The 72,089-nt window shown below is 40.6% G+C and overlaps 1 protein-coding gene across 1 annotated transcript; it reads right to left on the minus strand.

Annotated features, from left to right (window-relative positions):
* Positions 1 to 25,888: 25,888 nt before the first annotated feature.
* Positions 25,889 to 51,713, minus strand: tmem74.L (transmembrane protein 74 L homeolog). The gene is made up of 3 exons (XM_018268210.2): positions 51,635 to 51,713; positions 50,914 to 51,251; positions 25,889 to 27,071 (listed from the first exon to the last, which is right to left on the minus strand). Exon 3 carries the CDS (start codon positions 27,021 to 27,023, stop codon positions 26,181 to 26,183), a length of 843 nt encoding a protein of 280 aa, XP_018123699.1. The 5' UTR covers positions 27,024 to 27,071; positions 50,914 to 51,251; positions 51,635 to 51,713; the 3' UTR covers positions 25,889 to 26,180.
* Positions 51,714 to 72,089: the final 20,376 nt, after the last annotated feature.

The raw sequence follows: 72,089 nt of genomic DNA on the forward strand, positions 1-72,089 counted from the left end.
TGGTCAGATACATGTTATCATGAAGGCAGAAGCAGAGAGTTCCACTACTTTTACCAAAGAGATTGGCCTTGGTGGGGCTGGTAAGACTCTCAATGTTAGGAATGTAGTATAGTCATTTATGCAGAAACAAAATGTCCCAAGAAAAGTCTTGTTGGCTTGGGCTAGCTAATCATTGTAGACATTTATGGTGACACATTTTCTCAATCGTTTATAGAAATTGTCAGTACATATGGCTACAGAATGCTAATAAAATAGACATGTATACACTGAGGTGAAGAAATTAGATAAGCTATGAGCTCAGTTTTATCCCAGCCATTTTATCATGAATAGGATACCCTGCATATCTGGGCCATCTGATCTGGGACTCATACAGGTTGCCATCTTACAGCACATTACCTATACCGCAGATATGTGATCTGAAAGATATGATTTCACTTTGACTTTGCTGTTGACATTGGACAATTATAAATAAACAACTTGCCTTTGAACGTGTTTTCTAAACAATCCCAGCAACTGGATAATTGGAGAGAAAGTAGAAAGTACAAATACAAACAAAATTAACATTTTGTTCCTAGAAATGATTTGGCTATGTATCAGCTTCCTGCAAATTTTAACTCTTGCCACATAATAATTGAAGATAGAATCAATAATCGATGAAACAAATAGTGCTGGGTCTATTGACGTCATGTTTTATAGCAAAACTTTCCATTGGTCCAGGGAGATATCAGAATATCAGAATGTGTGAAGTCATTCCCTCCGGTCCTGGATTTAAAAATAAGCACCTGCTTTGAGGCCACTAGGAGCAACAGCCAAAGACTTGGTGAATGACCAACTGGTTGGGGATTCCTGGTCTAGAGCTACCTACTGATACTTCCAACATTGTCAGAGAGGCTTCTGAGGATGGCAAAAGTAGATTGAGATTCAACCGTGGATTGGTTAACAAATCACAACATCAAAAGTAGAATATGGTCAAATGATAAATCCGGTAGAAAGGGAAATGCAACTTGATGGTCTAACAAGAATGACTTTTAACAGACCTGTAAACTCCATGTAAAATGGCACTGAACACTCAATGCTTTGTTCAGAACTGTTTCCAGAAGCAATGTGAGCACAATAACTCATTGTAGGAAGTGTGGGGGTTTAATGGGTGATCAGAGACAAACAAACCTAACAGCACCATGTACAATGCAAGTGTTGGCTGGAATACTCTGAAGGCCACTACCGTTGGACTGTGGAGCCGTGGAAATGTGTCCTCTGAAGTGATCAATGGTATTTCACCATCGGCAGTCGGACAAAGTTTGGATTTTAAAAATGGCAGTGGAACACTACTTACCTGAATGTATAATGCAGATGGTGAAGATTGGTGGAGGAGGCATAATGGTCTGGGGATGTTGTCCATGGTTTAGGCTAGGTGCCTGTGGTTTCATTCACAGCAAAGTGTACAGTTTTGGTAGAGGTCCTTTCATCTAACCACACAATAATGTCTTCACAAAAATTGTAAGGTCCATGAAGAATAAGTTTGCAAGAACTTGACCGGCCTACCCAGAGACCTAACCTCGACCCAACCAAAAAACTGTGGGATGAATTGTAATGGCAACTGGTAAACAGGTCTGACTCAAAATACACGAGGCACGATTCCAAATATATTTGGCCATTTATGAACAGCTATGGGAAACCATGTTACATCAGAGTATCATACAACAGAATAAATGAGCAGAACAAATGAGCCAGGAACATTCAGCTAACCTCCCTAGAGCAGATTTAAGGGATGGGATTGGTAAACATCAGATCCTAGACTTGGAATTACCCCAGTCTATTGTAGCTAATTTTGGTTGAGAACAGTCTTTCAAGTTCAACTCCTCCTCATACTGGAATGATTTAGTTAGACCAAGGAAACCAAGAGACACATGCTCCTCAACCTTACCTGATACAACTAACTGCTCCTGCTAACAGTCTACAGCTCTCAGCATGAGTGAGGTGTCTACAGCAGGAAGAACATGTTAGATTGAGGAATATATTATTTAACATCTGACATTGTATTGTTAAAAGTGTCCTTTTAATCTTAAAAAATCTCTAAGTCATCAAAGCAGGATCTTTGCCCTAAAATGTGGAAGCTTGTGTTGGGGACTGATACTTGAGCTATCAGCAATTAACAGAACACAATCTGTATTTTGGAGGTTCATAATAGGTTTAAAATACTATGATAATTTACTGCAGGGCCAGTAAGAAACAGGCGTGCTTAGAAACAAAGCGGACTCAACATTGATTCCAATTGAAATAACAACAATAATTGAACATGACATTCCTTAGAAGCTCTAAAAAAATAAGTTAATCTGACCTCAGCAGGTGATATCAGGCATCCCTGACTAATCCTCCATCTGGGAAAGACTTGTGCATGTCACTCATACAAATGGACATTGATTTTACAATAAATTGGAATCTAAAGAGAAGATTGATCCGGCCAAAGCTTTTCTCTTGAGGAACAGTTTCTCGGTTATCCTTGGCATTGTACCTCCTGATCGGAAAGGTGAGTAGAGATGTCGCGAACTGTTCGCCGGCGAACTTGTTCGCGCGAACATCGGGTGTTCGCGCTCGCCGGAAGTTCGCGAACGTCGCGCGACGTTCGCCATTTTGGGTTCGCCATTGTTGGCGCTTTTTTTTGCCCTCTCACCCCAGACCAGCAGGTACATGGCAGCCAATCAGGAAGCTCTCCCCTGGACCACTCCCCTTCCCTATAAAAACCGAAGCCCTGCAGCGTTTTTTCACTCTGCCTGTGTGTGCTGAAGAGATAGTGTAGGGAGAGAGCTGCTGCCTGTTAGTGATTTCAGGGACAGTTGAAAGTTTGCTGGCTAGTAGTCGTTTTGATACTGCTCTGTTATTGGAGGGACAGAAGTCTGCAGGGGTTTGAGGGACATTTAAGCTTAGGTAGCTTTGCTGGCTAGTAATCTACCTTCTACTGCAGTGCTCTGTATGTAGCTGCAGTGGGCAGCTGTCCTGCTTCTGATCTCATCTGCTGACTGCTGCAATAACAGTAGTCCTTGTAAGGACTGCTTTTATTTATTTTTTTGTTGTTTTACTACTACTACTACTACTACTACTATAAGAGCCCAGTGCTATTAGTCTAGCAGTGTTGGGGAGTGGGACTGGTGTGCTAATCTGCTGCTCCTAGTAGTTCAGCAGCACCAACTTTAATTTTTTTTTTTAATATTCATTTTTTTTTATTTTACTTTTTTTTATTTTACTACCGCTGTAGTAGTGTATAAGTTGACCTTTTAGGCATTATTTGCCCTGTAGGCATTATTTGCACACTGTTTTCTTCAACCCGCCATCGAGCTGTGTGACCTTGTTCCCATTCTATCTAAATATCCATAATATTACCGTCTCCAGAAAAAACACCGGAGTCACTTTTTTCAAGCAGCATTCATATATTTTACGTAATCCGTATCCACCGCTGTAGTAGTGTATACGTTGGCCTTGTAGGCATTATTTGCACACTGTTTTCTTCAACCCGCCATCGAGCTGTGTGACCTTGTTCACATTCTGTCTAAATATCCATAATATTACCGTCTCCAGAAAAAACACCGGAGTCACTTTTTTCAAGCAGCCATAATATATTTTACGTAATCCGTATCCACCGCTGTAGTAGTGTATACGTTGGCCTTGTAGGCATTATTTGCACACTGTTTTCTTCAACCCGCCATCGAGCTGTGTGACCTTGTTCCCATTCTGTCTAAATATCCATAATATTACCGTCTCCAGAAAAAACACCGGAGTCACTTTTTTCAAGCAGCATTCATATATTTTACGTAATCCGTATCCACCGCTGTAGTAGTGTATACGTTGGCCTTGTAGGCATTATTTGCACACTGTTTTCTTCAACCCGCCATCGAGCTGTGTGACCTTGTTCACATTCTGTCTAAATATCCATAATATTACCGTCTCCAGAAAAAACACCGGAGTCACTTTTTTCAAGCAGCCATAATATATTTTACGTAATCCGTATCCACCGCTGTAGTAGTGTATACGTTGGCCTTGTAGGCATTATTTGCACACTGTTTTCTTCAACCCGCCATCGAGCTGTGTGACCTTGTTCACATTCTGTCTAAATATCCATAATACTACCGTCTCCAGAAAAAACACCGGAGTCACTTTTTTCAAGCAGCATTCATATATTTTACGTAATCCGTATCCACCGCTGTAGTAGTGTATACGTTGGCCTTGTAGGCATTATTTGCACACTGTTTTCTTCAACCCGCCATCGAGCTGTGTGACCTTGTTCACATTCTGTCTAAATATCCATAATATTACCGTCTCCAGAAAAAACACCGGAGTCACTTTTTTCAAGCAGCATTCATATATTTTACGTAATCCGTATCCACCGCTGTAGTAGTGTATACGTTGGCCTTGTAGGCATTATTTGCACACTGTTTTCTTCAACCCGCCATCGAGCTGTGTGACCTTGTTCACATTCTGTCTAAATATCCATAATATTACCGTCTCCAGAAAAAACACCGGAGTCACTTTTTTCAAGCAGCATTCATATATTTTACGTAATCCGTATCCACCGCTGTAGTAGTGTATACGTTGGCCTTGTAGGCATTATTTGCACACTGTTTTCTTCAACCCGCCATCGAGCTGTGTGACCTTGTTCACATTCTGTCTAAATATCCATAATATTACCGTCTCCAGAAAAAACACCGGAGTCACTTTTTTCAAGCAGCCATAATATATTTTACGTAATCCGTATCCACCGCTGTAGTAGTGTATACGTTGACCTTGTAGGCATTATTTGCACACTGTTTTCTTCAACCCGCCATCGAGCTGTGTGACCTTGTTCACATTTTGTCTAAATATTGATAATATTATCGTCTCTAGAAAAACCACTTGAGTTACTTTTTTTCAAGCAGCATTCATATATTTTACGTAATCCGTATCCACCGCTGTAGTAGTGTATACGTTGACCTTGTAGGCATTATTTGCACAGTGTTTTCTTCAACCCGCCATCGAGCTGTGTGAGCTTGTTCACATTTTGTCTAAATATTGATAATATTATCGTCTCTAGAAAAACCACTTTAGTTACTTTTTTTCAAGCAGCATTCATATATTTTACGTAATCCGTATCCACCGCTGTAGTAGTGTATACGTTGACCTTGTAGGCATTATTTGCACAGTGTTTTCTTCAACCCGCCATCGAGCTGTGTGAGCTTGTTCACATTTTGTCTAAATATTGATAATATTATCGTCTCTAGAAAAACCACTTGAGTTACTTTTTTTCAAGCAGCATTCATATATTTTACGTAATCCGTATCCACCGCTGTAGTAGTGTATACGTTGACCTTGTAGGCATTATTTGCACACTGTTTTCTTCAACCCGCCATCGAGCTGTGTGAGCTTGTTCACATTTTGTCTAAATATTGATAATATTATCGTCTCTAGAAAAACCACTTGAGTTACTTTTTTTCAAGCAGCATTCATATATTTTACGTAATCCGTATCCACCGCTGTAGTAGTGTATACGTTGACCTTGTAGGCATTATTTGCACACTGTTTTCTTCAACCCGCCATCGAGCTGTGTGAGCTTGTTCACATTTTGTCTAAATATTGATAATATTATCGTCTCTAGAAAAACCACTTGAGTTACTTTTTTTCAAGCAGCATTCATATATTTTACGTAATCCGTATCCACCGCTGTAGTAGTGTATACGTTGACCTTGTAGGCATTATTTGCACAGTGTTTTCTTCAACCCGCCATCGAGCTGTGTGAGCTTGTTCACATTTTGTCTAAATATTGATAATATTATCGTCTCTAGAAAAACCACTTGAGTTACTTTTTTTCAAGCAGCATTCATATATTTTACGTAATCCGTATCCACCGCTGTAGTAGTGTATACGTTGACCTTGTAGGCATTATTTGCACACTGTTTTCTTCAACCCGCCATCGAGCTGTGTGACCTTGTTCACATTTTGTCTAAATATTGATAATATTATCGTCTCTAGAAAAACAACTTGAGTTACTTTTTTTCAAGCAGCATTCATATATTTTACGTAATCCGTATCCACCGCTGTAGTAGTGTATACGTTGACTTTGTAGGCATTATTTGCACAGTGTTTTCTTCAACCCGCCATCTAGCTGTGTGTATTATCGTTTTCCAGAAAAACCAACTGAGTTTTTGTTGTTGTTGTTGTTTTTTTAAAAATAATGCCAGGCAAAGGCAGGCCGCCACGCAGAGGCCGTGCTAGGGGCCGTGCTGCTATGCAATCCTGTGGCCCTAGCAAATTGCCCAGTTTTAAAAAGCCAATGACCCTGAACTCCCAAAATGCTGAAGAGGTAGTTGACTGGCTTACACAGCACACCCCATCCTCTACCGTTTCTAACTTTACCACAACATCCTCCTCATCCTCCACTGCTATGGCCACCCCACGTAACACTTCCTCCACCACCGGTGCCCCTTCTTCACTGGGGTCAGAGGAGTTATTTTCCCATGAGTTTCTTGAACTGAGTAATGCGCAACCATTATTGCCAGAAGAAGATGAAGGAGATGAGGACCTTACACCAGATTTAATTCTGGCAGAGAACACGATAGAGATGGACATAATGAGTGATGAGGAGGAGGTCCCCGCTGCTGCTTCCTTCTGTGATGTGTCAGAAGAAATTGATGCATCTGAGGAGAATGATGATGAGGAGATTGATGTTTTGTGGGTGCCTAGTAGAAGAGAGCAAGAGGAGGGTAGTTCAGATGGAGAGACGGAGAGTCAGAGAGGCAGTAGGAGAATAAGACTTAGAAGAAGCAGGGAGGACAGCCCGCAGGGATCAGTAAAGCAACAACATGTATCGGCACCTGTGTTCAGCCGGCCAACGCACCCGCCATTGCCGCCAATGCCAACTTCTACTGTTACCGCCAGATCGCACACTTCCAAAAAGTCAGCAGTGTGGGATTTTTTTAATGTGTGTGCCTCTGACAAAAGCATTGTAATTTGCAATGAGTGCAGTCAGAAACTGAGCCTTGGTAAGCCCAACAGCCACATAGGTACAACTTCTATGCGAAGGCACATGAGCGGCAAGCACAAAGCACTTTGGGAGCAACACCTCAAAGGCAACAGGCAAACTAAAAGCCACACTCCTTCTGGTCCAGCATCTTACTGCTCTACCTCTGCTCTCCTTGACCCGTCTGAACCACCCTCCACTCCGCCTTCCACCTTGACCACCTGTTCCCATTCCCAGTCATCTGCCACCAGCCAAGTTTCTGTGAAGGCCATGTTTGAGCGTAAGAAGCCAATGTCTGACTGTCACCCCCTTGCCCGGCGTCTGACAGCTGGCTTGTCTGCACTCTTAGCCCGCCAGCTTTTACCATACCAGCTGGTGGACTCTGAGGCCTTCCGCAAATTTGTAGCAATTGGGACACCGCAGTGGAAGGTACCCAGCCGCAATTTTTTTTCTAAAAAGGGAATACCACACCTGTACCAACATGTGCAGAGCCAAGTTACCGCATCTCTGTCACTTAGTGTTGGGCCAAAGGTCCATATGACTACTGACGCATGGTCCTCCAAGCATGGTCAGGGCAGGTATGTCACCTACACTGCCCACTGGGTGAACTTGGTAATGGCTGGGAAGCAGGGAATGGGTAGCTCAACAACAACAGTGGAGTTGGTGTCACCGCCACGGATTGCACGCGGTTCTGCCACCACCTCTACTCCTCCATCGCTCTCTACCTCGTCTTCTTCTTCTTCTTACTCTGCTGCTGGGTCCTCCTTCTCCTCCTCCACACCTGTGCACCCCCAGCTCCCCCTAGGCTATTCGACGTGCCAGGTACGCCGTTGTCACGCTGTCTTGGGGATGACGTGCCTGGAAAGCAAAAACCATACCGGATCTGTACTCCTGTCATCTCTGCAGTCACAGGCCGATCGGTGGCTGACCCCACACCAACTGCAGATCGGAAAAGTGGTGTGTGACAATGGAAGCAATCTGTTGGCAGCGTTGAGACTAGGCAATTTAACACATGTGCCCTGCATGGCACATGTGTTAAATTTAATAGTCCAACGTTTTGTCTCCAAGTACCCAGGATTCCAGGACGTTCTCACCCAGTCCAGAAAGGTGTCGGCCCATTTCAGACGTTCCTACACAGCCATGGCACGCCTTGCTGACATTCAGCAGCGCTACAACATGCCAGTCAGGCGTTTGATTTCTGACAGCCAGACTCGCTGGAATTCAACGCTCCTTATGTTGGAACGTCTGCTGCAACAACAAAGGGCCGTCAACGAGTACCTTTTTGAACTGGGTGGTAGGACTGGATCTGCACAGCTGGGGATTTTTTTCCCCCGTTACTGGGTGCTTATGCGCGATGCCTGCAGGCTCATGCGACCTTTTGAAGAGGTGACAAATATGGTCAGTCGCACCGAAGGCACCATCAGCGACCTAATACCCTTCGCTTTATTCCTGGAGCGTGCCGTGCGACGAGTGACAGATGAGGCTGTAGACCAGCGTGACGAGGAGCTGGAAGCGCACGATTTCTGGTCGGAATCACCAGAACGAACCCAGGCACATGCTGCAACGCAGGGAGAGGTGCCAGAAGTGGAGTCAGAGGAGGAAGGTGGCTTTGTGGAGGAGGAGGAGGAGGACCAACAGGAGCAGGCTTCCCAGGGGGCTAGTGGTGACCTTTTGGGGACCCCTGGTCTTGTACGTGGCTGGGGGGAGGAGACCGTGGATGATGCAGTCCTTGATAATGAGGAAGCGGAGATGGATAGCTCTGCATCCAACCTTGTGAGAATGGGGTCTTTCATGCTGTCATGCCTGTTGAAGGACCCCCGTATCAAGAGGCTTAAGGAGAAGGACCTGTACTGGGTCGCAACGCTACTAGACCCTCGGTACAAGCATAAAGTGTCAGAAATGTTACCAACATACCACAAGTCCGAAAAGATGCGGCATTTACAAACCAGCCTGCAAAACATGTTGTACAATGCTTTTAAGGGTGATGTCACTTCAGGAACTCATCAACATTCCAGGGGCAGAGGTGCCAGTAATCCTGCCACGAGCACACCTGCAAGGACAAAGCCCTTTGGCCAGTCTGTAACGTCAGACATGCAAATGTTTTTCTGTCCAAGGCAGCGCCACAACCCTTCTGGATCCACCCTCAAAGAACGCCTCGACCGGCAGGTAGCGGACTACCTGGCATTAACTGCAGATATCGACACTCTGAGGAGCGATGAACCCCTGGACTACTGGGTGCGCAGGCTTGATCTGTGGCCAGAGCTGTCACAATTTGCCATGAACCTCTTGTCTTGCCCAGCCTCAAGTGTGCTCTCAGAAAGGACCTTCAGTGCAGCAGGAGGGATTGTAACTGAGAAGAGAACTCGCCTAGGTCACAAAAGTGTCGATTACCTGACCTTTATTAAAATGAATGAGGGGTGGATCTCGGAGGGTTACTGCACGCCGGAAGACTTGTTCTGACTTCTATGCAGCTGTCCTTCTCTTCAAGCCTCATGACTCCACACACAGCTGTCCTTTAGCGTCCTCCTCCTCCCTCCGCCACCGTTACAAACTAGGGTGCAAACCCTACTGGTTTAATTTTTTCTGGCCTCTGTGCTTCAGTGGCTGCGACCAAAAAAATGCCTATTTTCTGCATTTATATGACATAATTTTTCTGGCCTCTGTGCTTCAGTGGCTGCAACCAAAAAAATTTATATTTTCAGCATTTATATGGCATAATTTTTCTGTCAACTGTGCTTCAGTGGCTGCGACCAAAAAAATGCATATTTTCTGCATTTATATGGCATAATTTTTCTGGCCTCTGTGCTTCAGTGGCTGCAACCAAAAAAATTACTATTTTCAGCATTTATATGGCATAATTTTTCTGGCAACTGTGCTTCAGTGGCTGCGACCAAAAAAATGCATATTTTCTGCATTTATATGGCATAATTTTTCTGGCCTCTGTGCTTCAGTGGCTGCAACCAAAAAAATTTATATTTTCAGCATTTATATGGCATAATTTTTCTGTCAACTGTGCTTCAGTGGCTGCGACCAAAAAAATGCATATTTTCTGCATTTATATGGCATAATTTTTCTGGCCTCTGTGCTTCAGTGGCTGCAACCAAAAAAATTTATATTTTCAGCATTTATATGGCATAATTTTTCTGGCAACTGTGCTTCAGTGGCTGCGACCAAAAAAATGACTATTTTCAGCATTTATATGGCATATTTTTTCTGGCCTCTGTGCTTCAGTGGCTGTGGCCAAAAAAACTGGGCAAACAATGCCTACAAGGTCAACGACGTTGACCTTGTAGGCATTGTTTGCCCAGTTTTTTTGGCCACAGCCACTGAAGCACAGAGGCCAGAAAAAATATGCCATATAAATGCTGAAAATAGTCATTTTTTGCCATACGTTGACTCAACGTATATGGCAAAAAATGACTATTTTCAGCATTTATGTGGCATATTTTTTCTGGCAACTGTGCTTCAGTGGCTGCAACCAAAAAAACTGGGCAAACAATGTCTACAAGGTCAACGTATGGCGAAAAATTACTATTTTCAGCATTTATATGGCATATTTTTTCTGGCAACTGTGCTTCAGTGGCTGCGTCCAAAAAAACTGGGCAAACAATGTCTACAAGGTCAACGTATGGCGAAAAATGACTATTTTCAGCATTTATATGGCATATTTTTTCTGGCAACTGTGCTTCAGTGGCTGCGTCCAAAAAAACTGGGCAAACAATGCCTACAAGGTCAACGTATGGCAGTTGTTTAAAGAGAACAGTAGATTACTAGCCAGCAAAGCTACCTAAGCTAAAATGTCCCTCAAATCCCTGCAGACTTCTGTCCCTCCAATACAGAGCAGTATCAAGCAGATTACTAGCCAGCAAACTTACTATCATCTGTCCCTGAAATCACTAACAGCTCTCCCCCTACACTATCTCTTCCAAGCACACACAGGCAGATTTTTCAGATACATTTTTGCCCTTGATCCCCCTCTGGCATGCCACTGTCCAGGTCGTTGCACCCTTTAAACAACTTTAAAATCATTTTTCTGGCCAGAAATGTCTTTTCTAGATGTTAAAGTTCGCCTTCCCATTGAAGTCTATGGGGTTCGCGAACCGTTCGCGAACCGCTCGCATTTTTGCGCAAGTTCGCGAATATGTTCGCGAACTTTTTTTCCGACGTTCGCTACATCCCTAAAGGTGAGCTGAAACAATGGGACAATAAAAATGAATAGGTTCTCACAAATGATCATCACTCCTGTATATTGCTTACCTCTGTTTTCAGCAGTGATTTAAGATTTTTAGATGCAACATCTGACCCTCTAGATCAGGGGTCCCAAACCCTTTTACATGTGAGCCACATTCAACTGTAAAAAGAGTTGGGGACCATGAAAAAAGACCTGTGGGTGCCAAATAAGGGCTATGAGTGTTTTTTTGGTTGCCTCTGTGTGGATATTCAGACTTTAAGAGACTCTGTTTAGCAGTACATCTGGTTTTATGCAACCAAAACTTGCCTTCAAACCAGGAATTCAAAAATAAGCACCTGCTTTGAGGCCACTTGGAGCAACATCCAAGGGTTTGGTGAGCAACGTGTTACTCATTCGTCACTGATTGGGTATCCCTGGTCTAGATGATACTGGACTACAGCTTCCAGCCCCCTGACAATCAAGTTCGCTTTACTGGAGTGACAACATTCCAGTAGGGTAGCTACATTGATTCCCAAGTGACTGCTACAAATGCAGCCTTTAAAAGAACCCATATCCTATTGCCCTTGAGTAAAATCCTCTAATTATGTATTTCTTTAAAAATTGTATTGCCCTAAAAAATATTATTCATCATTCATCATTCTATACATCATTTCTTGAACCTAATCTACAAACCTAATTGCCATGTTCCTGCTCTCCGACCCTCAGCAGAGGATTCCTGGACAATTCTTGTCTTTTGGTTCTGGAAACCCAGTTAAAAGATTGAAATCCTGAAAAGCATGGCACTCTGGGACTTAAGATCATATTTGAACTGCTATTTAATGATGAAACTTGTTTTTTACATATACTGTAGAACTAAGTTGTGTGAGGGGGTCCACCTCTGCTGAAAAGTACTGTGAGGACTGTATGCTAGACCACAAGGGTCTGTAACTGATCTATTGCAGTTTTTAACACTGGATCTTTGACTCCTGATCATCTTTGTCTCTACTTCTGCCTACTATTGTTTGTCTGCACCAACCTCCAGGTTTTTCCTGACCCAGGCTATGTCTGACCAAGTTCAAGTCTACACACACATATTCCTTATTAACCATCATTATTACAACTACGTTATAACAATATGGACAGTCTGCTGTTAGGAGGTCCCTAGCCCTTTTGGGTCATCCCCATTTTAACTAGAACATTCTGGACAGAAAAGATCTCCTTAATGCAGTGGTCTTCAGAGTTCTTTGGTTTGATGTTTCCCATATATATGAAAACAAGGTTGTCACACTCCTATATTTTCAGTAAACTGTAAAAAAAAGCAGCCACCCTCAAATTCCACCATAAATGACCTTCATGCTGTCCTGCTTTTCCCCATTTGACTTCTTTGAACCAGCCTAGAGAAGTCAGCCTCATAGTTTGAAAACTACTGCTATAGTGGAGAAACTTGTTTCCCCAAACCTTCACACTAACATCTATGCACATCTTGAAAAGTTTTGAAATCAGTTGAATCTGAAATACGGTTCATTTTGCTTTACAACAGGATGTTTCTCTTGTCTTCTCTACAGAAATATGGCAGCTAATTTCTTCACTGGTGCACAGATAGCTGTACATATGTATTATCAAATGTGCATTTATATACAAACATTAGAATCCAAGTTATACTGTAAAATAATATAATCCGTTTATCGCCTTCAAAATCTTCTCAACTGCTTGTGTTTTCATTTATTTTTAGCAGTAAGAAAAGTAGCAATAGTAGCACCATCTGGTTTCTTTTGAATGTTTTTAATATATATTGTGATTCATTGGCACGGTTGTTAATAAACATTGCCTTTTTACTGTATGTTGATAGTAATAACTGAATAGTATTCAGCTGGTAGAAAGAGTATAAATCCCACTTTGCAAATAATTTTTGATTTGGAAAACATAAGAAAAGTCAATGATGTTTGATCAATTCATCTCTCAGACATGGGATTCTTTTATTCGTGGTCCGTTATAACTTTGTACCAAAATTGTTCGATCTCCACTTTCATGCATCTGACTCTCTTCTAGAGTCCTGCATCTGGTTGAATGCCCGTGGAATATTTGCAAAGTGGTCGGGTTTTGGGGATAAAGTTCTGACTCCCTCATCATGCCACTAGTCTGCGGTTAACCAGCCTGGGTACTGGGGGAATCAGCATGAGTGGTTTGGCTTTACTTTGTCACATGTGTACTTTTTTGACGGTGGTAGTGAGCTATTTGATTACTAATTAGTTGCTACAGTTGAGACTGCTACTCCTCCACACTACACACAAGCCTGCTACAAGCCTTCATGCACCTCTTGGCTGATGGTATGGCTCCTCTTGTATGGCTTGTGGCCCATGCATTTTTGCAATTAACCATGCAAGCCTCAATAAAACACACAATCATTAATGCTCTAAATGAGCTTTGTAGAGCTGGTAGACAAGCTTACTGGTCAATCAACAGTTTATTTAGGAGAGCAAAGTGGAACAGTAGTGATAATTTGGGATGAGGTCAGTTGCTGAGATACTTTGAGCTTCGCAGTTGCTACTTCTCCTGGAATATCTGGGGATAGATACCCAACCCTGAATAGGTCCCTTAAATATGCTTACCCCTAAGCCCTAAACGGTTTGGAGGTCTCTAGATAACACATACCTGTATACGTATATGCATATTTACTCCCAGCCTCAAACTAAACTCAAACTTTACTAAAATCTAAAACTAACTTTTTATTAAAAAAAATCACAACCAAACTCCCATGCTCAACTTATTTATTAATAAAATAACCCAAATTAATTAGATTGCGGTAAAAAAAGTCGTGTGAAAACCCGAATCGATCCAATTTTTCGGGCTTTTCACCCTAAACCCCCGAAAAAGTTGGATTTTCAGGCTAAACCCAGCAAAGACCACGAAAACTTCAAATTGAGATAGGTGCCTCTTCCATTGACTTATACGGGACTTCGACAGGTCTGAGATGGCAGCCGAATTTTGGCTTTATGCAGCATCGGGGTATAATAAATCTTTTTTTTTTTTCACAAAAAATTTGAGTATTTGCCCCAGAAAGCCCGATCAGATACATTTGAGGTTTAGTAAATAACTTCCTGAATGGTTTGTAGAAGAGGAAATGATTTTACCCTTACAAAGGGTGTCTATCCTTGGCGTCTTCCCAGCAAGCACTTAGTTCCAGCTAGCCATTGTAAATTGGAAAGACATGGCTGCCATTGTGCTAGGGGCTCATATTCAAAATAACTGGCGGTCTGGAATCAAGGGGCAGAAAAAATATAGCTTTTAGCACTTTCCTCAACCCTTCAGCAAGAGGGTGGTGGAAAAGTGAAGGCTTCAGTATGAACATGTAAGGGGAGGACGCCCATGTAGAATTAAGTCCCATCAACACTGATAAGATGTAAAATGACAACCTTTAATGGGGTACAGTCTCTGGAACTATGTTCTTTCTGGTCTTTGGACCAACATATTGTATTTTGAAACTGCACCTCTTGATAGGACAGTCTCTAGATGAAGAAGGTGCTATTGAGTGCGTATGTGCCATGCCTCTGCCTTGCAGCTTTACTCTTTTTGGCCACTACTGGACAGATCAAACATCAACATCTCAGGCAACCTTGGTACCAAGAACAAGGCTTGTTTGTTTTTGAATAATACAGGTATGGGACCTGTTATCCAGAATGCTCGGGTTTGCGGATAATGGATCTTTCCGTAATTTGGGTGTACTAGAAAATCATGTAAACATTAAATAAACCCAATAGGCTGGTTTTGCTTCCAATAAGGATTAATTATATCTTAATTGGGATCAAGTACAAGCACCTGTTATATTATAACAGAGAAAAAGGAAATCATTTTTAAAAATTTGGATTATTTGGATTATTTGGATTATTTGGATAAAATGGAGTCTATGGGAGCCATTCCATAATTCGGAGCTTTCTGGATATCGGGTTTCCGAATAAGGGATCCTATACCTGTAATAGCAAAAAAAATCAGTGTTGAATTTCATGCTCCATTTTTATTTCAACTATGAGATCATACTATGGCATGCACTTTTTACAGTTCATATCTTCCTCAGTTCAAGCTGCACTTAAGATACTGACACTACAAATTTTCATTTCAAAATATTAATGTACATTAAAAGTTACCTATAGGTCACGTTGATAGTTTTTTGCTGATTTTTGCTTTTGTAAGTAATTGTTACTTGAAGTTCCTAAACCTGACTGTTTTGCCAACCTGACTGTCCCTTCTTAACCTGTCAGTTAGAGTTTCTAATGCTAATGGACTCCTGCTGCACAACTATGGCAGCCCCCTCATAGAGGAACATGGGGGTAAGAAAGGTAATATAAAAGCATCAGGCAAATACTTTTAAGGCAAAATTATAATTAGCATTCAAAGACAATGTTATGATGGATAAAAAAAGGTTATTTTCTGGTGTCAGTATCTCTTTAACATTATAATATAAATATAACAGTTACGGAATATACAGCATAGTTATAGTTTCTTTTGCACAACACAAATAGACACTGCAAAATATAATGTACCCCCTACTGTAAATGATAAGGTTATTAGAAGTCACTGAGGGGTTGTTCTATGACCATATAAAGGCACAAGGCTGCAGGCTGAGTTATACAGGGAACTCTGAGTATCACTCATGTATTATAAGGGATAATGTACCCCCTACTGTAAATGATAAGGTTATTAGAAGTCACTGAGGGGTTCTGTGACCATATAAAGGCACAAGGCTGCAGGCTGAGTTATACAGGGAACTGTGAGTATCACTCATGTATTATAAGGGATAATGTACCCCCTACTGTAAATGATAAGGATATTAGAAGTCACTGAGGGGTTCTGTGACCATATAAAGGCACAAGGCTGCAGGCTGAGTTATACAGGGAACTCTGAGTATCACTCATGTATTATAAGGGATAATGTACCCCCTACTGTAAATGATAAGGTTATTAGAAGTCATTGAGGGGTTGTTCTGTGACCATATAAAGGCACAAGGCTGCAGGCCGAGTTATACAGGGAACTCTGAGTATCACTCATGTATTATAAGGGATAATGTACCCCCTGCTGTAAATGATAAGGATATTAAAAGTCACTGAGGGGTTGTTCTGTGACCATATAAAGGCACAAGGCTGCAGGCTGAGTTATACAGGGAACTCTGAGTATCACTCATGGATTATAAGGGGTAATGTACCCCCTACTGAAAATGATAAGGATATTGGAAGTCACTGAGGGGTTTTGTGGCCATATAAAGACACAGGCTGCAGGCTGATAAAGGGAGTTATTAGCGTTGCACAATCTATAACAAAATAAATGTGAATTGACTGTATTTTGCAAGAAATCACTTAGAAGTGTAATACATTCATTGTGATTTAAATAAATAAAATAAATGAATTCATTTTGTGAAGGTCAAAATAGAGTGTTATTATTCACGATGTGGGGAAAACACGGAAATTGAAAAAACTCAGTAAATTGCGTTCAAATGCAAATAGTGCTTGAATATTGATTGTCTGATACGTAGTTAACAATTCACTAATCAATAGATTAACACGTAAAATTTAATAGCTCCTTTAAAAATGAATTAATAATAATAGCACATACAGGGAAACTTCTTGATCTCGATCTCGATCGGATGGGACAAAAAATCCCGTCGTCTCGCGGCCGCATCTATTCGTTGATGCGGTCCCGCGATCCGACCGCCCGTTAGGCATCGTTAGGATCCGATCGTTGGGCCCTAGGGCCCACGATCAGATCAGCCCGATATTGCCCACCTCAAGGTGGGCATATCGGAGGGAGATCCGCTCGTTTGGCGACATTGCCAAACGAGCGGATCTCTCAGTGTATGGGCACCTTAAGGCCCCCATTTTGGACTCTGAAGCAGTGGTGGCAATGTGTTAGAGGGTGCGGAAGATAAATATTTCTACAAAACTGCAGGCTGCAGTTATACAGGGAACGCTTGTGTATCAGGGAACACACTTGTGTATAATAAGGCATAACATACAGCGATGCACCGTGTGTAATTTCAGGTCTGCCTGTGACATTGTTGTACATCTGTCCAGATCTCACATAAGAAACAAATCTACTCGCACCCCTGGTTATGTAGTTCTAGACAATTTTGATCCCTGATACTTTGCACGTTGCTGACTGCACTGGCTGTAGGTATCTTCCATCACTTCCCACCACCCACTAATGGAGCTGGGATGATTGGTCTCAGCTGAGGAATTCAGAAGAAAGAGACTGGCAGTACCACCGATATGCGGTTAAAGTAATAATGGACCAAAGTGCAGTATAAACGAATGAAGTGGGTCATTAGGGAAATGTATGGATGGAAATCCCAGAGATGAGGGTTACAAGAGGAACGTGTGTATGGCCCCTTGCGTTTAGCTAATTTATTGGCACTGTAGAAGATCATGTATTGAATATTAGCAGATGCTGAGCACCATGTTGGGCCTATACAGAGTGTTGTAGCAAAGCCACCCATTCTAAGAAGGTCTGCCGGCTCAGAGTATTTTGTAAGGTCTAATTGAAAACATTCATCATTCCAGTTGGTTCCTAGATGTGCATCTGTATAACTATCCAGAACATTCTTGGCTCATCGTCTCCATCATCCGTCACCTTTCTGACATCTGCTGTAATGGCTTGGACCTCACTCCACTTGTCTGCACCTTCTCTCTAAGAGGCTCCCGTGCCCTTCATGGTTCATCTTCATTTTTCTCTTCTCGCTGCAGCCCATTAATCATTTTTCCTCGGTGCCATAATGTCCACATTCTCATTTATCTCCATTCTCTCGGCTATACCCATCCCTTATCTGAAAACTCTTGCAGTCACATGTGTTATTCAGTTTGAAGGCAAACATCTGGTTGCTATGGGTTACTAGACGAACCTTGCACCTTTTAATACATTATCTCATCCCGGGTCTTATTCAGAACAAGTGAAGCTTTGAAATAGGGACATTATAGATTTGGACACCAGCTAAACCACCCAGCATACCAATATATGACTGTTTCTGAGGAAGTGACATGAATGGGGTATGATACATTGCTGCATATGCTAAACTGCTTTTAATGGAATTAATAAAATTATTTTTTTACGATACAAGCTGCCTGGTGCTCCGTGAAATCTGCATATCGATATACCAATATATGACACGCTGGGCCAGGACTTCTGTTCTTCAACATCTGCACCAGCCCACTGGTATATATACAGACCCACACTTGGAATTTGGAAAAGTTCAACTCTGCATATGTGAAATGAGGCATCAATAGGGTGTATTTGATATAGGTATGGGATCCATTATACGGAAACCCATTATCCAGAAAGCTCTAAGTTATTGAAAGGCCATCTCCCATAGCCTCTATTTTATCCAAATAATCTAAATTTTTATACATTATATCCTTTTTCTCTGTAATAATAAAACAGTAGCTTGTACTTGATCCCAACTAAGATATAATTAATCCTTATTGGAATCAAAACCAGCCTATTGGGTTTATTTAATGTTTATATGATTTTGTAGACATAAGGTATGAAGATCCAAATTATGGAAAGATCCGTTATCCGGAAAAACCCAGGTCCAGAGCATTTTGGATAACAGGTCCTATACCTGTATACCAAACAGAAAACAAATATTTTCTTTAGGAGCTCATGTCACTTAAGTAAAATTTACAATATATTTGTATTAATTTTGTATTATTTGTATTGTATTAATTAAATATTATAGTCTCAGTGCAGCAGCCAGTGAAAAAGTAAAAAAAAAAAAAAAGGCAACGATTGTCTCTTGATTTAAAAACTCATGGTCTTGAGCTGCTCTCTGGTGGAAAAGAGTAAAACTGCACCCGTAACAAATGAAATAGAAAGAAGTCTGCCGCCTCCTGTTGGTATTTTACAGCCAATTTTATTGATAAGGGACAATAATAACAGATAGGTCAACCTAGAAGTCCTATTTTAGGAGAAAATGCCCACTAGAAAGGAAATAATTAGTCTCAAATGCAGAGCCCTGCAAAAAAAGTTTAAATTTTAACTTTTGGGTTCCAAGTAGGAAATATGCTTCCCTGAAGTATTTTATATGCACATTATAATCAAGCATAGCTCTATATGTGCATAGGAACAATAATTCATTTGAATTAACATTTAATGTTAGCCTTGGTAGAATAGAGATTGGCTTTAAGTGGCACTGGTATGGGAATTGTTATCCAGAATACGTGGGACCTGGGTTTTTCTTGATATGGGATCTTTCTGTAATTCGGATCTCTGTACCTTAAGTCTACTAAAAAATCATTTAAACATTAATTAAACCCAATAGGATTGTTTTGCCTTCACTAAGGGTTAATTATATCTTAAAGTGGCCATACACAGGCAGATTAAAGATGCCGATACCTTTTAGACCAGGGGTCCCCAAACTTTTTTGGCCCGGGGACCAAAAAAGAGCCAATTTTTTTGGGGGGTTGGGAGGGTTCAGGGAGAGAGGTCGGGAGGGGTCTGCATCCAATTATGGTGTGATGGTGTTCAATTTGGCGCAGGCATCGAATTTGGGTGCATGGGTATCATGGGCGCACTGCGTTCATTGTTTGGTGGCCCAGTTTAGGACTGTCCGTGCCAGGTTCTGGGCCGCGGCCCAATGGTTGGGGACTCCTGCTTTAGACCACTTTGGCATTTTATCTGCCTGTGTATGGGGTGATTGATATCAGGCCAAATATCAGCCAGATATTGATCGAGCAGGTTTGATTTTCTTGGCGACCGAGGACCACCCATTTCCTTCATTATTACGATTGTTTGGCCCTAGGGCCGAACGATCAGATGAACCCAATATCACCAAACGAGTGGATCTTATCGTGTACAGCCACCTTCAATTGGGATCAAGTACAAGGTACTGTTTTATTATTACAGAGAAAAATTAAATCATTTCTATAAATTTGACTTATTTGGATGAAATGGAGTCTATGGGAGACAACCTTCCCATAATTAAATTTTCCAGATAACGGATCCCATACCTGTAATAAGGAATTGTAAAAGATTGCTACTGGTCTAGTAACTGGTAGGTTGTATTTACCCATCGCCTGTTTGAAAATGAACCTCTGGTTGGTTGTTATGAGTCATTAGACCTGGGCATACACTGCTTCTATTATTATAATATCCTATAGGGATGTGTGAGATAATAAATGTTCTGACGGAAGGGAAGCACGGGCAACTGCACAGAGCTAGAAATAGAATTCTTCATTGTAAGGTCTCTGAATCTCCATTTGTTTTCTCTGTTTTTTCTGTAAAGCGAGAAACCAGAAATCTTTGGCAGCAGAATTGCATTTCTGCATTAAAGGGGTCGTTCACCTTTAAATTAACTTTTAGGATGATGTAGAGACGGATATTCTGCAACAATTTGCAATCGGTTTTAATTCTTTATTATTTGTGGTTTTTGAGTTATTTAGCTTTTTATTCAGCAGCTCTCCAATTTGCAAGTCCAGCAATCCGGTTGCTAAGATCCAATTAACCCTAGCTACCACGCACTGATTTAAATAAGAGACTGGGATATGAATAGGAGAGGCCTGGATAGAAAAATGAGTAATACAAAGTAGCAATAACAATACATTTGTAGCCTTACAGAGCGTTTGTTTTTTAGACAGGGTCAGTGACCCCCCATTTGAAAGCTGGAAAGCGTCAGAAGAAAAAGCCACATAATTAAAAAAAAACTATAAAAATAAAAGAAAAAATTAAGACCAATCGAAAAGTTGCTTAGAATTTTCCATTCTATAACATACTTAAAATGAACTTAAAGGTGAACTACTCCTTTAAGCACACTTTAGTGTGAACTATTTAGGATCCAGTGTCTCTTTAAGGCTGATAACATTGTATTTTGGGAGCTGTTAGGTTTCACACAAGTTAAGTACAATATGATAATGTTGGTGAGACTGTGAAGTTTGCTTTTTATAGAGGACAGATTCAGCGCTGCATGCCAATGAGCTGAGCATTTTCATGTTCTGTGATATTCAGTAAAATGTACATTTACTAAAAGGAGGCAAAGTCCAGGAAAAAAAACTGAATGCTGGAAAAGCCATGAATTGTTGTATATCACCGTGAAATCCTTCTGATGAACATGTTTTACAGGCAGTTAAGGGTCTTATAGGTGCTGAGTGTGTGGCAGTGATAGGGTTATTATTATTTTTTATTATTATTAACATGTATTTATATAGCGCCAACATATTGCGTAGCACTGTAAAGTAACTGTGATTATACAACTACATCACATGAATTACATACATAGAATATATGGAGTAACAATCATCACAATCAATACAGGTACAAAGAGGTGAGGAAGGCCCTATACATAGGCATACAGTCTAAAGGGAAGGGAGTAATACACAAGGTGTGGGAGTGGGCAAGATCGAATTAAGTGGGTGAGAAATGTGGTGTTGTATGTGGTGTTGCGTTTGGTAGTTAAGCAGAGTGAGGGTAGGCTTCTCGAAAGAAGTGCGTTTTCAGAGATTTTTTGAAAGCAGAAAGTTTGGGAGAAAGTCGGACAGATCGTGGGAGAGCGTTCCAGAGGAGGGGTGCAGCCCTTCCAAAGTCTTGAATGCGAGCATGTGAGGAGGTAATGAGAGAAGAGTTGAGTAGCAGGTCAGTAGAGGAGCGAAGTAAGCGAGTGGGTGAGTATATAGAGATGAGTTCAGAGATGTAGGGTGGAGCAGAGTTATGAAGTGCTTTGAAAGTCAGTGTCATTAATTTGAATTTGATTCTGAAAGGTAACGGAAGCCAGTGCAGGGATTGACAGAATGGCGAGGCAGAGGATGAGCGGTTGCTGAGGTGTATGAGCCTCGCAGCAGTGTTCATTATGGACTGGAGAGGTGACAGTCTCTGGAGGGGGAGGCCAATTAAAAGAGAGTTACAGTAGTCTAGACGTGATATGATGAGAGAGTGAATAAGAATTTTGTCAGCATCTTGGGTGATAAATGATCATATTTTGGATATGTTCCTTAGGTGGAAGTGACATGATTTAATAAGTGACTGGATATGAGGAGTGAATGACAGGGCAGAATCTAGGATAACCCCAAGGCACCGGGCCTGGGGAGAGGGGGTGATAGTGGAATTGTTAACTATGATGGATACTTCGGGGATGCTACTGGTGTTTCTTGGAGGAAAGAGAACCATTTCAGTTTTAGAGAGGTTTAATTTAAGGTAGCGTTGCGACATCCAGGTAGAGATAGCGGACAGGCAGGAGGAGACGCGAGTTAGGAGTTCTGGGTTGAGATCAGGAGATGAGAGATAGATTTGAGTATCGTCAGCATAGAGGTGGTAGTGGAAATGTTGTTAAACTCCAATCTGTTAAATATCAATTGATGGGGGGGCAAGGGCCCAAAAAAGGGCCCCCCAACTGTTGCACCCTAACCTCTGCCTACTAGTGATGGGCGAATAAATCCACCTGGTGGGAATTTGCAGAGAATAAATTCGAGAATCTCCTGCGAAAATTCGATGGCTTAAAAAATTTTGGAAGTGCGTTCGAAAAGACCCTTGCGTCAAAATCGCCGCGAGTCAACGCTAGTTGGAAGCCCATTGAATTTTTGGATGCGTGTCCAAAATTGGATGTGGGCGCCAATTTCTGAGTTTCAAGTTTTTTTTCGAGAATTTTCCGCCGTTTTGAGAATTTCGCTAATTTTTCAGACGAAGCGAAACGGGAGAAATTCGCCCATTACTACTGTCTTCCAGTCCTGCTGACCCAGCCTTGATCCTGCCCTGTGTTCTGGGGAATAATACATGGAATTGGCTCTGTGAAACCATGAAGGACCACATAGAAATGTAATTAATATTTAGCCTCCCCAAATAAAATGAATCCCCCTCTGCCTCAATGTGTGTGTGTGGGGAGGCTGCAAAGCTCTGATCACCTCTCAATCCCACCTTCCAACCTCAGCAGCTCCTGTTAAAGGGCATGTAAAGGCAAAAAAATGAAATCCCATTTTTTTTAATGAAAAAGAAACCTATCTCCAATCTACTTTAGTTAAAAAATGTGTACTGTTTATATAAGAAACCTGACTGTATGCAGTGAAATTCTCCCTTCATTTACTGCTGTGGATAGGAATTGTCAGATGGTCCCTAACTGCTGAGCAGGGAAACAATCATACTTATGAACAGCAGGGGGAGCCCCCGCCTTACTTACCAGCCATGCAGAACTCAAGCAGCTTTGTTTATGACGATCCCTAAGCAGCCCAGACCCCACTGAGCATGTGCACAGTCTTAGTCTTGCAAAGATGTTTAACAAAGTTACAAGATGGTGACCCCCTGTAGCCAATTTTGAAAGCATAAATCATTTGTTTGATTAGGCTTGTGGTGCAGTAAGTTCATGTTTATATTTAGTATACAAAATATAGCATTTCTAGCCTTATTCTATTTTAGACTTTACATGCCCTTTAAGTCTCTTTTAGAATTCACAAACCTTTTATTGCTCGGCAGACAAGACAGAGAAGTGAACAGGGAATGAGAGGAGAGACGCACAATTATCTCTTTTCCAGTAGTGAATTGATTAGTAGGTCAACGAAGGAGAAGCTTTGCATTTTCTATTGATTGCCAAGGAGGCTTCAGCGGGAGCGTTGAAGAAAGGCTTTCTACTTTCTACTCTTCTCAGTATGTCCCGCAGATATTTCAGGTTTAATCTCCAAGCAAAACAGAAAATACAGCAATTTGATAAATTGTTTCAGTAAAACGCATATTACACAGCTTTGGAGAAGCAGCCTTTTTGGTTTCCAAAAATATAATATACGAATAAAGCAGTTACTCCTCCTTCTCATATCTCTTCAAGCTATTACCTTTATGCATTTGTTGTTACCATGACCACCATGACCCTTACACTTCAAGGGGAACTCCGGCTTCCAAACCAAAATTTGATAAAGGGCCCACATAACACAGAAACCCATATATAACAGAGTCTCCTGTAGGCTGACCACAATAGCCACAGCCCTTACTTGGCACCCCCTGAAAAATTATGATATACAAAAAAAACTGCTGCACTCAGTTGTCACATAGTCCAAAGTCACATTATTTAGGTTTCGGATTTGGCCAATTCAACAAGCAAGCATCCGCCAAATTAGCCCAAATGATGTGACCCCAAAAAGGAATCAGTAAGCTTGAAAACTTTCCTGGCATGGAATTCTACAGAGCGATTGCTTAAAATACCTGCAAGTTTGTTGACGCTTCAAATTCCTATACCCCTTAGAATTGCCACTTGCCCTTGGCACAGTTTTTGCAGATAAATCCATGGTTATAATGTGAATGCAATCTGGCATACTACATATCCAGTGATCCCTTTTACATGGAAAGAAATAATAAGGATATTTTATACTGAGTACTTGGAGATAATGCTGCTTCTTTTTTTTTCCCATCTCTCCTGCTTCAATGCTCCATGCTCCACCGGACACAGTTTCCATTTTTCTGTGCCTTCCATCATTACTACATTTATGTACATTAAATCTTTACAATTTTGGCTCAAGCCCCCTAAGTGTAAGCGTATATTAAGAACCATCTGAGGTTACCCTGGATTATATCTTCTGTATCTGCTCTTCTGTGACCTGTGAACTGCACAATCATTGTATTAGCCAAAGCCGTCAGTGCTCCCCAAGCTGAAAGCCCAAGAAATGTTGCTCTTATAATATTTAAAGGACCGATATAATCTCAGAATTGTATTTGGTATAAGAAAATACTTGGGCGGACTTTGGTTTTCTGTCAGGAATGGGTCTGTGCCAGCAGACAATTCTAGTTGGGTTATAGTCAGGTGGGGGTGGTAAGCTGCTCTTGGTATGTAAGAGATGAAGCCTAAAGTCTAAGACAAGTCTTGGATTAGGACCAGGAGCATTGTATATCTAAACCAATATCACCTTTGTGATGTCATTGGCACCACTGTACAAAATAGGGATGCACCGAATCCAGGATTCAGTTCGGGATTCGGCCTTTTTCAGCAGGATTCGGATTCGCCCGGATTATATCTTCTGTATCTGCTCTTCTGTGACCTGTGAACTGCACAATCATTGTATTAGCCAAAGCCGTCAGTGCTCCCCAAGCTGAAAGCCCAATAAATGTTGCTCTTATAATATTTAAAGGACCGATATAATCTCAGAATTGTATTGGGTATAAGAAAATACTTGGGCGGACTTTGGTTTTCTTTCAGGAATGGGTCTGTGCCAGCAGACAATTCTAGTTGGGATATAGTCAGGTGGGGAGTGGTAAGATGCTCTTGGTATGTAAGAGATGAAGCCTAAGGTCTAGGACAAGTCTTGGATTAGGATCAGGAGCATTGTATATCTAAACCAATATCACCTTTGTGATGTCATTGGCACCACTGTAAAAAATAGGGATGCACCGAATCCAGGATTCAGTTCGGGATTCGGCCTTTTTCAGCAGGATTCAGATTCGCCCGAATCCTTCTGCCTGTCCGAAACTAATCCTAATTTGCATATGCAAATGAAGGACAGGGAGGGAAATCCCATGACTTTTTGTCAAAAAACAAGGAAGTAAAAAATGTTTCCCCTTCCCACCCCTAATTTGCATATGCAAATTAGGATTCAGATTCGACCAAATCTTTCGTGAAGGATTCGTAGGTTCAGCAGAATCCAAAATAGTGGATTCGGTGCATCCCTAGTAAAAAAGCCTAAGGAGTTTGATTAGGATATTTCTTTTCTGTGTTCAACCCTGCAACATTATGACTGCAATAGTATTACTGGCCGTTTTCATGAAAGGACAACCATTTATACCCCATAAAGCATGCACTCTTTATATTTTATTCCATTTCACGCAACACCCAAACAACTGAATACAACGTTATAAACCAACATAAGCCTTCATTATACCCAAACATTCTACTGTTAGTCTGGATTGTGGTGGTTAGTAGTAAATCACTGTACAAAGGGTGGTGTTCAATGACTGTCAGTAGTACCAGGTGGCTAAATAGAACATGGATCGTAGCAGTTTTTTGTAAACAATATTCTACTTTTTGACTCTCGGTGTACGTCGTTACTTAGGAGTAAAAAAAATGACCAAAATGCAGACAGTCTAGGCAACAATGTCAACGGTTTCTTCCTGAACCATTGCATTTTCATTCCCGCCTGACTTGGATTGGTTGAAATTAATGGAACCATAGAGTTTTGCCGAGTCCTTGGCTGCCAGTGCTTTTCTCCTGTACAATTCCCCTTTCCACATCGAAATCATTAATAAAACAGAAAGCACCACGCCACCAAGGGTTAACAAACACAGGCCCGCAATCACGCATCTGTCCAAATGGGCACCAATGATAGCGTTCTTTTTCTCTATTTGTTCCATCTGCCTGGCAGACGTGATGTTTGGATCTGATCGGCTGTCCCGAGGGACCAGGTAGGAAATGACCACAAGTAAAACACCGGTTATTAGGAAAGTCACTGCGCTGATGAAGCCATAATCTACAGACTTCCCAGAGGCTTCAGATACACCTTCATCATCTGACATTATAGAGGTTTCCTGGATCCCTTCTGATTGGATGTCTCTATCCAAACTATGACATACAGGCCCGTGGCCATTCTTATTGGACGGATGATGGGCTACAAGCTCTATATTGACATTTTCATCAATATATGTAAAAGAAGTCTCTAGTTCTTCAATGCAGCACACCTTCTTCCCATCCTTGCCATAGACATTTTGAAAGTACTGCAGATCCTGGGTTTCTTCTGATGGGTCCAACGGTATAGACTCATATTGGCTGGGAGAGGCTGCAAAAGACATATGGTGGTTCTCATAACAAAAAGCCTGTGGGTCGCTGATGTCATTTTTGCAGCCATTATAGTCCCAGTCCACATTGTTGCATTCATCGAGCTTCTGTGTCTTTCCGGCAATATGTAAAAGCTCCGTACAAGCCATGGACATCTTCTATGCATCGGATCTGCTGCAAGCCATGCTGTGTCAACAACTGCCCTAAAAAACAGGAAGACAGAAATATGAAGATATAAAAGTAGGACCCAATGGCAATTGTATATCTACTGTTGCTTTAGACTTAACAATGTGAAACACACACAGACATGTTTCAGGTATTAATCTTGGAAAGTTAATCTCAAAGCCTTCTTTTCATGGTAAATGTATTATTCTCCTGACCTGGTTGATATGACTCCCATATGATGGCAATTAAATGAAGTCACATACGGTGATTAGAAGAAAAGAGATTCCACCTAAATATTCGGAAGGGTTTTTTTTTACAGTGAGATCTGTGAAGAAGTGGAATTCTCTTCCTGAGTAGTACAGGCTGATACATTAGATAGCTTTAAGAAGGGGCTGGATGGTGTTTAGCAAGTAAGGGAATACAGGGTTATGGAAGATAGCTCAGTACAAGTTGATCCAGGGACTAGTCCGATTGCCATTTTGGAGTCAGGAAGGAATTTTTTGCCCCTCTGAGGAAAATTTGAAAAGGTTTCAGATGGGGTTTTTTGCCTTCCTCTGGATCAACTGGCAGTTAGGCAGGTTAAAAAGGTTGAACTTGATGGAAGTGTGCCTTTTTTCAACCTAACTTGTTACTATGTTACGTTTTTTCTAGTTCCTGGGTCGGGTTAAAGGCAGAGGTTGCACAGGTAGAGTCGGGCAGCAGTAAAGGAGTTAGGGGTATAGCAGGTCAGCTGTCTAAGCCTGCCCAACCAAACCCACGTAGGAATCTAAAGTGAGTATTAAGATTGCCATTTGTGCCACTAGGAATGGAATTCTGGCAAACAGGTCATGCTTAGTAGAATAAAGACAAGGATAATATGGTATGACTACTGTAACCAAGATAAATCAGCAGCTTCTTCTTGTAGCCATTTGGATTCTATTATTAGGAGCATGTAGCCGATTATACTAATCAGAAATAATGAGTTCTATTTCTCACTAGCTGCAAGTAACACTTAAAGTAAAGAAATACATATTCATGTGTATATTCTTTTATTGATCTGAGAGCCTCTAATCCATATATGAACTCCTGATTTATGGTTGACCTTGATTAGAGTTGGCAGGTCTACAATCAAAGGATTCTGAGCCTCATAAATCTACTGCATCACATCTATAGCATGACCATGTGTATATAACACAGGGCTGGAACTAGGAGTCGGCAGAAGAGGGACATGCCTAGGGCACAACAAAGGGGGGAGACACACCAAGCATGGACCTCTTCTTTTGCCTATCCCTGGTCCGACCTTTCTCCCCCCGTGGACGTGCCGAGGAGGAGAAATAGTGGTTGGCTGGGTTGCCTTGGGTGTCCAGATGGCTTGGCCCAGGTCTGATATTTAACATATACTTAAACAATGAAGTGCATTAGAGGAATTAAAATACTGTATATTTACACTCCTTTGTGGTTATGTCATGACTAAAGGATGTTGAGCCGTGAAAGCCAGTTATGGTGAGATTTGGGGGTGAGTTTAAAAGCATTCTGTCATGGGAATCCTCCATTGAAATCCAGGATTCATAGTAACATAGTAAGTTAGGTTGTAAAAAGACACACGTCCATCAAGTTCAACTTTTTTTTAACCTGCCTAACTGCCAGTTGATCCAGAGGAAGACAAAAAAAACCCATCTGAAGCCTCTCCAATTTGCCTCAGAGGGGGAAAAATTCCTTCCTGACTCCAAAATGGCAATGGGACCAGTCCCTGGATCAACTTGTACTATGAGCTATCTCCCATAACCCTGTATTCCCTCACTTGCTAAAAAGCCATCCAATCCCTACTTAAAGCTATCTAATGTATCAGCCTGTACCACTGATTCAGGGAGAGAATTCCACATCTTCACAGCTCTCACTGTAAGAAACGCCTTCCGAATATTTAGGCGGAACCTCTTTTCTTCTAATCGGAATGGGTGACCTCGTGTCAGCTGGAAAGACCTACTGGTAAATAAAGCATTAGAGAGATTATTATATGATCCCCTTATATATTTATACATAGTTATCATATCACCCCTTAAGCGCCTCTTCTCCAGCGGGAACATCCCCAATTTGGCCAGTCTTTCCTCATAGCTAAGATTTTCCATACTTTTTTTCCCATACTTGTACCAACTTAGTTGCCCTTCTCTGTACCCTCTCTAATACAGAGATTCAATGTTCCCTCTAATTTAATCTCGGCTATGTGCACAGATAAATTCTTGTATGCTTAAATTTTAAATTATTGTGCACTGTCTAAAAGCAAACATCTTATTGATTGCTATGGGTTACTGCTCCAGGGCAAAATTAGTGCCTTTTATTACATATGGGGAGTATATTTTGTATCTGGGGAAACATTTTTGCCCAATAAGTTACTGAACCCAAAAAAAAATTTTTCTTGCCTCTCCCTTCTCATGTCTATTTGTTCTAACGTCCAACTTTGAAGCAAAGGATCTTCAATGATTCTGTTTCCATTCTGAAAGGAGCAAATATATTAACAAAACTTGTTCTTCCTTAGAAAGCCAACAAGTCTACTCCTAGGATACAGTTTTTTTTATTACAGGTCTAATATATCTCCATTTAATTTTTCCTACATCTAATGGATATATTACAAGGTGTTTGTATAATCACCCCCTCTTGTTTCGTTCTCTTCTTTTATGAGTCATCAGGCAGCTTCAGCCTTGATAAAACATCCATTGTTCATCTGCTGTATCCTCTTGTCAGCCCACAGCTTTGCTATACACTATCAAAAATCAGCTGTAGAACCCCACTAAAGAATTTCTATTGGTAGAGCTTTTCCCACATAGAAAAACATCAATCATCAAGATAGATTTTACAATGGGCCATGCACAGAAACATTTAAGAGGTTATTTATTAAATCTTGATTTTTTTGGTATAGTTTTTTTGGGCACAAACTAAAATTTTTAGAGAAATTTCAAGATTTATTATAACCAGAAGCTGCTGAAAGTCTGAATCCAAAAAAACGCCAATTCAAACCTGCCAAAGTCATGTAGAAGTAAATGGCTGATGTCCCTTTTACAATTTGAAAATATTGCGATCTGCACTGGGTTTCATCTGATAATCTGAAAAATGTTCAGGTTTTCGAGCGATTTGGGTGTCAAATCTGAAAAAAAGGACCAATTGAGTTTTCGCTCAATTTTATCGTGTCTTTTTTGGACCCAGCTCTTTCGAGTAATTTTATTGATAAATAATGATTTGATAAAATCGTGGACGGGAGCTTGGTGAAATAAAAAGATTAGATAAATTAGAGTCTTAGTAAATAACCCCCTTTTAAAGATTATAAGGATCACCTGCTTATTCTATAAAATCAGTCATATTGTTCTGTAATGGCCAAAAGCAATGTTTTCCTACATCAATTCCTTTGTGGTATTGCTATCCATTACCTTGAATTGGCCACAGAAATCATTTTGGGACCATCAGAGTCCCGGCAATTCACCAGATTCTGACTCAGCACAAGGGTCAAATTTGCAAACTCCCGCTGGTTCAGGCTACATTACACACACACTTTTGCTAGTTCTTAACTTATCATTGTGCCTGGGTCTCCAGTTTCCCAATCAGTGGCAGAGGCTCGGCAGGATGCTCTATTTTTATCGCATGTCAATATCCATTACTTCTCTGCTGATGCTGACTCCTACAGCTTTTTAGGTCTTTTAGGGAAAATGTACTTGCAGTAGATACTGACAAAAAAACTTGGCACTTCCTCTCGATCACATTGATATAAAGACAAGTGCACACCAGTAGGCCTAGGACACAGTTTTATTGATTGAGACTGTCAAAATGTGAATTAATCGCATAAAGAAATGATTACAAATCAGCTACATAAAAGCATTACAAAATATGTCTGTTTTTAGTTTCTGGAGTATGGACTTTTGTTCCTGAACCCAACTCACCTCTGTACAATGGTATCATTTAGTATTATGGTGAGCAGGGTCAGACTGGGGCGTCTGGGCTGCCACCTCATTGGCCCCTGTCCCTCCTTAGCAGCCCCTGTCTTGATCTCTTCCAGAGGTCACAAACCTCCATCCCTATTTGTTTCTGTCCTTTGTGGGCATGATTAGGGGCTGGTCAGGTGTAGCAAGGAGAGAAAGGAGAGCGTTCACAGTTTTTGACGGGTAATGGGAGCAGGTGTTGGTCATGGGAGCTCACCAGGTTTTTCCCGGTGTCCCGTCGGCCCAATTAAATCGTAATGAGATCACTATCAGGATACCAAGGAAAGTCAGGATACATATCTACTAGGTTCCTAACAAAGTGGTTCAGGAATGATCATCTAAAGCCACTTCTTGAACTTGTACATTTTTGTGTGCACTGAACCTAGGGACACCTATAACAGGTATAATAGGTCTTTTGACCTATAGCGTAAATTAATACACCTAACGAGTCGGGGCAGTCGTTACTAATGACGCCAAATGCCAGAAATGGAACATCCCAACAGAAATTGCAATTAATCTGGAAATGTGGAAAAAGCACTGCATTGTGGGTAAAAAATTGGCAGCTTGCCCCTAAAATTGCACTTTGTGCACTGCACTTGCACTGTTAATTGAGTACTCATAAATGGGTACTAGTTGGACAACAAATGTTTGTAAAGAAGGTAAGAAAATGTCCACCTATTACAGGGCCTAACCCAAACTCTCAAACTTGGGAGTGTATTTGCTAAATACCGCACTCAATCTGCCCAGGGGGCCTTCCCAGGGTAGCCTTATTTTTTATTAGCCTTGTTATTTAGGTAGGAATGTCTGACCTATGTTGGGTTGCTAATAGTGATGGGCGAATCTGACCTGTTTCTATTTGGCAAAAAAAAAATTTCAAATTGGAGGCTATGGGTGTAATTTTTTGCAGCTAAACTTGGCGAATAATTTCGCTCATCGCTAGTTACTACCTTTCCTCATCCAGAAAGCCATATGGGGTGGGGGGGAAGGTGATGTCTTGGGAAAGTGGCTGTGACATTGCAAAGCAGTTTAATGACATCACTATGACATGGTGATCTATGACATGGTGATCTCTGTGTCAATCTCCCCTGCCTGGTTTTTCTAATTTGGAAAACCAGGCAGGCAGTTTTGACCTGGGCAGCCTTTCTAAAAACCGGGTTGCCCTGGTCTAAACCAGACACGTGGCAACCCTAAACCTATGGCCCTTCAAAACAAGACCTACCTTTATGACAAAGGAAGAACCTAGTGCATCAATTTATATTAATGTAAGAACCAGAAAAAATGAGCTGTTCCAAAATTGGAAAACATTTAAAGTTACAAATATGATTTTTTTAATCTTTTCACTAGAATTTAATTTCAACATATTTCCTGCGGGCCCCATATATAAAAACCAAGAAAGATTAGTTTGTATGTACGCTTATGTACTGTTAATTACTGACATGGTGTGTGAGCAAAGCCAAGAGCCTGAAGCATCTGTTGCAAAGAAGAGATTATAATGGTCTCATTTAGTAAACAAATTTGCATGCTGTACAAAACCATAGCAACAATCAGTTATGAAGTTTAATCAGGTCTATGCAGGTGGAGTGAATGATTAGTTGCCATGGGTTTGTGGACTGGGGGCCGATCTGATCCATAACACTTAATAAGCGATTTAGCAGTGAAGCTTAATGTTGATTCCTATGCAGTCATGGACCATTAAAATGTTTTCTACTTCACTTGTGCATTTATGAACCTATTTGAATATTTGGGGTTCAGTTCTGCATCTAGAGGTGTCTGGTGAATGACAGTACAGCCAGGGAATGATAGGTTTAGAAAACAAAGCATATGACATATATCTGGATGCCTTTTTGGAACCAAGAAAAGAGGTTGAATAGTCAGCAAATTGGGCAGCGGTTCTTTTACTTTCAATCGAATCTTCCTTCCACTTTAGAGAGATCTTGATAGAATCATATTTTATATTGTTTCTTGCCTTATTGCCCATAACCAACAAAATGACAAATACATAATTTTTTATGCAGCGCTTCAAATTAGGAATGCGCAGATTCCATCCTTTTTTGGATGCGGCCAAATACCAACTCCTCCACAAACAATTTGGCCAAACCGAATGAGAACCCTAATCTGAATATTCACATTTGAGATGAATAAAAAAATATCTGTGAACAAAAATTTTCATTTTTAGTTGTCCAGAACTCTATATTGATATGACTTTAATGGTTTGGTTGAAAACTTAGGAACCAACCAATGACCAACCTTCTTACCAGCACTAGGTCGGCCTTCCAGCTGTCATCATCCATTTGAAGATTATTGGGATTGGAACTGGGATTTATAGTCCAGCAACAACTGGGTAAAGTACGGTTGAACACAAGGGTTTTGATTCCCTTTATCTTTGTTGTTATCTTTGAGACCTTGACTACAAGTACACAGTAAATACAATCAATATGGATTGCATTTTTCAAAAGTTATTTCCTGTTTAAAATGATAAAAAGATTGGAAAATCAATCATGGATTGTGTTTTACATCCTTTCCCCAGTGACTCGTTATACTGAACGTCTCCCTTTGCCGGGGTCTCTGGCTTAATAAATAGAACTCCCCAATTACACGAGTAGATGTAGTATTTCCAAATGATTAGATATTTGCCTGATTTGCCACCCAAATGGTGGGTCAAATAAAGCTGATTCGATCAGCTGGCACCTGGGCCAAAACTTGGATCACATTAATGGGATTTTTCTAGACTTCATAACAAGGATTGAGCAGGATCAGATATCCTCGACCCTTATCTGGCTGAATGTAGGAGCCAATAGGAACACCGTCACTCTTAAGGCCACCATACATGGGCCGATAAAAGCTACTGACAGACTGATTCGGTAGCTTATTGGCCCGTGAATGGGGCCATCCGACGGGCTTCCCAGATCGATATCTGACGAAAGTCAGCCAGATATCGATCGGGCAGGTTAAAAAATCCCGTCAGATCGTGGCCGCATTTATGCGTGTATGCGGTCCAGCGATCAGACCGCCCGTATCGGATCAGCCCGATATCGCCCACTTCAATGTGGGCATATCGGGAAGAGATCCTCTCGTTTGGCGACATGTCGCCAAACAAGTGGATCTCTACGTCTATAGGTGGCCATACACGGCATACTTTTATCGTTCTGCGATGAACAATCGTATCGTTAAATGATCGTCTGACGATTATTTTACCATACGATATGTCATCCACGGAGAATGATTAAAAGAACAGATATAATTGTATTGTTTGCTTTGTGTATGGACGAACATTGTTCAACAAAGGAGGAGTGGTGCCAGCATTGTGTCTCTGTCTGTAGTATAAAGTCAGTTTCTCCTTCCCTGCTCCATGCAGACTTATGCATTTATATCTTGCATAATAAACATCTTTCACATATGAGGTGATAGGCTGATATTCCTACAGTCAGCACCAATTTATTTCTTTAAATAGTTCATTTAGTTACAAATGAAACTTTCAACAAAGAACGTTCGGGTCCTTCCATATATGTTCGTCGTTCCATATATGTTCGTTGGCTTGTGCTACAATCCTGACATGCACAAAGAGGGATTTTATCCCTGAACAACTAACATTTTTTAACTCATCCGATCAATTTTGCGAACGATGATATTGAAACGATCGTTCGCCTGACGATCGTTCGTACACCATCAACCATCCGATAGGTTATCAATATTATTGGAACGTTCTGGAATCGGTCGTTTGGAAGTAAAACAGCTGCCCGTGTATGGCCACCTTTAATCAAAGCATTCTCATTATACTGGTGATGGGATTAACAGGAAAGGAAGATTCCAAGGAACTCCACCACAATGACACTGAAGAGTCAAGGAGAAGAGAACATGCCTAAAACAAAATCATCAATCAGATGGGCTTTTCCTTCAACAGTAACGGGATACTGTGGGGAGTCATTTATAAACACTAGGCTTATTTGCACCTGGGAAGTAACCCATGGTAACCAACTTATTCAACTTGCAGCCGGCTGAAAAACAGCTAAACACTGATTGGTTGCTATGAGTTAGTGCCCAGGTGCAAATGTGCCTAGCCCTACTTGTTCAAGATATTATACAAAACAATTCTGAATGTTCCACTGTAGCTCCCATGCCCAGCACCCAGTACCACCTTATATCCTCATCATCCTTAGGCCTCATGTATATCTGAGAATTCAAAGCTATTGTGACTCTCATACAAATCTCCAGAGAGGATCTAGATCTAGGCTAGAGTATGAAGAAACTCCCATCAGGACCCCATGATGAACATGACCATCTGGACAAGTCAAGTTAAGAACTTATAAAGGCACAAGGTCACTGACATGTAACCTGAATTTGCTTAAAAAACATTTTTCAGACATTTTCTGAACCAGGAGGCAACAGTTTACACATAATGATCAGCCATATAGGTCTTCAATTCAACGGAGGACAAGGAGGACTATTGTTTAAACTTATGCACTCTAGATAGAAGAAAAGAAGAATAGTACATACAAATTAAATTCCTGAAGATGTACACTGGCCAAAGGCCAAGATGCATGATAAATGCACAGTATGTAACCGCAGGCATACAGTGCCCAGACCAAGAGGATTAGTACATTCAAGGTAAATAAGTAGTTAGAAGGTAAGAACATATCGAATAATAAACCACAAACGTAAACTAGCTGCACAGAGGGCAAGGTGAGTGGTACCTATGGAACTAATATTATGAGGTTCCCTGCTAAGATAGAGACCAAGGTCAACGTGATAGATACAGAACAAATAACTTCAGATGCACAATGCCAAAAAAGAGCCTGAAGTGAGTGGTGTCCTGCCCAGACAGAGGCCAAGAAGATGATTAAATTGAAAACAGGGGAAGAAGGTTGATTTCAGAGGACAGCCAACCATTTACTCCTTTATTAAACCTTTCTCCAAGACCCATCTACCTTCTTTCTCTTATCCATCGCCATTATGCTGTTTCTGGAGCCGTGGATTTTGGACACAAATTAATAAATGACATACAGACTAAAAAAAAAAGCACCGAAACAACTTAATTATCCTAAAAGCAACAACATCTTGAATAATGATATTTGCCGTTTTAATCAAGCAAAAACTCTATTCATCTCTGGAAACCCCGTTGCCACTGACTCGGATAATTAAAGGAAGTGCCTGTATCAATTTATCTTGCAGGGAGGCATTAAACACCATTATACAGGGGGACCGATAAAAAGAGTTGGCAACTTAATGACACTCATAGAAACCCATCTTGCCAGGTTCTCCACAAGAAGCCCCCCGGCCCTTTTTATGTAAGAAACATTGCACATTAATATCCCTTCTTACGAGCCAAAAATAAACGTGTTACTTGGCACCGCTAATAAAACACAAATCATTTTCTCGCACACGGATTATTTGAACACGAGGAGCTAAATTACATCTACTGGTTTACAATCCCTGAATGATAAATTCATCTTTGGTGTCATAGTGCAAACCGAGCTTTCTCATTAAACAAAGAACGTGCCTCACTTAGCAAAGTGCACAGGGGAATCGTGTTTTTTATTAGCAGAAGTTAAAAATCGGGACATGCAAATTGCATGCAAAGCTGTTGCAAGGTGGTTGGTGCAATTCATGATTCATCATGCCGTATTTAGGGTTTGTGGGCTCAAGCTGATAGTCATAAGGCGTTGGAGATAAGTGTTGGCCAACAGTACAGAGGGAGAGAGAGGATTGTTGGCATAACGACCATGCAATCTAAATTAAGTATAAAAGGAACTCTTTTTAATGGTGGTCAGTTAGCTAATTAAATCTCTAGTTTTAGATGTCTTCAAATGCAAATGTAGAACTGGTGAAGTCTTTGAAGCACAAGGTAACACAGACAAATCCACCATCAAGGAGATTGCCAGATGTTGCCGAGTCTCCGCTCCTTCGGGCAACTTATTGTGACCAGCTGGTAAATGAAAGGTTGCCTGTCGCAGAGCCAAAGCTACTGAGCTGTGCTACTCACAGTCTCTCTCGTTAACACTGTCTGATTATAATTATCTAAAATCTAGTTTCATTGAAGGAACAAAGCAATTATAAAACATTAGGAAAATATATGATAATGCAATTCATGAACAGATGGGCAGTAACAATTTTCAGCTTGTACAAGCCTTTTCACACTCACTATTTATAAGGTTCTCTGGGTTCTTGCCATCCTTTACTAGCTGGTATTCTTTCATCCTCTTGGCATACTTTTTGCTAGATAAAACACTTTTCTGACTTCATTGATGCCCAGATCAAGTACAATCGCAGTCCCCACAATCAGTTGCAAATACAACCACTTTCATTAAAAGTACTTACGTCAAAATGAGCTCCTTGCACTTCCTTATAGTCGCTCTACGGTTGCCACATGCAGGGCCAGAACTAGAGGTAGGCAGAGTCACACGTGCCTAGGGTGCAAAGCTTGGAGGGTTCAGGCACGTACGTTTCTCTGCTGCCTATCCCAGTCCGGTCTGCAGAGTCTGATCTTTACGCTTGGTTGCTCGCATGCGTGCAAAGGCACTCAAAGGGAGGGTGGTGTGTATACTTGCTCTTCATCTGATGCCTCCGGTCGGCATGCATGCTCACATGGCAGAAGGGCGATGCTGCAGGCAGGGTTGCCATCCTAGCCCGGCCCTGGCCACATCTCTGGCTTTGATCTGGACAGCCCTGTTTTTAGAAGAGCTTGCCGGATCTTCTAGCCAATTGCCGATCACCACTTCATAGCCCCACCTTGTCATCGGTCTGCCCCATGATGTCACTGGCACCCCCCCAGAACAAACAGCCCCAAAAAGGTCATGCTCTGCACCATCCAATCCTTCCTGCCTTCAATTTCAAATTGAGTTTTGATGCACCTATTGAGGCAAAGGAACCCTGGAACTACCCGCACCTCCTGACCATGCGGTAGCTGGTAGCTCCAGAGTTACCTTTGTGTCCAACAATAGGAGTAGCACTCAAAGTATCAGGTGCAGATGTCACTTGCACGCTGCACACTGAATACTGGAATATAGTTTTGCATGTGCTGTTGCAGTAATTTCAGTGAATCAGGCACAATTGCAGTAGGAACAGCGCAATGGCACCAAGCACATTGCCCTCTTGCGACTGCGGGTTGGACGGGCTTGGGCCGACTCCTGCACAAAATCTTTGGGTCACAGGAGGGTCCGGGTCAAGCTCTTCTCCTGCTGTCCCTGTCCATGACCTAGCAGTTCGAATTTATAGACTTTGTTACATCACTGCGGGGCAGGCACAGGTCGGGCAAGGGTCTATAAATAGAGGGCAGCAGCGGGCCTGGGCCGGGTGTGGATTGGGAGGGGACGGGTTAGGGACGGGTTAGGGTCGGGTGCGGGTTGAGAAATTCTCGACCCGCACATCACTAAATGACACTGTAATTCTGGGGAAAATATTGCATTGTGGGGAAAAAACATACCGTAGTGATTGCACTGTGCTCACTGCGCTTGCGGATGTACATGTGCCATTAGATTGTCTAGAAGGCTTAGTTGAAGCCACCAACCTGCTCATGCTAAGTGTGTCATCCGAAAGCATGCTCACACTGCTGCCAAAAAAAAACATTTAAAAGTTATGTAAAGCATCCCTAAAGGTGGTCATAGATGCACCGATAATACAGTACTAAACACATACTTGGTGATATTTGGTGCGTGTATGGTGGGAGATGAGCCGACCGATATCAGCAGAAGACTTGGATATTGGTCATCTTGTCGATTGGGCTGGCTGAAAATTTTTAATCGGGCACCTTTGAAGGCACCCGAACATCGGCCATTGTTAGTGCTGAATCGTCAGATACAGGTAGAATTCTATTGTTTCTGTCTGTATATCTGACCATTCAGCTCTACACATGTTTAGTGTTGGGGAACTCATAGCATCTCTTCTGCATATCAAACATTTTTACTATTTTTAAAACATTACAGGGAATCTGCAGGGAGATGCAGAACAGTGTTCAGTTGAAATGTATTTATTTTGACCACTTACTATTGGAATTGGAGATTTGGCTCTTTTATTACACAGGGGTGTATTGCACAAAAAAAAAGCATACTTATGTGAGCTAAACCATATTTTGCACCTAGGAGCATATACAATTTTTGTCTAGACTTTTGTCTAGACCAGTGATCCCCAACCAGTAGCTCATGAACAACATGTTACTCACCAACCCCTTGAATGTTGCTCTCAGTAGCCTCAAAGCAGGTGCTTATTTTTGAATTACTGGCTTGGAAGTGAGTTTTAATTGCATAAAAATGAAGTATAGTGCCAAGCAGAGCCTCCTGTAGGCTGCCAGTCCACATAGGGGCTACAAAATAGCCAAACATGGCCCTTTTTTAGCACCCCAAGGGACTTTTCATGCTTGTGTTGCTCCCCTTTTTTACATTTGAATTTTGTATATGGGTAAAATAAGTGTCCATAGACTGGTGGATTGCACTTATTATTGTTGCACGCTGCCCCTGTCAGTAAATAAGGACACACCAACGTTGCAGCACACAGCAATGGATACCTTCTCTTGAGCTGGCAGATCTGATTTTCTATGCAAGCCGACATTCCAACTGAACTTGAATAGGAAACAGAGATCCACACGAGGAGCTAACGTTGTAATTACATTGTTGTAAAAATATTGCTGCTTTTCTCCTTGCTGAACGTGTCAAGGTAGGTCAATGGCAAAAGCTTCATTATGAAAGAATTCACCATTAGAGCCCTATTTCATGATGAGAGGGAAGAGAATTCAAATAATTATCTGTATTCTGCACAGCAGCAGAAATGGAGACATTGTCGTGTTTTCCTAATCTTAATTCGTTCAATTTGCGTTGCCTTAATGAATGTGGCTTTTTGCTTTCTTTTCCCCATGTTTTGAAAACATTTTATTTTTGTTATTCCTTTGACTACTACGACCCTTGGTAATTTGTTTTAGTGAGGGGCAGATTGAAAAAATAAAAAAAAGCCCAAAACTCTCTGATAACAACGAAAGTTCCCATCTTAATAACTTTCAGTATGCCATAGAATGGATATCATTATTAATTTTTTAAATTATTTGCCTTTTTCCTTCTGACTCTTTCCAGCTTTCAAATGGGGGTCACTGACCCCCATCTAAAAAAACAATGCTCTGTAAGGCTACAATTGTATTGTTATTGCAAATTTAGAATTTTTCATATTTCAATTCAGACCCTCCACTAATTATATCCCAGTCTCTTATTCAAATCAACGCAAACAAATGGAGGAAATCACGCATATAATACATAATCAGAGTGATAAATTTTGGAATATATGGTTACTGTGGAAAAATTATATAGATTCATTAAATACATAAGTGAGATAGATCAGACTATTTCAGATACACCCCCGGGGATATTTTAGGGGATAGAACCACACTTGGTGTGTTTGGGTATCTTTAATTTTGCAGATTTTTTTTTTTTTGTTGCTTTGGTTTTGTTTTGAAGTGAAAGTTATAGAAATATGTATTCCCATTGAAAATGTAATGGAACTTGTGCTGTATGTACTTCGGCTATTCCTTCCCTCCCCTCCCTTTTTCTTTTTTCTGTACCCCCTCCTTATACTCTATCAGAAAACAATAAAAGGTTTAATTCAAATCAATGCATGGTTGCTGGGGTAATTTGGACCCTACCAACCAGAGTTGCTGAATCAAAAGCTAAATAACTCAAAAACAGCAAACAATAAAACATTAAAACCAATTGCAAATCATTCTCTACTCATACAAAACGTTAACTCAAAGTTGAACAACCCCTTTAACAAATATTTTCAGCTGCACTTGACACACTAGTGAGATCTACAGGGAAAACCCAAGAAGGAATTGCCACCTTCAAAGTTTTGTGGGGTAGATAATACATAGGTAATGAGAGAGAGAGAGAGAGAGAGAGAGAGAGAGAGAGAGAGAGAGAGAGAGAGAGAGAGAGAGAGAGAGAGAGAGTAAAAGAGAGATAAGAGAGAGATGACAGATGATAGAAAAACAGATGCATGAATGAGAGAAAGAGAGAGAGAGAGAGAGAGAGAGAGAGAGAGAGAGAAAGAGAGAGATAAAAATCCTAGCTAAATGATAGATATATAGATATCAGATACAATAGAAAGAGAGTGGATAGATATAATTAAATAGATACATAGAGAGATAGTATAAGTAATTAGTTAGATATAGCTAATGAGATGTAAGGACGGGTAGTAGATATAATGAGGATGATCAGTACATGTCAGTATATCAGTGTGAGGTCATTAATAGAAATAGTGAAAGGGGATATATGAAAGAGAAGGAGTGTATAGGAGAGAGAGAGAGAGAGAGAGAGTAAAAGATAGATAAGAGAGAGATGACAGATGATAGAAAAACAGATGAATGAATGAGAGAGAGAGAGAGAGAGAGAGAGAGAGAGAGAGATGGATGACAGATAGATAGATAGACAGACAGACAGACAGACAAACATGGGTTGGGCAACCAAAGAACATCAGTGGATTGTGGAAATGTGGTGGACTGTACTTTGCTTATGGCCCTTCTTGCCTACAACTTTGCATCCCCCAACTATTCTGGTTGCATGCCTTCTGCTTATTTATATACTTGTGCCTGCCCCACCCTTTCTGGTGATGTCAGAGATGAACAGTTCAAGAGCAGGTGTATGATGGTTCTCCAGGTTGTGTTTGGTGCTGGTTGAGATAGGGCAGGTTAGGATTGGGTGCAGGTCGGTTTTTTACAGACTTACACATCACTCACCTATCTATTTAGGCAGAGATCTCAGCCAGCTTTGAAGGTAAGCAAGCGTCTCCTGATCATTCTCCACCATGACTAGGCTCCGTTTTAAGTCATTACCAAGTGTATAGTGTTTTAATTTCAGAGGTACAATGTAAGAGAAATGAAAGAAGAACAAGTAGTAACTCTTCCTTTATTTCCCCTGACTCTTTCTATATATTAGGCACCAATCTAGTGCCTCCAGATCATGAACTTTGAGTTCCTCGTTGTTGTACACATCATGCATATACCGGATCTCCTGCTCAGTAGAAGTACTTGGCTAATCGTTCCCAGGATGGAGGGACTGGCAGGAAAATCAAGATGATAAAAAGGGCTAGTTATTTTAAATTCAATAGCAGCTATGTGGGCTTGATGCATGGCTCTTTGCTTTATTTGCCAAGAATTAAATGTGTGCTAATTTAATTTTTCAGGCTTTCATCCAAGCAATATTTTCAGATGAAATCTGATGAAGCAAACGGAAGCCAGACAGAGGGGACAGAATAATCTATAAGAGAAGCAGAGCAGGTTGAGCAGTTTCTTCTTGGTTTATACATTCACAGATGGTTTCTCTGCTTCTCTAAGAAGCGCTCAATTTTAATCACTAAAAACATAAAACCGCTGCAGGGTCAGGACTTGATGGTATTGGCGTCATCTTTGTTTTATTGTTCGATTCTTCTTCTTTCCTGTCAACCCCTCTTCTCCCTTTCTTCCCTCCTCTTCTTTCTGTTCTTCACTCCTCTGTTCCTTTAGGGCTTGGACTCACTAAACATCATGTTTGCTACTTGCATTTTTCTAGAACAGGGGCCCCCAACCTTTTTTACCCATGAGCCACATTAAAGTGTATAAAGAGTAAGGGAGCAACACAAGAATGAAACAGTTCCTGAAGGTGCCAAATAATGGCTGTAATTGACTATTTGGTAGCCCCTATGTGGATTGGTATCGTACAGGAGGGTTTTATGCAATTAAAACTTGCCTCCAAGCATCAGCTTTGAGGCCACTGAGAGCAACATCCAAGAGAGTGGTGATCAACATGTTGCCACTGGTTGGGGATCACTGCTCTAGAACTTCCCCAAAATATTTTTCATAATCAGCTCATTTTACTTTCAGTATTTACTCAATGATAGGCAAGTATTCCCAATTGTACTGTGTAATAATGTATGTATAATATGTAATAAGTCCAGCAGCAGAAGGTGTTCATACATCTCTACTATTCTACATCTGACCCTATTCTATAATGGGAGCATCTGTTCTCTTTTAGGGTCAGCCGTGAATTAGTCCTATTTAGGCAAAGGGCTAGACTAATGCATTGTCGAGATGCCCTAAGGGCATTCCGGTTCCAGGCGGTGGTGGGGCCAGGGTCGGACTAAGGCGTCTGGGGCCCACCCGATACCTAATCACTTAGAGGCAGATTTATTAAGGGTCCATTATATTATTTTTATGGTCAAAACTCTCAAATTTGAATTGTGATCATTTTATAATCCAAACTTGATTCGAGACTTATCAAACCCTGGCCCTTTAAAAATTCGAATCCGACTATTCGGCAACTAAAACCTGCCGAATTCATGTATAAGTCAATTGGAGAGGTCCAGGGACTAATCTGAGCATGTTATTAGTCTTCCTGACATTCGGATGAAAAAACTCGATTCAAGTTTAGTCGAATTCAATTCTAATTAGATTCGAGTTTTCGTGTCAGCAATATTCGTTATAAGGGCATTCCGGTTCCAGGCGGTGGTGGGGCCAGGGTCGGACTAAGGCGTCTGGGGCCCACCCGATACCTAATCACTTAGAGGCAGATTTATTAAGGGTCGATTATATTATTTTTATGGTCAAAACTCTCAAATTCGAATTGTGATCATTTGATAATCCAAACTTGATTCAAGACTTATCAAGCCCTGGCCCTTTAAAAATTCGAATTTGACTATTCGCCACCTAAAACCTGCCGAATTCATGTATAAGTCAATTGGAGAGGTCCAGGGACTAAGCTGAGCATGTTATTAGCCTTCCTGACATTCGGATGAAAATACTCGTTTCGACTTTAGTCGAATTTAATTCTTATTAGATTTGAGTTTTCGTGTCAGTAATATTTGTTCAAGTTATAGATATTCTAATTTTTTTTTGGTTAAATAACTCCCCAATCGAATTTTGAGTATATTTGAATTTATTAGAGTTAAAAAAAATGAATATGAATTTGAAATTTGACCTTTGATAAATGTGTCCCAGTGTTAGGGATCATGGGGCCCTTAGCCCAAATCCAATTGGTTAGTTAAGCTCAGAATTTAGTTTTTTAATAAGAAAGGTGAAATTTGGGTCTAATAATTCAGCAAAGCAGCAGGTCTCTGGAGTAAAATAGCTTGTTTCAGTAAACTCTCAGCAATAGAATTGTCATCTGCAGATCCCTGCTGCACAGAGAGCAGTCCCAGTTGATAAAGGAACAGTTCAGCGTACAAATAAAACTGGTTTAATACATAGGCTGTACAAAATACAAAAAAGGTTTGTAATATAGTTAACCAAAAATGTAATGTATAAAGGCTGGAGTAAGTGGATGTCTAACTTAATATCCAGAACATTTCTTCCTGCTTTGCAGCTCTCTAACCTGTCACTAGTTAGCAATAGTGATGGGCGAATCTGTCCCGTTTCGCTTTGCATAAAAATTAGCGAAGCGGTGGAAAAATAATTTTGATGTGAGCGACAATTTTTATACACGCGACAATTTTGTCCAAATGCATTAAAGTCAATGAGCGTCGAATAATTTTGCCGTGCATCAGTTTTTATGGGTGCGCCAATTTTCATGCGTGCCAATTTTTTTTTTAAGAATTTTCACTGCAGTTTTGCAAGAACTTTAGCGGCTGGTGACACGCGTACATTCGCAACCAATCAGTGACTTGAAGGGAGGGCACATGGGACATAACTGTCAGTTTGCTTTTGATCCTCAGCATGCAGGTCAGATTCGCTCCAGGCTTTATAGATTACATTTATGGCAAACTCAGCGACTGTACCCTTGGACACTTCCTAGTTCTGAAAAGCATAGGGCTTATTCATGATGGTAGCCACAAGTGCAGTGAGCCATTTTAAATGCAAATTGGTGTGTTTTTTCCCCATAATTTCAAGATAATTGTGGCCCGTCTCTGCATTGTGTCCACTGTAATTGCACCTGATCTGATGTGTCAAAATTGGCACAGTTGCACTTGCACTTTCATGCCCATTGGGTGTGTCTGGCATGTGTCAGGTTTGCATCATTTCCAAAGTATCTGTTCAAGACATCATTTGTTTCTAATTTACTGGGTGCAAGTCTGGTGCTATTTAGGACACAACCTGCTGTCAGAACCAAGGAACAATCACCAGGACCATTGTAGCGGCAGCTGCAGGTGTCCCCAACTTTAACAGGCGCAGCTGCACCCCATTGATCAGAAGAGACACAACGCGTTTGCAACTATGTAGAAGTGTAGGAGCGTGCATGGGCACAAGTGCTTTAACAAGTCCATATTAGAGCAGCCGCATTTGCAAGCATGTTCGTAAATGACCCCTCCTGCCTGGTGCATTACTGCGGGTCCAACATACAAGATGCAATTTAATTTTCTAATTCCAGCTTTGCCACATGGATAATACAATTGCGTTGCTGGAGGGTCGAGCTTGGACAACCCTGACTGATCCCATTTCTAAGTGTCTGTCTGGCTTCCGCTCTGAGAACGGCTCCCAAAGGGCAAGCAGTAAATCTCCAAGAGCCGAGCCACTTTAGATGAGGAACAGGTGAAGGAGCCGAGATTTATATCCCCCTTCTGCCCATTTATCTCCCTTGTTCTATTTATATGTAGCATTTCCATTCTCTTTTCTCCCCTGCAACTCACCCAGGCTGAACAATTCCCTTTTTCTCTCTCTTTTAATCTTTCTCTAGACACAGAATAAAGAATCAGATATTAATGACGCCATACGGCTTGTGCTACACAGTTGATTTATAATGTGCTTAGGATGTGCTGGATTCATTACGTTCCTTCACCGGTGTTTTATTGGCTGCACATGTTTCTGCCATAGATATCTGTATATTGATGCCTGTTCATTATCCAACCAGAGAGAGAGAATCCCAGGTAACAAACTGCTCTCAGATCTCTTTCAAATACGTCCTGGGACATTTGTGGTGAGGCAGCAACCTGACAGTGTTTGGCCAACTGACAGTTTGGAGATTAAAGGGGTTGTCCACTTCTAAGTTAACTTTTAGTTTGATGTAGAGAGCGATATTCTGAGACAATTTGAAATTGGTTTTCATCTTTTATTATTTGTGGTTGATGAGTTATTTAGCTTTTTATTCAGCAGCTCTCCAGTTTGCAGTTTCAAAAATCTTGTTGCTAGGATCCAAACTACCCCAGCAACCATGCATTGATTTGAATGAAAGGCTGGAATATGAATAGGAGAGGCCTGAATAGAAAGACAAGTAATAAAAAGAAGCAATAACAATACGTTTGTAGCCTTACAGAGCATTTGTTTTTTCTGTGGGGTCAGTGACCCCCGTATGAGAGCTGGAAAGAGTTAGAAGAACAAGGAAAATAATTAAAAAACTATAAAACAAGGCAAACAATTAAAAAACTATAAAAAATAAATAATGAAGACCAATTGAAAAGCTGCTTAGAATTTTATAACATACTAAAAGTTAACTTAAACATGAACCACCCCTTTAAAGGGCAACAAAACCATAGAGAAGACCGTTTCTTAGAGCTGCTATATATGCCTACAGCCCTTCAACTCTTTAAATATAGTTACATCAATAATACCTCCATACACTTAGGGGCAAATTCACTAAGCAGCAAAGTGCGCCTTCGCCGCACTTCACCGCACTTCGCCAGGGCGCTGCTAATTCACAAAAATCTGAAGTTGCACTCAGGGAGGCGAACGGTAGCGAATTTGCGCTAGCGTTAATTCGTCAAGCAATGCGAAGTTACGTAGCGATGCCTAATTTGCATACGGCGCCAAGTTAAAGTTGAATGGACATATATGTAGCAGCAAATACATTACACTACACAAGCCCAGGAAACCTTCATAAAATAAAACAGAGTTGTTATTTTGCCCTACACATGTGCCCACTGTATAGTTTATGTGCTATATGTTAGGAAATGTAGGGGGGAAGGAGGGTACACCCAAAAAAATGTACGATCTTTTTCAGCCTATCACCCTTAAAAAAGGATAAGACGCCAGCGTTTTTTGGGACTTAGAAAAAATTTCAACCTTTTTTGAAGCAATCCCTATCTACTCTATTGCACTTCACCTGGTCTCAGTTGGCGAAGGCAAGTCTGGCGCAAGAGTTAGCGTAGTTACATCCCTTCACCATAGCGCAACTTCGCCTGGCGTAAGGGTGCGAAGTAGCGCTAGAGTAGGTCCACTTCACTAGCGAATTTACGCCAGCGCTCGTTAGTAAACCGGTGAAGTAACGAAATGACGTCACGCTGGCGAATTTGCGCTAGTGTTAGCCACTTCGCACTTTAGTGAATTTGCCCCATAGTTTGCAGATACTCAGATAAAAAATAAAACTTAGCAAACTGCATGAGTTATGGGGCACCCCTTAAGCCTATTCCTTTGCTTCCGCAAGCAACTGGTCCTGTGAGTTAAAGGAAATGCAAACAGGGCTGTACCAAGGGGTAGGCAGAGTAGGCACGTCCTTAGGGCGCAAAGCTGGGGGGGCACCAGGCACGTAACTCCTCTGTCTCCTACCCCTAGTCCATTCCCATCTCTGCACAACTCTCACTGCCCTTTTCTTCTTTCTAGTGCAGAAAGAAGAAAAGGGCAGAAAAGGTTGGGCAGAGAGGGTACAGCACGAGAGCGCCAATTCGCTCATTCGCACTCACAATGGGCCAGCGCTGTGTCGGCCCAGCTTGCCTAGGGCGCCCGTGCGGCGCGGCCCGGCCCTGAATGCGATTGCAAACCATGGTAACAAACTAATGTAACATTCTATTCATGTGCGGGTTGAAAACAGCTCAACCCACACCCGAACCTCCCGCTTCTCCCCTCCATTTATAGACCAGACAAAAATCGGAAGTCGGCAGTCTAAGTTTGTGGGCGGGGAGAGCAGGCAGAAGAGCTTAACCTGAACACGCTCCCCAAAAGGCGCAGCAGGGTTGCCCCGAACCCGCGCATCACTATAACATTCCTCTTTTAAGCTCCTCTGCATTTTCGTTTGTAGTTTTCCAGATATTAGCTGTTTTTTTTACAAGGCGTTGTTGTTTCAATCGCATTATATTGACAGTGTAAAAAAACTGCTGATATCTTGAAAACTAGGGGGAGGAAAATGTCAATTGCAAAAGACGAGCATTTGAGCAATTCAACATGACTTTGTCTTCAATGGTTATATTTCGGGGCAAATGCAGAATAACATTGTATGGGAACAGGATCTGTTGTCCTGAAACCCATTATCCAGAAATCTCTGAATTACAGGAAGGCCATTTCCCTTAGACTCTATTTTAATCAAATAATTCCAATTTTAAAAAAATTATTTCCTTTTTCTGTGTAATAATAAAACAGTACCTTGTACTTGATCCCAACTAAGATATAATTAATCCTTATTGGAAGCAAAACCAGACTATTGGGTTAATTTAATGTTTACATGATTATTAGAAGACTTAAGGTATGAAGATCCTAATTATGGGAAGATCCCTTATCTGGAAACCCCAGGTCCTAAGGATTATGGATAATAAATTGCACACCTGTACTGGCGCTTGTGTCAACTCTATATAAAATAATCTCTAAAGATTTACATTTGTTACTATGTGATTATTTCTGCAGGAGATTTCTTGCTACATGCTTGCAGATATAGAGGAACACACCCACATTTATACCCCTTTATATACACACACACACATATATATATATATATAATTTTTTTGAGAAGAGAGCGAGAGGGGGGAGGAAAGCAGATCTGCCCCGTACACATGCAACAAATATGTCTTTATCATTTCACTGACTCATTTTGTGCTGAATTCACATCTGTGGGTTGGCTTATCCCCTTATCCAGAATGCTCCACAATACAGGAATGCCATCCCCCATAAAGTTCATTATATAAAAATTATAATCATAATTTCCTTTTTTCCCTAAGTTCTTTGCACTTGATTGTAACTAAACTACACACATCCAAACTGGTTTTGTTTTTAGGTGTAAATTTAAGGTATGCAACCTCTTATTGAGAAACTCCCAGTCCCAAACATTCCAGAAAATAAATCCCTGAAATTGATAGCCCAGACCTAGACACTAATGCAACATGATGCCAAATCCCAAACTTTATGGATTAGATCAGTGTACTCCTCCAAGAATGGAGAGAGAGAGAGAGAGAGAGAGAGAGAGAGAGAGAGAGAGAGAGAGAGAGAGAGAGAGAGAGAGAGAGAGAGAGAGAGATATCCTAGCTAAATGATAGATATATAGATATCAGATACAATAGAAAGAGAGTGGGTAGATATAATTAAAAAGAAACATAGAGTGATAGGAAGTGTATAGGAAACAGTGGATATATAAAAGAGAAGGAGTAAATAGGAGACAGTGGATATATAAAAGAGAAGGAGAGTATAGGAAACAATGGATATATAAAAGAGAAGGGGTGTATAGGAAACAGTGGATATATAAAAGAGAAGGAGAGTATAGGAGACAGTGGATATATATAAGAGAAGGAGTGTATAGGAGACAGTGGATATATAAAAGAGGAGTGTATAGGAGACAGTGGATATATAAAAGAGGAGTGTATAGGAGACAGTGGATATGAAAAAGAGAAGGAGTATAGGAGACAGTGGATATATATAAGAGAAGGAGAGTATAGGAGACAGTGGATATATAAAAGAGAAGGAGTGTATAGGAGACAGTGGATATAAAAAAGAGAAGGAGAGTATAGGAGACAGTGGATATATATAAGAGAAGGAGAGTATAGGAGACAGTGGATATATAAAAGAGAAGGAGTGTATAGGAGACAGTGGAAGTATATTAGAGGAGTGTATAGGAGACAGTGGATATATAAAAGAGAAGGAATGTATTGGAGACAGTGGAAGTATATTAGAGGAGTGTATAGGAGACAGTGGATATATGAAAGAGAAGGAGAGTATAGGAGACAGTGGATATATATAAGAGAAAGAGTGTATAGGAGACAGTGGATATATATAAGAGAAGGAGTGTATAGGAGACAGTGGATATATATATATATATGTATATATATATATATAAGAGGAGTGTATAGGAGACAGTGGATATATAAAAGAGAAGGAGTGTATAGGAGACAGTGGATATATATATAAGAGAAGGAGTGTATAGGAGACAGTGGATATATATATATATATATATATATATATATATATATATATATATATATATATATATATATATATAAGAGGAGAGTATAGGAGACAGTGGATATATAAAAGAGAAGGAGAGTATAGGAGACAGTGGATATATAAAAGAGAAGGAGAGTATAGGAGACAGTGGATATATAAAAGAGAAGGAGAGTATGGGAGACAGTGGATATATAAAAGAGAAGGAGAGTATAGGAGACAGTGGATATATAAAAGAGAAGGAGAGTATAGGAGACAGTGGATATATAAAAGAGAAGGAGAGTATAGGAGACAGTGGATATATAAAAGAGAAGGAGTGTATAGGAGACAGTGGATATATAAAAGAGAAGGAGAGTATAGGAGACAGTGGATATATAAAAGAGAAGGAGAGTATAGGAGACAGTGGATATATATAAGAGGAGAGTATAGGAGACAGACAAGGGTCTGTATGTGAGAGTAATGTCAGTAGCAGCAGGTTATTAGGATGAATCTCAGAGGAAAGGGCTAATCCCAGGGGCCCCAGTGGCGGCAGGAATAATCTGGGATGAAACAGCCGCACATAAAGCTCTTCTCTCTCTCTCTCTCTCTCTCTCTCTCTCTCTCTCTTTCTCTCTGTGTGTCTCTCAGTGCTGCTCCGGGGGTCCTGTAGCTCAGCGGCACAACACAACGATACATCTCGCCTTCATCCCCACTCCTCTCCTTTACTTTCAGCCGCTAAATAACTCCAATAAGAACAACACTGGGGAGAGCCGGGCTGACTGAATAAACTCACATATAAATAAACACAAGTACAAACAATAATGAGGAGGACTTGCCCGTGAGAAGGGGACACAGAGCGGGTCACACCCAGTAGCAGCAGCTGTAGGACAAACTGTTCAGTAAAGGAGTTGCACAAACGCTGCGCTTTCTGCCCGGGACACTCACCTGCGTCTCCTCCTCTCTGTCACCCCGTCCCGCGCGCCTCTGCCCAACTGTCACTTCCAGCGCTTCTGCTCTCTCTCTCCTCTCTCTCCTCTCTCTCTCCTCCGCCTGTCACATTCCTGCTGCTACTGCTGCTCATAGGGACGGGCTGAGCTGGGAGTGGTTGGCTGCAAGGCCTGCTGGGGCTTGTAGTTTTAATTACACTGATTTGTACAAATGAAAGGACCCACGACTATGGCTATAGGATTATCAACTGATTTCAAATAGACTTTTCCTCCTGTTTCTTCTTTTTCATTGGAAATATCCAAGCTGGTGATTTATAATAATATCACTGTTACAGCCTGAATAAGGGAAAAAAAAATAATAATATCAATAATTGCAACAACCTTATAATAATAGATATTACTGTTATAATTTAAAAATAAATAATAATGATGATAATAATGGTTATTATTATTTACAGCGAAAACAAAAAAAAAATCAATGCTATTAAAATTATTTTTTACAATTCTAATTACAGTAAACCCCCTAAATGTTTTGAGCAGAAAAGTTCAGTTTTTCTAAGGCCTGTTCGGGTCTCAACTTTCTGTTCGGTTTTTTTTAGCCTTATGAAACCCGAAAAATAATCTGCCAATATATGAAAACCACTAAAAATCCCGGCTGATTGGGTGTAAAACTAATATTTGGAAATATATGAAAACTAATTAAACACCAAGATACTCACCTTGACGTGGCTTAGTTATTAGTTATTATGAAGTGCCGTTAATTTGTTGCTATTAAAGAAACAGAAATAAGGAAATCAAACCGTTTTTCTCTAAATGAGCGTTGCTGTATTTCAGAGCTTACTAGATAACTGATGTCTGTATAATAGATCCCATACCTGTAGTTAAAGGATTGGTCTTACTCATCGGGCAGAATAGATAGAGGTAGGGGTTCCAGCCGTGCGGGTTTGTCAAAGGGGTTTGTCCGTTCAAAACGTTCTGTCCCATTTAAAACATTGTGAAAACTGGACAGAAATCCGTCTATTTGCATATAAGTGATGTAATAACCCTGACCCAGCATCAGAGCTACATGACATTATTGTGCCTGCCTCTGATGTCATCATGCCGACCCCAAGATCACTGCTCCACCCTCAATGCTATCTGCTCCGCCCCCATTGTTCGGGTTTAGCCAAAGGTGGCAACCCTAGCTACAGGTTGCATATTACTGACCTAAAGTCCATTTGCTTTTAAACAGGTAACTACCCAATTTAAAGGAGAAGGAAAGCTACTAAAGCAGTTTATAGATTAGCCACAATATTGCAAGCTATAAGACTATATGTATTCTGCAGAATGCTTTACCATACTTGAGTAAATAGCTATTGAAGTGTTCTCTGTTTGTGATAGCAACTGCCATATTAGCTTGGTGTGACATCAATTCCTGCCGAGTCTCTCCCTGCTCACTCATAGCTCTGGGCTCAGATTACAGCAGGGAGAGGAGGAGGGAAGGGGGGAGGGAGAAAGGAGCAAACTGAGCATGCTCAAGCCCTAGCCCTGGAGGTTTAAGCTGAAACCAGTCTGATACAGAAGCCCTTGTTTCTGTTCTCCTTTGTCATTGGTCATTATTCAGTGGACATTAAGCCCATCAAATTCAAGGTTTCTCAGTCGCCTTTCAGGTAAGTTCTCTGCTTAAAGGGGAACTATTGCGAAAATGAAAATTTAATATAAGCTTCCTTATACTGAAGTAATAAACTTTCTAAATACAATAAATTAAAAATAAGGTACTATTTCTGAAATAGTTTATCTTCACTATTCCTCTCTCAGCATCTGATTCTCTTCATTCTCTCTTCAAGCAGCAGTTGGGTGTCAGATGACTGATCCAATATATCTTATAGGGGGGCTTCCTTTCCTAGCGGATGTTTTAGAGCTCACTGAAATAACTGATTCCAGTACAAACAAAATCTAACAAAATAACTGCCTTTTGCACAAATCCTGCATGTAGAGAGACATGATGTCTGGCGATTTTAATAGAGTGAGCTCTAATACATCTTCTAGGCCAGGGATCCCCAACCTTTCGAACCCATGAGCAACTTTCAGAAGAAAAAGGAGTTGGGGAGCAACACTAGCATGAAAAATGTTCTTGGGTGCCAAATAAGTGCTGTGATTGGCCATTTGGTAGCCTTTATGTGGATTGTCAACCTACATTGAGACTCTGTTTGGCAGTACACATGGTTTTTATGCAACTAAAATTTGCCTCCAAGCCTGGAATTCAAAAATAAGCACCTGCTGTGAGGCCACTGGGAGCAACATCCAAGGGGTTGGAGAGCTCACGAGCTACTGGTTGGGGATCACTGTTCTAGGCAAAAGGAAGCCCCCCTATAAGATGTATTGGATCATTCTTCTGACACCCAACTGCTGCATGAAGACAGATTTAGGAGAAACAGATGCCGAGAGAGAAATAGTGAAGATAAACTTGATTATTTCAGAAACAGTACAGAATTTTTAATTGACTGTATTTAGAAAGTTTCTTATTTCAGTATGCTAAAGCTTATATTAAATTTTCATTTTCGCGATAGTTCCCCTTTCAATTAGCATGGCTGGACCAACTTCTCTGCATTCTTCATCTTCTTCATCTCATGAATTGTCTTGGAAAAAGAGTTCAATTGAGTTTTCTATTTGTAAGAGATGATCAATGGCGACCTCCCCCGAACCGGAGCCCATATACTGACTATTTATCCTTCCCTATGTCTCATCTGTCTTCTTTCCTAATGAATCTCTTTGACGCCCCAAAATATAAACACACATTAAACACGGGCTGCATTGAAACATTTGCACCTATGCAAAAATCCGGTTCCATGTCCAGAATGAAAAAGAGAGAATTTTTGGACAATTATTTGGACAGGAGACATTTCAGTCCAGCAAAAGCAGAAATTGGGACTGTGTAACATTCAGAGGAAGGTCCTTGCTCTACAGAAGTCTAGATGAATAATGGTCTGGTACACAGATAAAACATGAGTAGAAATGGGAGAATTATCTACAGATAACCAATTGCATTTGGGAGAAAGAAGCTGAGGCTTGTGATCTGAATGGGAGAATATCAGCTTGCGACTGAAAACAAATGTAAAAGATTCATCTCATGCCTGTCGCTGGTATAGAGCATCATTAATATATAGATATATATAGCACTTCACTGGAATATTAAGCAAATCCGATCATTTCAATTACTAGCCTGCGACTAGAAACAGTCCCAGTAGCCTAGCGGGAAATATTAACAGCCCTCTTTATTATTCATATTGATTGGCTAGTAACTTTTTTCATTAATATTGATTGGCTGGTAACTTTTTCTTTTATGACCTGTAATATTTCTCCCCTGACTGGATCGGCTCTAGCAAGACGAGAGGAAGGGGGAAGATCAGTAAATATAGATTTCCACTGGACATTTAGGAAAGAATGAGTGAACGAGAGGGAAAGAGAACTTATTTCACCGAGATTTCAATGAGAAGGCGACAGGCGATTTAATGTTTAGAGGGATTGTGTGGGAAGGAATGTGTGGCGGAACAAGAAGTCTAATATAACAGTAGCAATGGGAGTTTTTGCCTTGGGCATGAAGCCATATCATTGCTATGAAGGCAGAAAGGGGAGAGGGAGGTGTATGAAAAAATAATGGATTTGGTGTTAATCATCTAGTGGGCCACTTGGGATAAAAGCTCCCAGAATCCCTACTGCTTGATTCTAGAAGAATGAATTTGAGGGACTGGAAATATACGTTTTGTAGCAACGACCTTCAAATAAATGAGCTGCCAGCTCGGTAACTAAAGGCCTATTGGTTCCAACGCAAATTGCAACTGCCCCCCAACTTATGGTTTGTTATAAAAGGCAGTTTCCAGCCTATCACTACTATGGGACTCTTGTAACTGCACCCCCCTGTGATATATTGATAAAAAAAAAAACCTTCCTTGTGTATCTTTGTATTTCACTTTAATTATAAATCACAGATTTTCATGATGTCATGGATAGGGTTTGCCACCTGGCCGGTATTTTACCTGCCTGGCCGGTTAAAATGATGGTTGATCCCAATGTTATTAATGGGGGAAAAAGATAATATATAGGAATATAGGATATATAGGAAGGCCGGTATTTTTTTCCAGAAAAGGTGGAAACCCTATTCATGGAGCAGTCTTCTCTCTGTTCTCTAGAGGGACTGTGTAGGACTTTAGGCCCAGAATGGCAGGCTGTAGATTCTGGAAGATGCCAGATGGGCTACTGTAACGATAGATCGTCACAATAGAATGGGCCCCTGGGGGGGCTGTTGGGTAGGGTTGCCACCTTTTAAAATAATCTTCACCGGCCGGGTGGCAACACTACTGTTGAGCCCCTGTAAACTTGAAACGCCAGGGCCTATATTAAATCTAGCTTGATCAGGCCTATGATCAGGCCTCCTACAATAGGAAGTTGGTTTCTTCTGACTTCAAAACTAATGACAGCTCCCAGGAAATACCACAGCGGGGCTGCAGGGGGGATCCATGGTCTTGGCTACAGGGCTTGGATAGATATTCTGCAACTACAGATGGACAGTTTAATGTAGATAAATAGACAGAGTGGGCTAAACAAAGCAGTGTATAATGTGATCAAGGGATCATGTGATGGGATGGTAAGAGGATGCCAGTCCCATCTGCAATAGAGGAGGAGGGGAGGGAATCATTCAGAGAAGGGATCATCTTTATTTAATAATAAAACCTTGTTGTTTGCTTTTCTAGTCTTCTGTTCATGTAAGAGGTATTTTCTCATGAGAGATATCAGCACATTCTTGTTCCTATTAATCACTAATATTGTATGTCGATAAGACAGATATATTTAATGAGAATATTCATCACGAAATAAGGCTCAGCCTAAACACAATGTTACACAAACGGCTTCACATACATACGGTACATGATGGTGGAATACAGAGGAGTAACAAGATGATACTGGGCCCCACAGAAAATTCATTTTAGGGCCCACAACTTACCCAGATGTTGTCCTGTTTTACCAATATATGTTGAAATTGCTCATTAAAGCATGAATAAACCTTTAAAATAAGTGAATGTAAAATTGATGAGGGGGCTATTCTAAGCACTTTTTTTTTTATTAACATTCGTTATTTATTTTCTATTGATTCCAAGATATTAAGGGTTACATGTACTGTTAATATGAATGAATTTTGTTACAACAGCGCCACCTGCTGGTTATTTTCTGCCCATTCTGACCACCAAGTAGTCAAGGAAATTGTCCGGAGAAAGGAAGAGGCTGCTCTAAAGTTCTTCTGCTTAGGAAAGATTTGAGAAAAGTTTCTAATTGTTTTCCTAAGCAGAAGAACATCAGAGCAGCCTCTTTCTTTCTCCTGGCAACTTCCTTGACTACTTGGTGGTCAGACTGGTGGGAAACTGACCAGCAGGTGGCGCTGTTGTAACAAAATTCATTCATATTAACAGTGCATGTATCCCTTAATATCTTGGGATTAAAAAAAAAAAAAAAGAATGTACATTACAAACGTGCTTAGAATAGCACTCTCATCAATTTTACATTCACTTATTTTAAAGGTTTACTTATCCTTTAATTACGGCCTAGTGGGGACCCCTGTATTTCCTGGGCCCCCCTACAGGTTTATAGTCTGCTTCCTCTCTAGTTACGCCCCTGAGTGTTTCAGTCTATGAAACATTATTGATTCTATTTCCAAATCATTTTTTAAAGGAGAACTAAACCCTTAAAATGAATTTGGCTAAAACTGCCATATGCAAAATTTGTATAACGGCGAAAAATTATTGTAATGAAAATTTTTTTTCTTTTTACGCCGGCGACAATTCAGACAGCGGTAACAATCTAATACGCAAAATATTTTTAAGCCGGAGACAAAATTCGCGTTTCACAAATTTTCTCCATTTTAGTGAATTTATTTGCAGGAGGCGAAACGCAGTAATTTTTCCCCGGGCGAATAAATTCACCCATCACTAGTGGGACTATATGAGGATCACAATTGAGATCTGTAAACCGGAAGTGTGGATTGAGCCATGACTGAACTATAACTCGCATACTCCAATCTAGGAGATCTAAAAATAACAATAGTGTTATTCTGTTATCAAAGAGTGAACATTGACTCAGCCCGGTAGAAAAAAATCTGGGACTGGTAAATATATACATCAAAAAACAGTGGATTGAGCCAGCAAAAAACCTTAAAGGGAAACGCAAGTTACAAAATATTCACAGGCACCTATTGCATGTGGTGTGGGGTATTGATTGATATGACATTTTAACGTCATATTTATATGGTCTGGGATTTCAAATGCACTTTATGATTAAAATAAACGTTTTTAACGACATCCTGGAAAGTGCTGTAATAAAGGTTCTTTTGGTGGTCGCTAGTGACCAATAGTGTAGTCAAAAACATATTCAGAGGGGCTAATGGGAAAGGTATTGATATTATTGTTGTCTAATGTAATGTAACAACTGGAGGCACTTTTATCAAGATTCAAATTTCGAATTCATGTTCGTTTTTTTCTTTTAACTCACATCAATTTGATTTTACTCGAAATTCGATTGGGGGAGATTTATTAAAAAAATCAAACACTGCAAACTTGGACGAATTTTAACGACCCGAAAACTTGAATCGAATTCGATTCGAATTTGACCAAACTTGATTCAAGTTTTTTCTCCGAAAAAAAAACCTAGAATGTCAGGACGGCTGCAAACAACTCCAAATTGATCACTGGACCTCTCCCATTGACTTGTACAGCAGTTCTGCAGGTTTAAGGTGGCAAATAGTCGATTTCGAATAGATAATTCCCTTGGCGAATTTGACAGTTTTGACCATAAAAAATTTGAAAATTCAAATTCGAATTTTCAATTCGACCCTTAATAAATCTGCCCCCTAGAGTAAGGGGAATTGCACTAGTGCTAACATAAGTGCTAATATTTCCCAAGTGCTAGGAAAATGGCAGTTAAACAAGGCAGTTGGACAAGGCATAGACAAAGCAAAAGGAACTGGATTCTCTTCTATCACCTTTGAACCATCTGGGAGAAAACTTTTATTTGTCTGCAACTTCACACTTGACTACACACAAAATGTTTTTTCCTGTATTTCTCCTCTTTGCACTTTCATGCTTCCTAAAAAATTTTTTGCCACTTCCTCCAAGTCACAAACATATAGAATTTTCAGTCTCTCTACTTTCCTCCAACTTTCTCCCAATCTTCATGCTTTCAACGGGTCTCTTAAATTGCACTTATTTAGAGAAGCCTTCCCTCACTCTGTTTGGCTTGATCTTGCCCTCTCCCACACTTTGTGTCTCATTACCTTCTCCTTTTAGATTGTAAGCTCATTTGCACAGGGCCTTCCTCACCTTCTGTACCTGTACTGGTCGTTATGTATGTAACTCTGTATGTTATATCTATGTAATTCATGTGATTTCTTTGTATAAATACATTTGTTTTACAGCGCTGCGCAATATTATAATAATAATAATAATAATAATAATAATAATAATAATAATAATCATCATCATGGTTCTAGTAACCCATAGGAACTAGTCAAACAATTGCATTCGCTAATGCAGTACATGTTGCCTATTGCACCTCTCCATCCATTATTATAGTGCCCTTTAAAAAGAACCAGTGCTATTATTATATAGAAAATGTAATATATACCCTAAATCCCATTATCCCTGATAGGGCTCGTTCTGCAATACAGAAGTGCTGATATCTCTGTATGAGGATCATTTATTTTAATGCTCATTAAGAATTGTGGCTTCTCTAATAGTATTAGACACACGTATGAATATCAAAGGATACAATAATAATAATAATGCAATATATTCATTTTGCTTGCATTGTGCTGCCTCTGCCATTTGATAAGTCCATGAAATCCATGCTCATAAGCCCTGGAAGAGATGTCTGGCTGTATCCTTAACGTATCTGCTGATGCTGCTGTCCCATAACCATGGAGACGGCTATTTGATACCTATTAGCAACGCGTCCTCTGTCTCTGATCATTGTAATATTCCCAATAGTGTGAGAAGGGAATTGTGACGGGACTACTGGGAAGGTGTGAGCTGGGGGAGAGATCTCGGCTCATTGTCTGCTGTTCAAGGGCAATCTCTATTCCAGTTGAAAATGCATTATAGACTTTGTAATATTTCTATATTCACAGGCTTCAACTGAGAATATAATGTTAAGGGATGTAAGGGATACTGTTGTGGGAAAACATTTTTTTTTTTTCAAAATGCATCAGTTAATAGTGCTGCTCCAGCAGAATTCTGCACTGAAATCCGTTAAAGGGCATGTAAAGGCAAAAAAAAATAAAATCCAATTTTTACTTTCTTTAATGAAAAAGAAACCTATCTCTAATATACTTTAATTAAAAAATGTGTACTGTTTATATAAGAAACCTGACTATATGCAGTGAAATTCTCCCTTCATTTTCTGCTGTGGATAGGAATTGTCAGACGGTCCCTAACTGCTGAGCAGGGAAACAATCATACTTATGAACAGCAGGGGGAGCCCTCGCCTTACTTCCCAGCCATGCAGAACTCAAGCAACTTTGTTTATGACGATCCCTAAGCAGCCCAGACCACACTGAGCATGTGTCTTAGTCTTGATGTATAACAAAGTTCCAAGATGGTGAACCCCTGTAGCCAACTTTGAAAGCATAAATCATTTCTTTGATTAGGCTTGTGGTGCAGTAAGTTCATGTTTATATTTAGTATACAAAATACAGCATTTCTAGCCTTATTCTATTTTAGACTTTACATGCCCTTTAAAAACAAATAGATTTTTTTATATTTAATTTTGAAATCTGACATGGAGCTAGACATATTGTCAGTTTCCCAGTTGCCCCCAGTCATGTGACTTGTGCTCTGATAAACTTCAGTCACTCTTTACTACTGTACTGCAAGATGGAATGATATAACCCCCCCCCCCCCAGCAGCCAAACAACAGAACAATGGGAAGGTAACCGGATAACAGCTCCCTAACACAAGATAACAGCTGCCTGGTAGATCTAAGAACAACACTTAATAGTAAAATCCAGGTCCCACTGCAACAACAGCCTGTCAGAAAGCAGTTCCATCCTAAAGTGCTGGCTCTTTCTGAAAGCACATGACCAGGCAGAATGACCTGGGATGCACCTACACACCAATATTACAACTAAATAAATACACTTGCTGGTTCAGGAATGCAATTTTATATTTGTAGAGTGAATTATTTGCAGTGTAAACAGTGTAATTTAGAAATAAAAACTACATCATAAAAATCATGACAGAATCTCTTTAATAATTATTATAAGGGCACCAAATACACCAAGTTCACTTGGGGTATTCCTCACACGTCATAGGTACTTGCTTCCAAGGCTCCAGGCTGCCTCAATAGTGCTCCAAGGGATTGCATTCAGATTGCATTCAGAGGCCTCTACTCTCTCCAGTCTATATACTTGGTGACAACCACCTTGGGAAATACCATATCTCTTATATACCTTCACTATTTACCCTCCCTTACCCACACCACCTACAAGTGTGATATGACAGTAACTACTATCCACTGTCTACACCCCATTGATAGGGTCAGTTTGCCTTACTTCACTTACTGAGGCCTTTTGCTCCAGGCTCCCCAGCACATTCACCCACCATCCATCCACAGCAGGTGGAGTGCAAAGAAGAAGAGTCCAGTGCCCCCGTATACAATATATGCACTGCACTGCAGCAATGGCATGATAATAAGTCAAGGTAGGGTGGAGGTAAATACCTGGTAATAAGATGGCAAGGTATGGAGAAGTCCAAGGCCAAGCACAGCAAGCGCTAACAAGGTTCAAAGTCCAGGCAGTAGTTAAGGGTAGTCAATATAAAGGCAGATTCGGACAGACAAGAGTTACTACAGGATGAGGATACAAGGATCAGACAGACAAGAGTTACTACAGGATGAGGATACAAGGTTCAGACAGACAATAGTTACTACAGGATCAGGATACAAGGGTTAGACAGACAAGAGTTACAAACAGGGTGAGGATACAAGGGTCAGACAGACAAGAGTTACTACAGGATGAGGATACAAGGGTCAGACAGACGAGAGTTACTACAGGATGAGGATACAAGGGTCAGACAGACAAGCAGGAAGGAGACCAATGTCCTGGCAATGTGCATTGGCATCAGTGCCATTTTTGAATTCAGATTTTGAACCATCGGTGCCAATACAATTCACTGTTCTTTAATGAGTATGTACTTGTCCTTGGTGCTGATGTCACTGAGATGCTTCAGGTCACTGAGGTCACCAAGAGAATGTTGTGCCTCAAGGAACTGGCCTCCTTATTCTACAGTTCCATGGAAAGAAAGGAACTTGGAATATGATGCTTTGGTTTGCCCATTTGCATTTGGATCATGGTCTCCCCATTTCCTTCCTCAGCTGCCCCCATCCTGCCAGAATATTGCCTGTATTTACATAAATGATCAGTAACCAGATGTACTATACATAGACACATGTGAACATAACAATTAGCACATTTTTCACAAGAATTTGTAAGTTCAGAGGTGCTCTGTAACTCCATGGTAACACATTAAGTGTTGGGTATGTGTTTTATTAAATCTTTTTTTAGCCTCAACATCTCAGGCTGCTTATTGCAACATCTGGAACATAACCCTGGGAACTGAGATGACACCAGAGGATGTTTGGACGTCACTCTTCCCAACCCTTGACAACTAGTTCTGTACTGAATTTGCATGTCTCTCCCATTTATTAAAGGGTGAATTTCAGTGGTATTAGAGGTTTTTTGAAACCGTGATTAAACTCTCTAAAACCACAAATGCCATGAAAGTTATTAAAAGATCCGAATACAAAGAGTATGAAAAGTGATGAACGATCCTGAAATAGAATATCAATATCTCTAAAACCTTTAAAAATTTGAGTTCAAAGGGCAATTACAAATGGAAAACAATCTGAAAACCTCTTAAAGTTTGAATGGCTAAAAAAAGGTCCAATAGGATGAGCGCAGCTCATATTGACTTCTACGGGACCTTGGCAGCTTCTGCTTGGAGTTTTGTATTTTGTATTAGAGTTTTTCATGGATTTTACATTATTAAAGTCTGAAGTTTTTTCTGCTATAAAAAAACTTTTAGTGGAAAAAACCCTAAATTGTTTCAAGATTTATTATACCCTGAGGATGGAAAAAGTCTGAATCTGAAAATCCGGCATCTCAGACCTGCTGCTGAGGTTGTTTATAAGTCAATGGGAGAGGTCCCTATCCTATTTGAAAGTTTCTGTAGTCTGCGCTAGAATTAGCCCGAAAATCTGACTATTTCTGATTTTTCGGGCAAAAATTTGGAAAATTTGTGCTTTTCGGGAAAAAAAAGCACAGTCATCTCAAAATTACTAATGGGTCAAAGACCCCAAGCTTATATTCCTCATACACTACATGGGGCTTTATAATGAGAGGGGACCATGAGCATCAGGTATGAGATTATCTTTAAATGTTAATATTATATATATATACAATGTAAAGGCAGATTCGGACAGACAAGAGTTACTACAGGATGAGGATACAAGGATCAGACAGACAAGAGTTACTACAGGATGAGGATACAAGGTAAGACAGACAAGAGTTACAAACAGGGTGAGGATACAAGGGTCAGACAGACAAGAGTTACTACAGGATGAGGATACAAGGATCAGACAGACAAGAGTTACTACAGGATGAGGATACAAGGTAAGACAGACAAGAGTTACTACAGGATGAGGATACAAGGATCAGACAGACAAGAGTTACTACAGGATGAGGATACAAGGTTCAGACAGACAAGAGTTACTACAGGATGAGGATACAAGGTAAGACAGACAAGAGTTACAAACAGGGTGAGGATACAAGGGTCAGACAGACAAGAGTTACTACAGGATGAGGATACAAGGGTCAGACAGACAAGCAGGAAGGAGACCAATGTCCTGGCAATGTGCATTGGTATCAGTGGCATTTTTGAATTCAGATTTTGAACAATCGGTGCCAATACAATTCACTGTTCTTTGATGTGTATGTACTTGTCCTTGGTTCTGATGTCACTGAGATGCTTCTGGTCACTGAGGTCACCAAGAGAATGTTGTGCCTCAAGGAACTGGCCTCCTTATTCTACAGTTCCATGGAAAGAAAGGAACTTGGAATATGATGCTTTGGTTTGCCCATTTGCATTTGGATCATGGTCTCCCCATTTCCTTCCTCAGCTGCCCCCATCCTGCCAGAATATTGCCTGTATTTACATAAATGATCAGTAACCAGATGTACTATACATAGACACATGTGAACATAACAATTAGCACATTTTTCACAAGAATTTGTAAGTTCAGAGGTGCTCTGTAACTCCATGGTAACACATTAAGTGTCGGGTATGTGTTTTATTAAATCTTTTTTTAGCCTCAACATCTCAGGCTGCTTATTGCAACATCTGGAACATAACCCTGGGAACTGAGATGACACCAGAGGATGTTTGGACGTCACTCTTCCCAACCCTTGACAACTAGTTCTGTACTGAATTTGCATGTCTCTCCCATTTATTAAAGGGTGAATTTCAGTGGTATTAGAGGTTTTTTGAAACCGTGATTAAACTCTCTAAAACCACAAATGCCATGAAAGTTATTAAAAGATCCGAATACAAAGAGTATGAAAAGTGATGAACGATCCTGAAATAGAATATCGATATCTCTAAAACCTTTAAAATTTGAGTTCCAATGGCAATTACAAATGGAAAACAATCTGAAAACCTCTAAAAGTTTGAATGGCTTAAAAAAGGTCCAACAGGATGAGCGCAGCTCCCATTGACTTCTACGGGACCTTGGCAGCTTCTGCTTGGAGTTTTGTATTTTGTATTAGAGTTTTTTATGGATTTTACATTATTAAAGTCTGAAGTTTTTTCTACTATAAAATAACTTTTAGTGGAAAAAAAACTAAATTGTTTCAAGATTTATTATATCCTGAGGATGGAAAAAGTCTGAATCTGAAAATCCGGCATCTCAGACCTGCTGCTGAGGTTGTTTATAAGTCAATGGGAGAGGTCCCTATCCTATTTGAAAGTTTCTGTAGTCTGCGCTAGAATTAGCCCGAAAATCTGACTATTTCTGATTTTTCGGGCAAAAATAGAAAAATTTGGGAAAAAAGCGCAGTCATCTCAAAATTACTAATGAGTCAAAGTCCCCAAGCTTATATTCCTCATACACTACATGGGGCTTTATAATGAGAGGGGACCATGAGCATCAGGAATGAGATTATCTTTAAATGTTATATATATATATATATATATATATATATATATATATATATATATATATATATATATATATATATATATAATAAGTAGGTAACACAGTAAAAACAGACTATATTCAAGTCCAGTGAATAAATGTCTCTTGCTGTTGTGATTAATTGAGAGAAGAGAAAACCGCCTGCACAACACCATAAAGAACTGACATATGTGCTGATCCAAGAGAAGGGATTGGGTATCCCAGATTTCGAAGCTGCTGTATAACCAACTGAACCATTTCTCTATAGTGCAACCAACTGTGGAAATGGTTTTCTACCCAAAGCTCCAACACACTAATGAGCAGTGAGACTGATCTGTTTCAACTCTCGCTCTTGTCAAGAGAATATTCACTTGTATTCCATAAAATTGGTCATGTAGGCTGATGTATTGAGACTGACACTGCTCAGATCTCATCCCAATAAATGTATAATTATATATATATATATACACACACACACACATATATACAGTGTATTCCAAACCTGCCGGACATATGATCAGTTGTTTGAATGAAAGCCAAGGAGCTTGAGCTTCTCTGTGTATGAGAAGAAAGACAAGAACTGCCGTGTATTAATATTCAATGCTTTGCCAAAGCTTCCGGGCTCTTGACCAATTCTCACATTTTACTGTATAACAAATGCTACACTGACAATGTCTGTGAAATTTTTATTTCAAAGCTTTGAAAGCTTGAAATTACCTTTTAAATGTGACATTGTTTGATGTTGGGGAAAAAACTCTAAAAAAATACTAAAAAGATGAAATACTCTGTGTATTCAATTCCTATAATTTTTGTGTTGATGCCCCTCTTGCAGCTGTAGGGGGGTCTGTGGAGTCTGACTCCAATTTCTGGTGAGCCGGCAGCTATAGTTCTGGACTCTTGCTCAGAGGCCCTGACTGCTTGTAACAGAGTCACCCATAACTGACATGCTCCCTGCCAGGGCACCCACTGGGCCTTTAGGTTGTGAATGAAGCCAATCAGCAGGTAGGATTTACTGGTCACCACCTGTTTAAAAGCAAACATCTTATTGGTTGCTATGAGTAACTGCTCCTGGGCAAACATAGTGCCTTTTATTACATATGTGGGTAAGTCTGCAAACAGTGCACAAGCTTTCTCCAGACCACTGGCCATGTTGGTCCCACTAGGCTGCCACTAACCCAGTCCCGACCTGCTCTCTTCCCTACCTGGTACACAATCGCCTGGGGGAGTACACCAAATCTAAACTCATTGGAACACAGGCTGTCCTTTCTAGCTAGCCCTATCTAACTCTACTTACAATTCCCTACCTAACTATCTATTCCTAGCAAGGATCATGTACCCACCTGGTCTGGCTCAGTAATGTCTGTCTCTACTGTGGATGGTGTTAGGCCAAAGTGGAAGTGCACTACTCCTGCACTTATTCCTGTGGGAAAATTCTCCTACAGGCCAATCTCAGGGTTGGAGCACTCTTACATGCTGACGGCTCTGCCTAATTCAGGGGTGAAAAATATGCCTTGAGGATAAATCTCTTTAGGAGATTTGGAGATCACCTGCAGTTCCATGGTGCTGTCTCTCTCAACAGAGGTGCCTGCCAACTCCCGGGCATCTTCTAACTTGGCAGGCATTGGCTCTGTCTTTCTCTGTGATACTGAAACTCAAGACCTTCTTTATCTCTTGGGTGCCAGGTTCTCCTTTCTTTCCAAGTGATCCTCCAGGCAGATGACACAGCCTCCATGAGACTGTCCTAAAGCGCACATTAGATTTAGTTACCACAGGGACGATACTTGCAAAATGTCAAGATGGGAACAAGTCTTGTTATTGAACTATCTATGGATAGTTGTTTGTAAAAAAAAAGAGAGTTACTTTTGGTTAGGGTAACCTGTGGAGTGTAAGCTCTTGGGAATAGATCCAACTGTGCCTTATCCAGAACCATTCCAGAACACTTCTCCCTTTTCTAGTTATCAGGTTCCTTTTAAGCATCATTAACTACGCTTCAACTATAGAAAGAAACAAATAACATTTCCATGGTGTCAGTTGGATAAATACAACCAGAAAATATGTAAAACCTGTTCTAATGAAGCTGTCTTTTTTCTAAGAGACATTTTTAAAAGGCTGATGAATATCAATTCCATTTCTATGACTTGGTAATGAGACTTCCATAGCAACAGATCGAACAGATTGCAAGGTCAGATTCTGTCGCACTTTATTGAAGAGAATATAATGCGGTTTCAGTTTTTCATCCAACTCTGTCAATTAGGAGCTATCGTATAATATTATCTTTCCATTTAAGAGCTCATCCATCTGGAGCACAAACAGTTCTACTTATGAGATGGTTTATACTTATAGAGTTTTGATAAGACAACGTTTATTGGGTTCATCAGGCAGTGCGAGTCCTTGCTTACAATGAAATACTGGAGGCCGAGAGAGAGAGAGTAGATATGTAGAAAACAAAGAAAGACATAGGACTAGTTTGCTAATATAGATGCTAAAATACCAGTGGAGTTTTCCCATAACAACCAATCAGATCTTTTCTTTATTGCAGTAGACTGCTCAGAACTTATCACTGATTTATCCCCTACAGATGAAATAGACATTGTTTTGACATGGCATGGCACATTTCAATGGATAAAAGAGTGTTATGAAGGATCGTTTACTTTTTGCTAAGTGCAAAAACAGAGTAATCTGCCATGTTATAGTACTTTACATTGATGGAGGTCTCTGTGATGAACGGTGTTCCCCAATTCTTGCCCCTATTTTGCACATCATTTAGACATACAACTAGATTGCCACCTGTCCGGTTTTGACCTGGGACAGCTCAGTTTTTTGAATGGCTGTCCGGATCAAAACTGTCTTCCTGGTTTGGCGCGGAGATCTGCGATTGCCCACCCCCTAAGTCACATCCCTCCCCAGGCTCCTCCTCCCTGCCCGGAATTAATTGGGAGGAAAGGTAGCAACTCTACATTGTGGGCACAGGCCACAATGCAGTCCGTATAGGTATGGGACCTGTGATAGAGAATGATCGAGATCTGGGGTTTTCTGGATAACGGCTCTTTCCATAATTTGGATCTTCATAACTTAGATCTACTAGAAAATCATGTAAACATTAAATAAACCCAATAGGCTGGTGTGGTTTCCAATAAGGATTAATTATTTCTAAGTTGGGATCAAGTACAAAGCACTGTATTATTATTACAGAGAAACAGAAAATCGTTTTTTAAAAATTTGGTAAAATTGACCCTATGGGAGACGGCCTTTTCTGTAATTTTGAGCATTCTGTATAACAGATTTCTGTATAACAGATCCCATACCTGTACTAACCGGCCTTTATGTAATTTGGAGCATTCTGGATAACTGGTTTCCAGATAACAGATCTCATACCTGCACTAACCACCTGCTCTATGGAGGGCATCAAGGACTGGCCTGTTTGAGCCAGCTGGAGTGTGTCTGGGGATAGTTAGTGAATTAGTCTTATATTATTTTTGGGTCTATCTTCAGAAAGACCATGTGTCCTTGGTCTCCATGCTCACAAGGCATATCTTTGACAGATAATAGCCATAGAAAAAAAAACACATAATATTACATCATGTATTAACTAATAGGTATATTTATCATTTATGTCCAACATGTAACCCTCTGGGCATTACTGATGTACAAGTCCAGCATCCCTAGTCCCCTAGGTAGATAGAGAACAGCTGGGGAGTCCAACCATTCTGCCCTACATCAGTCTTCTAATCAGTCTTATACATCAGTCTTCTTATGTTCCCTACAGTTATTCATGCAGTCCCTAGTGCATGGGCTTGTACATTAAAGCCCCCTAGTGACCTATGAATTATAACAGACTCCAGTGCCCTGTGTTGCATCTCAACCTCTCAGTGTCCTCTGCAGTATTTATCTGCCTTCTAGTTTTCCTTGCAGTATGTGAGACCCAGGGAACTGGCACATGCCAACCATAGTTGGGCAAACCTTTATTATAAGCCTGTGTAAGGGACTTTTTAGTCTTTCTTCACTGCCCTGTGTTTTCTTCTCACTAAGGGGCAAATTCACTAAGATTCGTAGTTGCGCCAGGCGTAACTTTGCCGCACTTCGCCACACTTCGCCACACTTCGGCAGGCGTAGTTTCGCCATCGCTTCGCAAATTCACTAAAATCCGAAGTTGCGCTTAGGGGTAGCGTAAGGTTGCGAAGTTGCGCTAGCGTTGATTCGCTAAGCGAAGCGAAGTTACGCTAGCGATGGTTAATTTGCATACGGCGCCAAATTCAAATTTCAATGGAGGAATACGTATCAGCACTACAAATGCCTAGAAAACCTTCAAAACATCAAATAAAAATTTTGCCCTACACATGTGCCCACTGTATAGTTAAGTTGCCATGAGTCAGGAAATGTAGGGGGGAAGGAGGGGAGCCCCAAAAAAATTTGCGATCTTTTTCAGCCTATCACCCATAATGTAGAAAACACGCCAGCGTTTTTTGGGACTTAGAAAAAATTTTGACTTTTTTTGAAGCAATCCCTATCTTCTTTATTGCGCTTCGCCTGGTCTGAGGTGGCGAAGGAAGTCTAGCGTAAAAGGTAGTGTTCAGTACACTGCGCGCGTTAGTGAATTTGCGTAGTTACGTCCGTAGCGATAATTCGCCAGGCGTAAGGGTGCAAAGTAACACTTGCGAATCTACGCCAGCATTCGTTAGTGAATTTGTGCAGTAACGAAAATGCCAAACGCTAGCGAAGTAACACTAGCGTTCGGCGCTTCGGCGCTTAGTGAATTTGCCCCTAAACCTCTTACAAGGTAAACAATACAGGTATGGGACCTGTTATTCAGAATGCTCAGGACCTGGGGATAATGGATCTTTCTGTAATTTGGATCACCATACCTTAAATCTACTTAAAAATCATGTAAACATTAAATAAACCCAATAGGCTGGTTTTGCTTCCAATTAGGATTTATTATATCTTAGTTGGGATCAAGTGCAAGCTACTGTTTAAGTATTACAGAGAAAAAGGAAATCATTTGGATTTTTTTGGATAAAATGGAGTCTTTCCATAATTTGGAGCTTTCTGGATAAAGGGTTTCCGTATGACGGATCCTATACCTGTACAGTCAAAATAGGAGAATAGAATTTGCTTAATTTGCTGCTCATGCCATTTAGAACCTACTCCTGCAATGACCTGGTTAAGGTCACGAGAGCCTGAGACAGGAATCAGAATCTAGTCTGATTTGTATGTAGGATCCAGCCTCCGGGTGATTTAATAAAGGAACTAATAATCCCATGATTCTCTTACAGAAATACTAATGTAACGTGCAGCGGAATAAAAGCCACAACCACTTGGCGCTGCTTTTTAATGTCTGCATTGTCCTGTGGCTATTAATTATTTATGGCAAATTTTACAGCCATCCTCCAAATGAAAAGAAAATTATGATTTCGAAAAACAACAACCAGATGCATAATGATTATCACATATAAAAAAAAAGCATAAATGGCTATTAAATCATCATATTTTTTAGAAGCCGTGGTTTCTTCCCATTTCAGCAAAAGCTCTATTTGTATGGAAAATCCGGACTCTTTAATCTGATCCATTAGACTACGCTCCTGCTAAAATATGTCCCAACCTTTTGCTGTTGAGGGGAGAGAGTTTTGCTCATTAGGGGAATGAGCTGAGAGTGGGATTTTGTCATTCAGAACTTGTCACATTGAATAACAGATCGGAGAAAGGTCACAATTATAGAGCTGATAGATATCATGCACAATAAAACTTCAGTGGAATAAAGTTGGGGACGTAATGAAGATCATAAAGTTTTCCTTGGAATTATTCTTTCTTTTTTTTTAATTGCCCATATTAACACTTATTTTAACACATAAGGGGGCAGGACTGGTTGCAAATTGCAAAAATCGGCTCAATCTGTCATTATTTCTGCACTTCATGCACTTTAATACTCCATTCCCTCATCTACTCTTGATTGACTACTAAGCCCTCCTACATGACTAGCGCAATCACACAGAGTAAAGGGAATATGGGTAAAGTTCCATACACCAGCTGACTTTATCCACTGTAAATATCTCCCATCATGCCTTAACTATGCCCCTCCCAGGCCAAGCAAGCCACTCATGAATAGTAACAACTGCAAATCATAACGATTATATTCCCTACTCATAGGCAACCCTCCCCAACAAAATCACACAACTCCTATATTATTTGTAGGACCTTCAAAACTAGAGTATACACCATCCACAAGCAGATCCCCTCACCATTCTGTTGTTCTTCTGAGTCTGAACCTCAGCTTCTCATGTCTTCTGAACCCACAACCTGCTCCCTTGATCCCATTCCCTTATATTTTACCTACACTGTATGGCTTTCTTCACTGCAGCTGTCTCAGGTCTACCCTTGGACTATTATCCCTTATGTCAAGCCTATTTTATAAAGGCCACACATTGACCCATTCAATGTTTCTAACCATTGTCCCATCTGATACCTGACTCTAAAGTTCTGGAACAGCTTAGGGTTACTTATTACAAATGGGGCAGGGTGTAGAGTGCTAAGAACACACTCAAGCCACCATGTTATTTTTGCACTTTTCAGCCAGCCCCATTGATGAACATCGAAGCTCCATGCCCTTGTGCTCCTTCTCAAGAAAAACAATGCTGCCTACATTCACCGTCACTGTATTCATGGTGGAGACCCCAATGTACACATGTGAATGACACACAAGTTATTGGACTGGCGAGGGTTGGGAGAGGAGCCACACAGGGCCTTGCCTTGCACCTACCAGAATTTGGACCTCACTTGCTTTGAGAATTGCTTGATGATTAAGGATTAATATTGCACCCTTAGGCTCTAGCACTTGTGTCCAGGTTTGTGGCAAAATCACATCAGTAGTCTTCTCGCTAATAATTTTTTTCTTCACACCCATAATCTGAGGAACCCTACACAATGTTTTCAACCTGTATGCAGACGCCCTTATGAGAAGTTACAAATGGTCTCCAGGTTGCTAGGGCCAAGGTATTATTTTCTATTCTCATCCTAATCATTGGCAGTTGTGTCTGTCTACCATTGCCTGTAAACCCTTGCAGCCCCAAGAGCATGCCATTAAATGACTAACTGGAAAGCTAAGTGGCATCTCAGGAACATTGTCCTTCTACATCTGTATTTCAAATGCAACATGACCTTTGCTCTTAAAGCTTGATGATATTATAACACATGACTACGCTCTTCTAATTATGCATTGCATGGTGGGGGAATATTGATTGCTTTCATGATTATATTGATTTCTGACACTTTTCATTTTCTGCTTGTGATGTGGCATGTTTCCGGCCAGCTGACACTGTAAGTTGATTTGAGTGGAATTTATAATCACTAATGGTCTTCATGTTTATATCACGATGGAAGCACATCAAGCTTTAGCTTTACTATGAGATCTTCCAGTGAAATGGAGCACAGCTATGGGACTCGTTATCCAGAATGTTTGGGACCAGGGGTTTTCCAAATAACAGATCTTTCCATAATTTGGACCTTCATAACTTATCTACTAAAAAAATCATTTAAACATTAAATAAACCCAATAGGCTGGTTTTGCTTCCAATAAGGATTAATTATATCTTAGTTGGGATCAAGTACAAGCTACTGTTTTATTATTACAGAGAAAAAGGAAATCATTTATAAAAAACTTAAATTATTTGGATAAAATGGGGTCTATGGGAGACAGGCTTCTCGTAATTCTGGATAACGAGTTTGTGGATAACGCATCCCATAACTGTACCTCCGTAAGTTTTGTTATTTATAAGCGAAATGCCTTTATAATATAAAGGATTTCCTGCCAGCTGAAATATTTATATTTGCAGGGAGGGGAGTCAGGATCCACTGGGGCTGCCATTTCAGGAGCCCCCACATTCCCCAGGTCCCCCACCCCAGCTGCAACCCCATGGACACCCACTCCAA

The sequence above is a fragment of the Xenopus laevis genome, chromosome 6L (assembly GCF_017654675.1).
Source record: "Xenopus laevis strain J_2021 chromosome 6L, Xenopus_laevis_v10.1, whole genome shotgun sequence".
NCBI lineage: Eukaryota > Metazoa > Chordata > Amphibia > Anura > Pipidae > Xenopus > Xenopus laevis.

Excerpts from the sequence above, each read along its gene's own strand:
- tmem74.L (XM_018268210.2), bottom strand. The coding sequence starts at position 27,023 with ATGTCCATGGCTTGTACGGAGCTTTTACATATTGCCGGAAAGACACAG.